The sequence below is a fragment of the Lepidochelys kempii genome, chromosome 3 (assembly GCF_965140285.1).
Source record: "Lepidochelys kempii isolate rLepKem1 chromosome 3, rLepKem1.hap1, whole genome shotgun sequence".
Taxonomy (NCBI): Eukaryota; Metazoa; Chordata; order Testudines; family Cheloniidae; genus Lepidochelys; species Lepidochelys kempii.
This window is the reverse complement of record NC_136382.1, coordinates 779,060-847,275: the sequence shown is the minus strand read 5'-3', so window position 1 is coordinate 847,275 and position 68,216 is coordinate 779,060. Positions and strand designations below refer to the sequence as shown.

General features: G+C 57.6%; 2 protein-coding genes and 1 long non-coding RNA gene across 7 annotated transcripts; 2 read left to right on the top strand and 1 right to left on the bottom strand.

Moving 5' to 3' along the window:
- Positions 1–1,110: 1,110 nt before the first annotated feature.
- Positions 1,111–5,246, top strand: LOC140908402 (uncharacterized). The gene is made up of 2 exons (XR_012157849.2): positions 1,111–1,280; positions 3,046–5,246. It is a non-coding gene; the product is annotated as an uncharacterized LOC140908402 (long non-coding RNA).
- A 9,952-nt stretch (positions 5,247–15,198) lies between these two features.
- SNX17 (sorting nexin 17) lies at positions 15,199–46,858 on the top strand. 2 transcript variants are annotated; one of them, XM_073335410.2, is made up of 15 exons: positions 15,199–15,425; positions 36,997–37,071; positions 37,801–37,918; positions 40,110–40,174; positions 40,902–41,012; positions 41,355–41,445; positions 41,732–41,819; positions 43,830–43,899; positions 44,005–44,097; positions 44,340–44,543; positions 45,221–45,343; positions 45,522–45,599; positions 45,800–45,874; positions 45,945–45,986; positions 46,073–46,858. In XM_073335410.2, the coding sequence occupies exons 1-15, from the start codon at positions 15,363–15,365 to the stop codon at positions 46,190–46,192; spliced, it is 1,416 nt and encodes a 471-aa protein (XP_073191511.1). In that variant the 5' UTR covers positions 15,199–15,362; the 3' UTR covers positions 46,193–46,858. The 2 variants fall into 2 exon arrangements, with proteins under 2 accessions (XP_073191511.1, XP_073191510.1); XM_073335409.2 differs by having other exon boundaries at positions 40,902–41,445; positions 43,830–44,097.
- Positions 46,859–47,312: 454 nt separating this feature from the next.
- ZNF513 (zinc finger protein 513) lies at positions 47,313–61,797 on the bottom strand. Of its 4 annotated transcripts, none has more exons than XM_078851982.1 (4): positions 61,634–61,797; positions 58,828–58,990; positions 49,321–49,902; positions 47,313–48,790 (listed from the first exon to the last, which is right to left on the bottom strand). In XM_078851982.1, exons 2-4 carry the CDS (start codon positions 58,850–58,852, stop codon positions 48,054–48,056), a joined length of 1,344 nt encoding a protein of 447 aa, XP_078708108.1. In that variant the 5' UTR covers positions 58,853–58,990; positions 61,634–61,797; the 3' UTR covers positions 47,313–48,053. The 4 variants fall into 4 exon arrangements, with proteins under 4 accessions (XP_078708108.1, XP_078708107.1, XP_073191514.1 ...); XM_078851981.1 differs by having other exon boundaries at positions 58,828–58,987; XM_073335413.2 differs by having other exon boundaries at positions 58,828–58,959.
- Positions 61,798–68,216: the final 6,419 nt, after the last annotated feature.

Here is a 68,216-nt window from a genome sequence, read left to right as displayed (position 1 = left end):
AAGCGTTATCAGCATCCCCCTACGACTCAGGGAGCCCTCTCACCCCGTGGCCTTGGCTTCTAGAATCTAAATCTGGGGCTGGGGCTTTTTAAGAAATTTCTTTGTCCTCAGTTTATATTTTAAAAAACATTCAGAAAGAAAGTGGGGGGGGGGGGAGAGGGGAGTAGGAAGGTGGGGGGGGCAGACTCCTTATCTCTGGTTAAAAAACAGCTAATTTTTTTTACATAAGCTATTTTTCCTTGTGTTTTTTGTATAAATCCCAGCTTTAAAACGCAATCTTGGGTATTCTTTTGTTAATTTTGTTTTTTTATTAAAACACAGATGTAAACTCCCCTCAATTGCCCGTTTTCATATTCTTAGCCGGCTGCTGTTTTGGTACGTTAAAAACATAATTTTTAAAAGGCCAGACCAGTATCTTCAGCCTTTTTAGTTCACTAAACTTCCACAGAACATCCCTGAGCCGCTCAGCCAATACCGCTTTTTCATGTGAAAATTTTAAACACACCCACCCAGATAACGCGTCCGATAGGCCTCGCTGCACACGGGATGTAACGAGGTCTTGTCATGTTACAGCTCAGTCACAGCTGTATTTTCACGTTAAATAGGGTGACCAGACAGCAAGTGTGAAAAATCGGGACGGGGGGTGGTGGGTAATAGGAGCCTATATAAGAAAAAGGCCCAAAAATCGGGACATCTAATGTTAAATGTAAAAACAAAAAACCTTTATATAACGAAACACGGCATGTTTAGCAAGTGTCGAAAGTATGGGGGAAAAGTCGAGGGGTGGTCTTCAGATAGGCTATCTCTGAGCTTCGTGTAGTCACAAAGCGATGGGTTTTGTCTTTTACCATCAGTAAATGGAATAAAATATTTGTTATAACTTCTCACAAAGTGTCTTTCAATGCAATCTCACCATTTGTTAAAACTTGAAGAGTGTTTAAAGAGTTGAGGAAGAAGGCTGTGTGAAAAAACAAGCAAACTGAAGGGGTGAGCCCTGGAGCAGTGCTAAGGCAGACTATAGTGCAGGGCTGGGCAAACTACAGCCCGCGGGCCGGATCCGGCCCCTCAGGGCTTTGGATCCAGCCCACGGGATTGCCGGCCAATGGGAGCTTCGGGTGTGGAACCCACAGGCGAGGGCAGCGTGGAGCCCTCTGCCGTCCTACCCTAGGAGCCGCAGGGCCGTGGTACCAGCAGCTTCCAGGAGCGGCGCGGGGCGAGGGCAGGCAGGGAGCCTAGCCTGGGCCCCAGTGCGTGCCGCTGCCACCCTGGAGCTGCTCCAGGTAAGCGGCGCCCGTCCAGAGCTTGCACCCCAAACCCCTCCTGCACCTCGCACCCCAACTTCCTGCCCTGAGCCCCCTGCTGCACCCTGCACTCCTCCTCCACCCCAACCCCTTGCCCTGAGCCACTTCCTGCACACCGCACCCCCTCCCAAACCCCACACTCCCTCCCGCACCCCAGCCCCCCACTCCAGCCCTACACGCATGGCCCTGCATGCAATTTCCCCATCCAGATGTGGCCCTCGGACCAAAAAGTTTGCCCACCCCTGCTATAGTGCATGGATCACTGGCTAGCCTAGTTAGTCGTATCTGTTTTTAAAATGTAGAGAAAGCCACAGCTCCAGCCTATGATGTATTATTTTAATACAATCTATGGACCCTAGACAAACACAGGAGCTTATACCAGTGTCTCAGCACAGGTTGTAAACATTTAAAAACAAAGAGATTCTGATAATGCAACAGAAAAATGCATACTTAATCTAAAAGTCCTACGAAAATGAAAGCTTAATAGAACTTTCCCATGGATTTGTTAAAAAGTGGGGAGGAAAATAAACTTCTCTCTGATCCACAGGATTACAGAATAAGGGGACTGACTATAAACTAGCTGTTACTAAGGGTCTGTGGTTTTCACTCCGGGGTGTTTCTACTCTTTTTTTTTTTTTATTGAAAATCACCTGTAAAAATGTGAAATGAAGGGATGAGTCTCCATATAGGCTTGTCTTTTAAAGTGTTTATTCCTTGACAAAACTTAATAGAACTTTCCCTTGTATTTGCTAAAAAGTGGCGGAAGAAGCAATCTTCTTATCTCTGATCCACTTCCTCACAGATGCTGTTTTTGCTAACAGGGGCCCTGCTGCAAAAGCAGGCTGCTTCAAATTGTCCTTACTAAAAAATGACCAATGTTCGGCTAAACCATAGGGGGGAAATGGTTTTATCACTATACATTACTTTTGTAAACAGGTTCTCTGTGGTTTTAACCCTGGGATCATTCTGCATGCTAAATTTTTATTGAAACATATGCAAAAGTGCTAAATGAAAGGATGTGTCTTCAAATAGGCTTGTCTTTTAAAGTGTTTATTCCTTTACAAGACTTAATATACCGTAACTTTCACCTCTATCTGTTAGAGAGTGGGAGAAGAAGCAATCTTCTTATCTCTGATCCACTGGCTCACAGATGCTGGTTTTGCTGCAGCTTCAAATTTCCCTCACTAAAAGCACAGGGAAAAGCTTTTTGAGACTTTTTGTTCGTAAGAGTTTGTGGGTTTAACCCCAGGGTTCTTCTGCACGCTCATTTGTTATTGAAACACTTGTAAGCAGGGTCTGGATGAGCTCTCTCCTGACATCTAGTGGTGAGCTGTGGAAAAAGACTTCAGAAGCTGATCTCATTTGCATGGACACACCCACCCTGCCTAGGTGCTCAGCATGATGGGATTGCTTGCCCAAAGGATCACTTGTGGCTGATGTCGGATGCCCAGTCTCCTTGTTATTGGGGCAGGAGTAGTAAAGGGTTGTTATCCTTGTTGTGTGAACGGAGGGCAACAGAACTGTACCTGGCATACCCCATGTGACATTATTGACATAAACTGTGACCATATAGAGCATTGTTGCAACCACTGTTATATATTTGCAGCAAATATTATACAAAGGTTGTTGTGTGAGGTGTCTGTGACAAGGTGATGGTTTGCTGGTTAGGATTATGCTGTCTGTATGTGTGTATCATTTTTGTATTTGAAGTTATGAATATGGGCTATGTACTTGTGTCTCAAAGGTATTTGATTCCAAGGAGCCTCAGTGAAGCATTTGGTCAGCTTCTTGAGAAAGGACTATTCTCAGTCAGCGCCCAAACAAGAAACACTTAACTAACAATGAACTTTGGGAGATGCCAATCACATCTGAGCTTTCCTGGGAACCTTCAAGCTAACATGTAAACAATAGCGTTGGCCTGCAAACTGAGTCATGCATGGACATGTGACTCACCCATGTGACTCCAGACTCCATCTTGCTGCTGTGATTTTCCACAGTAAGAACAAAGGGGTCCTTCCACAGGCAGAGAATATAAAAGACCCTAGAAACCCCTCCATCTTGTCTTCAATCCAGCTTCTGACCTCTGGAGGAAACTTGCTACAAACTGAAGGTCTGAACAAAGGACTGAATGACTCATCCCAGCTGGGGATGTTCTCTAGAGACTTGATTTGAACCTGCCGTTTATTCCATCACTGCTGCAAGCCTGAACCAAGAACTTTGCCATTGCTGTGTGTCATTGATTCCGTTTAACCAATTCTAGCTCTCATCTCTATCTTTTTTGTTTTATGAATAAACCTTTAGATTTTAGATTCTAAAGGATTGGCAACAGCATGATTTGTGGGTAAGATCTGACTTGTATATTGACCTGGGTCTGGGGCTTGGTCCTTTGGGACCGAGAGAACCTTTTTTCTTTTACTGGGGCATTGGTTTTCATAACCATCTGTCCCCACAACGAGGGGCACTGGTGGGGATACTGGGAAACTGGAGTGTCTGAGGGAATTGCTTGTGTGACTTCTGGTTAGCCAGTGGGGTGAGACCAAAGTCCTCTCTGTCTGGCTGGTTTGGTTTGCCTTGGGGTGCACAGAAACCCCAGCCTTGGGCTGTGACTGCCCTGCTCTAAGCAATTTGTCCTGAATTGATACACTCAGAAGTGTCCCACCAAAGGCAGCAACGTTACATCCCAGTGGAGGGACTCACCCTCAACTGAATGGCACTTGCTAGGCAGGAGACATAGGTTCCGAAGCCTGATGAGTTGAGAGAGGGTGGGGATAAGTATTTGTACCTGCTGGCGTGGGCCCCGTTTAAGGGTCCTAAACACAATTTGACCCTTCCTCTCCCTATGGTATAATAAAAGAGCTCATTTAGATTCAATTGAGAGTCTTCTTACTTGCTGCAGAACTGAAATCACCGATACCTAGGTCTATGTGTTAGACCTACTTTGGGACAGCCCCTCTCTTGCAGGAGACTGCCCAGTGTGCACCAGCAGTGAGGCTCCCCCACGAACAGCTGAGCGCTGTGGTGGTGGGTGGGGGGGGCCTGAAGACATCTTGGTGAGTGGACAGCTGGCAGAGAGGCGCAGTAAGAGGCCAGCAGGGTGGTTGCGGGAGAGGCATGCCCAGCGGCCAGCAGGGAAGCTGGTGGAGAGGGCCAGAGCAGAGCCCCGCAGAGATGCAGCAATCGGCTGTTGCGGCAATGAACGTGTAAGGTGCCTCCTTACCCCCCCTCCACCCAGGGTGGGAGGTGAACTCTGCAGATGAACCTCTGAACTCTGGGACTGCACTGGTCAAGGAAGTAACTGTGAGTGAGGTGCAGAGAAGGGACAAGCACGTTAAAGGGACTATTGGGTTGCTGGACTTAAGAACCTGCCCAACTTACTTGGGGGTGGGTCTTTTGCTCATGGTTTGTGTTTATGAGCCTAGTTGTGGTGTTTTCCCAAATTAATGCTGAGTTAATTCCCTCCTTTTATTAAAAGATTTTGATACACTCAGACTCTCTGCTTGCGAGAGGGGAAGTATTGCCTCTTAGAGGTGCCCAGGGGGTAGTGTGTAATTGTCCCAGGTCACTGGTGGGGGCTCGAGCCGGTTCTGTGTTGTATCAATGAAAAGGAACCTCAAGATACTGACCCTGGCCCTTGTTGCTGCCGGCTCCACCTGACAGAAGGGTTACACATGTAAAAGTGTTAAATGGAGGGATGTTTCTTCAGATAGGCTTGTCTTTCAAAGAGGTGGTCTTCTTTTCTAATCCACTAACTTAGAAAGGCTGCTTCAAATTGTCCTCACTAAAAAATAACCAGTGTTAGCAAGAGGATAGGGGAAATCTTTTTTATTACTATAAATTACTTTGATAAACTGGTTGTTTGTGGTTGTAGGCCTGGGGTGTTTCCGCATGCTCCATTTTTTATTGAAACATATGCAAAAGTGCTAAATAAAGGGCTGTTTCTTCAAATAGGCTTGTCTTTTCAAATGATTATTCCTTACAAAACTTAATATGACTTATTTGCTTTTGTTCAAAAGTCTGAAAAGAAACAAACTTCTTATCTCTATGTTCCGAACATCTAACAGCCTTCTTTATTTCTAATTCACTGGCTAACACAGCTGCTTTTGCTGCAGCTTCAAATTGTCCTCACCAAAAGCATAGAGGGAAAACTTTTTAAAATGGTTTGTTACTAAGGGCTTATGGTTTTAACCTTTATTAAAGCACCTATGGAAAAGTGCTACATGGTGGGAAAGATGCTTGGAGTCTGGTTTTTTAGATAAGAATCAGGCAGCTAAAGGGAAGGGGGGGAGATGGCTCTTTGTTTAAAAATCTTGGGACTATAGGATTGGTTCAGGAAAATGTATAGAACGGCATCTGATTAGTCTGACCCAAAGGCAGAGGTAACTAGCCAGAGGGGTTGAGAGCCTTCGAGCTTCCCATTTCCCCAGGAACAGTCGCAGGGGTAAGATCTCTCTCTCTTTGGCTCAACCACATGCTGCCTGGCTTTGCCCTGTGCAAAGGGGCTTTCTTTTCCCTTTTCCTGCCCTGTCCTCTCTCTTAACCTATCTTTATATTTTTCTCTTTTATTTAATTCTTTTTAAATGTTCTTTTCTTAACCTAACTTTATATTTAATATTTTAAATGCTTTTCTATTAACCTACCTTTATATTTTTTACCATGTGCGTACTAAACAGTCTCTGCTTTATAAAATTCCCTTTTTTGCCATGTGTTCTCTTTTAACCTATTACTTACATTTTTCTTTTAATATTTTTAAATGCTCTTTTCTTAACCTACCCTTATATTTAATATTTTAATTTTTTTATTAACCTACTTATATTTTTACCGTATGCTTGCTAAACAGTCTCTGCTTTATCAGATTCCCTTTTTTGTTTGCCCTGTGCTCTTTTTAACCTAACTTTATATTTAATAAATCTTTTAAATTTATTTTAAATTTTTTAATTTTTTAATAACATGCCAAAATAGTCCTTTAAAATCATCTCTCCTTAATAAACCTAACCAAAAATCTTTCTATTCTTTAATAACTTGCCTCTATTCTTTCAAACTAGCCCTTTAAAAAGAAAAATCTTTATTTTTCTTTAAGTTCTCTTTCTAGTCTTTAATAACATTCCAAACTAGTCCTTTAAAATCATTACAAAATCTAACCAAACAATCTTTCTTCTGGTTAATAACCCTTCTTTCCTTTTTTCCTCTAAACCTAACCAAAGCTTTCTTTTTTTAATCTTTAAGCTCTTTCACTCTGTTGTTTCAACCTTTTTCTCTAAACAATCAACCAAACGTATCAAAGCACAAGAATGCAACAATCCCCCTAGTCAAACATAAAAAATAATTAAAAAAATACATTTGAAAATGGCCAACAGCGCCAAACCTCGACACCAATGGAAACGGGAATGGAGGGCGGGACATAAGCGCTAAATGGGGCCAGGAAACCGGTGAAAAATGCATGGTGATGAATGCTATTGATCTATATACTACTACTGTTATTCCAAAATCCTTCCTCACTCCCCAGTTTCTGATGTGCTTTCACATGTTACGTAAGTGTTTCCCTTTCTGCCCCTTATTAAAATTGCCACTTGCGCCCAATACTGTTCATGAGCTATTGCTTTCCACCTCCTCTGTGCACACCCCTAGCTGCGCAAATGGGTAGCCATCTAAGTTCCCTCTAAGCTGTGTGGCCATGCAGCCGGCTATCAAGGGCCGTGCAGGTGGAGAGGGCTGCTGCGGCGGGAGAAAGGCGCCTCTCCCCTGGCCTTGGGCTACTGCAGTGAGCGAGAGCTAGGGGGAGTCCTCTCTCCCTGCCACAGCCCCGGGGCAGCCTGCACCCCAAGGCACCCCTATTGGGGTGCCACCGACAATATGGAGTCTGTTACGGGACTGACAGGAGCCCCATCAGTCAATGCCTCTTGCCTCTTTAGCTGGACAATCCTCCTGTGTGGGCTTCTCATTCCAGTTCCCTTTTGGTTCTCCTGCTATCCTGAGCAAGGGCTCAGCTCCAAGCCCCCCTAGTGGAGACAGGATAGAGAAGCCCTGCAAAGGGCAGCAAAGAAACAAACCAGCAGCTGCAGCTGCCCCGCCAAAGCGCCAGGGCAGGAGAAAGGAGAGCGCTGCCTGCAGCCCCTCTGCTCGATCTGTTCTTGCTGACAGAGGCCAGGGGAATCACAGGGGGAAGCCCCATCATAGGCAATACAGACACACGCTTAAAAAAATCAATCAGGACCCTAGTACCCCCCCCCCCAAGTGAGCGTGAACTATTCCTGCCCCCCATCAGTCCCCGCGCTCACCCAACACTCTGTGCTCACGGTGGAGGCCCCCTCAGACCTCCCGCCACCCCAGCCCACACCAACCCCGACTGCCACAAGCTGCCCTGTCCTGGCCCCGGCCCCTTCTCACCACCCGATCCCAGATGCCAAATTCAGGCCCTGCTTGACAGCCTGCTCCCGCTCCCACAATGCTCTGCTCGCACCCAGATCTGCATACCTGCTCATGTGGCCCCACCCCTCCTGCAGCCTTCCCACACCTGGCCCCACCTGTTGCCAGCCGTGGCTGTCAGCAGGGCGACACGAACTCAGGGCACCGGGAGGGTGCAGGGGGTGCATTGCAGGGGGTAAAGGGGAGAGGCCAGGAGGCTGGAGACACTGCATTGCAAGGGAACAGGGTGCTGGGGTGGTGCATTGCATTGCATTGCAGATAGTACAGGGGGTGCGGTGCAGGGAGCAGGTCAGAGGGTCACTGGAAGGCGGTGCAATGCAGGGTGTACTGGGGGACGGGGTCTGGGGTGCAGTGCAGGGGAGAGTCCTTAGAAAACCAGCTAGTCTGGATTAAAAAATTGTCAGTGAGGGAGAATTCACCACTACCATTAGTAAATTGCTTTAGGGGTTAATTCCTCTCACTGTTACAAACTTGTGTCTTATTTCCAGTCTGCATTTGTCTAGCTTCAACTTCCAGCCACTGGTCCATTAGACCTTGTCACGGGGTCCCCGGGCGATGCTCTGGAACTGCTCCCTACGAAGCCAGTCAGGACTCTGGGGAAGTCTCCTCTCCGGGAGCAGCCTGTCTGCAGGACACACAGCTTCCACCTTCCTGGGTCTGACCTCGGAGCTTTCAGCCTCCTCTGCCCCTTTTTTTGCCTCTGTTTTCACTAACAAGGTCAGCTCCCAGACTGCTGCGCTGGGCATCACAACATGGGGAAGAGATGGCCAGCCCTCTGTGGAGATAGAGGTGGTTAGGGACTATTTAGAAAAGCTGGACGTGCACAAGTCCATGGGGCCGGACGAGTTGCATCCGAGAGTGCTGAAGGAATTGGCGGCTGTGATTGCAGAGCCACTGGCCATTATCTTTGAAAACTCGTGGCGAACCGGGGAAGTCCCGGATGACTGGAAAAAGGCTAATGTAGTGCCAGTCTTTAAAAAAGGGAAGAAGGAGGATCCTGGGAACTACAGGCCAGTCAGCCTCACCTCAGTCCCTGGAAAAATCATGGAGCAGGTCCTCAAAGAATCAATCCTGAAGCACTTGCATGAGAGGAAAGTGATCAGGAACAGCCAGCATGGATTCACCAAGGGAAGGTCATGCCTGACTAATCTAATCGCCTTTTATGATGAGATTACTGGTTCTGTGGATGAAGGGAAAGCAGTGGATGTATTGTTTCTTGACTTTAGCAAAGCTTTTGACACGGTCTCCCATAGTATTCTTGTCAGCAAGTTAAGGAAGTATGGGCTGGATGAATGCACTATAAGGTGGGTAGAAAGCTGGCTAAATTGTCGGGCTCAATGGGTAGTGATCAATGGCTCCATGTCTAGTTGGCAGCCGGTATCAAGTGGAGTGCCCCAAGGGTCGGTCCTGGGGCCGGTTTTATTCAATATCTTCATAAATGATCTGGAGGATGGTGTGGATTGCACCCTCAGCAAATTTGCGGATGATACTAAACTGGGAGGAGTGGTAGATACGCTGGAGGGGAGGGATAGGATACAGAAGGACCTAGACCAATTGGAAGATTGGGCCAAAAGAAATCTGATGAGGTTCAATAAGGATAAGTGCAGGGTCCTGCACTTAGGACGGAAGAACCCAATGCACAGCTACAGACTAGGGACCGAATGGCTAGGCAGCAGTTCTGCGGAAAAGGACCTAGGGGTGACAGTGGACGAGAAGCTGGATATGAGTCAGCAGTGTGCCCTTGTTGCCAAGAAGGCCAATGGCATTTTGGGATGTATAAGTAGGGGCATAGCGAGCACATCGAGGGACGTGATCGTTCCCCTCTATTCAACATTGGTGAGGCCTCATCTGGAGTACTGTGTCCAGTTTTGGGCCCCACACTACAAGAAGGATGTGGATAAATTGGAGAGAGTCCAGCGAAGGGCAACAAAAATGATTAGGGGTCTGGAACACATGACTTATGAGGAGAGGCTGAGGGAGCTGGGATTGTTTAGCCTGCAGAAGAGAAGAATGAGGGGGGATTTGATAGCTGCTTTCAACTACCTGAAAGGGGGTTCCAAAGAGGATGGCTCTAGACTGTTCTCAATGGTAGCAGATGACAGAACAAGGAGTAATGGTCTCAAGTTGCAGTGGGGGAGGTTTAGGTTGGATATTAGGAAAAACTTTTTCACTAGGAGGGTGGTGAAACACTGGAATGCGTTACCTAGGGAGGTGGTAGAATCTCCTTCCTTAGAGGTTTTTAAGGTCAGGCTTGACAAAGCCCTGGCTGGGATGATTTAACTGGGAATTGGTCCTGCTTCGAGCAGGGGGTTGGACTAGATGACCTTCTGGGGTCCCTTCCAACCCTGATATTCTAGGATTCTAGGATTCTATGATTCTCCCTGCGCTTCCCACAGCGAGTCTGCTCAGGCGGGCTCCTGGGGAAGCCAGAGGGTCCTGCCGCCCAACTCCACAGTCAGACGTGACTCTCAGCCAGGCAGTAAAACAGAAGGTTTATTAGACGACAGGAACATGGTCTAACACAGAGCTTGTAGGTGCAGAGAACAGGACCCCACAGTCAGGTCCGTCTTAGGGGCCAGGGAGGCCAGAGCCCCATCTGGGCCTCCCTCCATTTCCCCAGCCAGCTCCAAAGTTCAACTGTCCCGCCCCTCCTCTGGCCTTTGTCTCTTTCCCGAGCCAGGAGGCCACCTGATCTCTCTGTTCTCCAACCCCGTCAGTTGGCACCTTGCAGGGGAGGGCCCCAGGCCATCAGTGGCCAGGAGACGGCCACTCTCTGTGCAGACACCATCACGCTGGCCCCCTAGGGCTCTGACACAATCTCACCCCCTTATCCCACCACCTGGATACTTAAGAAAGGCATAGGGGAAACTGAGGCACCCACACAATATTCAGAGAGAACTTTCCCACCCTTTGTCACAGACCTTTCTCTGGTCGGTCACTGGGGGCGGGCTGCTGAAGGGAGGGTCACTAGGGTGGTGCAGGGGGTCAGAGCTGCTGCCGCTCAGCATAAACAGACTAAGCAATTTCTTAAGGCCCCGAGCAGCTCAAGGGGGCCTCTTATTCACTTTTTACGTGTTGTGCGGGACCCCAAAATATCCTTGCTTAGGGCATGGGAGGGACGCGGAGGCGGGGGGTGCATGGCAGGGGTGCGGAGGGAGGGTCAGTGGGGGGCACGTGGGGTGGAAGGTGGATGGCAGGGGCGTGGGGGGCGAGTCAGGGGGTGGCGGGGGGGTGAATGGGAGGGGTGCAGGGGGAGAGTCAGTGGGGTACGGGGTGGAGGGGGGTGTATTGTGGGGGGCAGGGGGTGCATGGGAGGGGTGCGGGGATCGGGTCAGTGAGGGGCGGGGGGTCCATGGGAGGGGGGCGGGGGGCGGGTCAGTGGGGTACGGGGCGGAGGGAGTGTATTGCGGGGGGCGGGTCAGTGGGGGGCGGGGGGCGGGGGGTGAATGGGAGGGGCGCGGGGGTCGGGTCAGTGGGGGGTGGGGCGGAGGGGGTGTATTGCGGGGGTCGGGTCAGTGGGGGGCGGGGGGGTGCATGGGAGGGGCGCGGGGGTCGGGTCAGTGGGGGGTGGGGCAGAGGGGGTGTATTGCGGGGGTCGGGTCAGTGGGAGGCGGGGGGTGAGTGGGAGGGGCGCGGGGGGTGGGTCAGTGGGGGGTGGGGCGGCGGGGGTGTATTGCGGGAGGCGGGTCAGTGGGGGGCGGGGGGTGAATGGGAGGGGCTCAGGGGGCGGGTCAGTGGGGGGCGGGTCAGAGGGGGTGTATTGCGGGAGGCGGGTCAGTGGGGGGCGGGGGGTGAATGGGAGGGGCGCAGGGGGCGGGTCAGTGGGGTACGGGGCGGCGGGGGTGTATTGCGGGAGGCGGGTCAGTGGGGGCGGGGGGTGCATGGGAGGGGTGCGGGGTCGGGTCAGTGGGGGGTGAATTGGGGGGCGTGGGGGTCGGGTCAGTGGGGTACGGGGCGGCGGGGGTGTATTGCGGGAGGCGGGTCAGTGGGGGCGGGGGGTGCATGGGAGGGGTGCGGGGGGCGGGTCAGTGGGGGGCGGGAGGTGGATGGGGGGTGCGGGGGTCGGGTCAGTGGCGTACGGGGCGGCGGGGTGTATTGCGGGGGTCGGGTCAGTGGGGGGTGGGGCGGAGGGGGTGGATGGGGGGCGCGGGGGTCGGGTCAGTGGGGGGTGGGGCGGAGGGGGTGGATGGGGGGCGCGGGGGGCGGGTCAGTGGGGGGCGGGGGGTGAATTGGGGGTGCGGGGGTCAGGTCAGTGGCGTACGGGGCGGTGGGGGTGTATTGCGGGGGGCGGGTCAGTGGGGGGCGGGGGGTGAATTGGGGGGCGCAGGGGGCGGGTCAGTGGCGTACGGGGCGGCGGGGGTGTATTGCGGGGGTCGGGTCAGTGGGGGGTGGGGCGGAGGGGGTGGATGGGGGGCGCGGGGGGCGGGTCAGTGGGGGGCGGGGGTGAATTGGGGGGCGCGGGGGGCGGGTCAGTGGGGGGCGGGGGGTGCATGGGAGGGGTGCGGGGGTCGGGTCAGTGGGGGGCGGGGGGTGAATGGGAGGGGCGCAGGGGGCGGGTCAGTGGGGTACGGGGCGGCGGGGGTGTATTGCGGGGGGCGGGTCAGTGGGGGGCGGGGGGTGCATGGGAGGGGCGCGGGGGGTCGGGTCAGTGGGGGGCGGGGGGTGCATGGGAGGGGCGCGGGGGTCGGGTCAGTGGGGGGGCGGGGGTGAATGGGAGGGGCGCAGGGGGCGGGTCAGTGGGGTACGGGGCGGCGGGGGTGTATTGCGGGGGGCGGGTCAGTGGGGGGCGGGGGGTGCATGGGAGGGGCGTGGGAGGCGGGTCAGTGGGGGGCGGGAGGTGGATGGGGGGTGCGGGGGTCGGGTCAGTGGCGTACGGGGCGGCGGGGTGTATTGCGGGGGTCGGGTCAGTGGGGGGTGGGGCGGAGGGGGTGGATGGGGGGCGCGGGGGTCGGGTCAGTGGGGGGTGGGGCGGAGGGGGTGGATGGGGGGCGCGGGGGGCGGGTCAGTGGGGGGCGGGGGGTGAATTGGGGGGTGCGGGGGTCAGGTCAGTGGCGTACGGGCGGCGGGGGTGTATTGCGGGGGGCGGGTCAGTGGGGGGCGGGGGGTGAATTGGGGGGCGCAGGGGCGGGTCAGTGGCGTACGGGGCGGCGGGGGTGTATTGCGGGGGTCGGGTCAGTGGGGGGTGGGGCGGAGGGGGTGGATGGGGGGCGCGGGGGGCGGGTCAGTGGGGGGCGGGGGGTGAATTGGGGGGCGCGGGGGGCGGGTCAGTGGGGGGCGGGGGGTGCATGGGAGGGGTGCGGGGGTCGGGTCAGTGGGGGGCGGGGGGTGCATGGGAGGGGTGCGGGGGTCGGGTCAGTGGGGGGCGGGGGTGAATGGGAGGGGCGCAGGGGCGGGTCAGTGGGGTACGGGGCGGCGGGGGGTGTATTGCGGGGGCAGGTCAGTGGGGGGCGGGGGGTGCATGGGAGGGGCGCGGGGGTCGGGTCAGTGGGGGGCGGGGGGTGCATGGGAGGGGCGCGGGGGTCGGGTCAGTGGGGGTCGGGGGGTGAATTGGGAGGTGCGGGGGGCGGGTCAGTGGGGTACGGGGCGGCGGGGGTGTATTGCGGGGGTCGGGTCAGTGGGGGGTGGGGCGGAGGGGGTGGATGGGGGGCGCGGGGGTCGGGTCAGTGGGGGGCGGGGGGTGAATTGGGGGGTGCGGGGGTCGGGTCAGTGGGGTACGGGGCGGCGGGGGTGTATTGCGGGGGGCGGGTCAGTGGGGGGCGGGGGGTGCATGGGAGGGGTGCGGGGGTCGGGTCAGTGGGGGGCGGGGGGTGAATTGGGGGGCGCGGGGTCGGGTCAGTGGCGTACGGGGCGGCGGGGTGTATTGCGGGGGTCGGGTCAGTGGGGGTGGGGCGGAGGGGGTGGATGGGGGGCGCGGGGGTCGGGTCAGTGGGGGGTGGGGCGGCGGGGGTGTATTGCGGGAGGCGGGTCAGTGGGGGGTGGGGCGGAGGGGGTGGATGGGGGGCGCGGGGGTCGGGTCAGTGGGGGGCGGGGGGTGAATTGCGGGGCGCGGGGGTCGGGTCAGTGGCGTACGGGGCGGCGGGGGTGTATTGCGGGGGGCGGGTCAGTGGGGGGTGGGGCGGAGGGGGTGGATGGGGGGCGCGGGGGGTCGGGTCAGTGGGGGGTGGGGCGGCGGGGTGTATTGCGGGAGGCGGGTCAGTGGGGGTGGGGCGGAGGGGGTGGATGGGGGGCGCGGGGGTCGGGTCAGTGGGGGGCGGGGGGTGAATTGCGGGGCGCGGGGGTCGGGTCAGTGGCGTACGGGGCGGCGGGGGTGTATTGCGGGGGGCGGGTCAGTGGGGGGTGGGGCGGAGGGGGGCGGGTCAGTGGGGGGCGGGGGGTGAATTGGGGGGCGCGGGGGTCGGGTCAGTGGGGTACGGGGCGGCGGGGTGTATTGCGGGAGGCGGGTCAGTGGGGGGTGGGGCGGAGGGGGTGGATGGGGGGCGCGGGGGGCGGGTCAGTGGGGGGCGGGGGGTGAATTGGGGGGTGCGGGGGTCGGGTCAGTGGGGGGCGGGGGGTGAATTGCGGGGCGCGGGGGTCGGGTCAGTGGGGTACGGGCGGCGGGGGTGTATTGCGGGAGGCGGGTCAGTGGGGGGTGGGGCGGAGGGGGTGGATGGGGGGCGCGGGGGTCGGGTCAGTGGGGGGCGGGGGGTGAATTGCGGGGCGCGGGGGTCGGGTCAGTGGGGTACGGGGCGGCGGGGGTGTATTGCGGGGGGCGGGTCAGTGGGGGGTGGGGCGGAGGGGGTGGATGGGGGGCGCGGGGGTCGGGTCAGTGGGGGGTGGGGCGGAGGGGGGTCGGGTCAGTGGGGGGCGGGGGGTGAATTGCGGGGCGCGGGGGTCGGGTCAGTGGGGTACGGGGCGGCGGGGGTGTATTGCGGGAGGCGGGTCAGTGGGGGGTGGGGCGGAGGGGGTGGATGGGGGGCGCGGGGGTCGGGTCAGTGGGGGGTGGGGCGGAGGGGGTCGGGTCAGTGGGGGGGCGGGGGGTGAATTGCGGGGCGCGGGGGTCGGGTCAGTGGGGTACGGGGCGGCGGGGTGTATTGCGGGGGTCGGGTCAGTGGGGGGTGGGGCGGAGGGGGTGGATGGGGGGCGCGGGGGTCGGGTCAGTGGGGGGTGGGGCGGAGGGGGTCGGGTCAGTGGGGGGCGGGGGGTGAATTGCGGGGCGCGGGGGTCGGGTCAGTGGGGTACGGGGCGGCGGGGGTGTATTGCGGGGGTCGGGTCAGTGGGGGGTGGGGCGGAGGGGGTGGATGGGGGGCGCGGGGGTCGGGTCAGTGGGGGGCGGGGGGTGAATTGGGGGGTGCGGGGGGCGGGTCAGTGGGGGGGCGGGCGCGGGGGCGGGGCGCTGAGCGGGGGGCGGAGCCGGAGCCGCCCCGCGGTGGCGGGAGCCCGCCCAGGGAGGGGCCGTACCAATCCCCGACTGGAGGGAGGTGCAAGCCGTGGCCCCGCCCCCGCGAGCCGGGCCTTTCGGGCACGCGGCGGGCGGCTCCCCCCTGCACGGGCCGCTTGGTACATCCGCCGGACCGTACCATCCGGCGCCCCCGGAGCGAACCATCCGCCGCCCGCGTCCCCCGCTGGGTGCGCGGCCCGAGCTGGCGGCGGCGCGGGACGATGCACTTCTCCGTCCCCGAGACCGAGAGCCGCGGCGGGGAGGGCGGCGCCGCCGCCTACGTGGTGAGGGGGGCCCGTCCGGGTGTGGGGGCTGGGGGTCCGGGGGTGTGATGGGGGGGGCTGGGGGTCCGGGGGTGTGTGTGTGGGGTGTGATGGGGGGGCTGTGATGGGGGTCCGGGTGTGTGATGGGGGGGGCTGGGGGTCCGTGTATGTGTGTGGGGGGGGTGTGATCCGGCGGGGGGGGCTGTGCTGGGGGTCCGGGTGTGTGGGGGGGTTTGATCTGGGGGGCTGTGCTGGGGTCCGGGTGTGTGTGTGGGGGGCTGTGATCGGGGGGGGGGGCTGTGCTGGGGTCCCTGTCCGGGTGGGTGGGGTCTGTTCTGGGGCGTGGAGGCAGCTCCCGGGGGGGCTGAGTGCTGGGGGGCTGGTGTCAGTCTGCGTGGGGCCGGCCCTGTGGCCGGGGGGCTGGTGTCAGTCTGCGGGGGGCTGGTGTCAGTCTGCGGGGGCTGGTGTCAGTCTGCGGGGGGCCGGTGTCAGTCTGCGGGGGGCCGGCCGGGGGGCTGGTGTCAGTCTGCGGGGGGCCGGCCGGGGGGCTGGTGTCAGTCTGCGTGGGGCCGGCCGGGGGGCTGGTGTCAGTCTGCGGGGGGCTGGTGTCAGTCTGCGGGGGGGCCGGCCGGGGGGCTGGTGTCAGTTTGCGGGGGGCCGGCCGGGGGGCTGGTGTCAGTCTGCGGGGGGCTGGTGTCAGTCTGCGGGGGGCTGGTGTCAGTCTGCGGGGGGCTGGTGTCAGTCTGCGGGGGGCCGGCCGGGGGGCTGGGTGTCAGTCTGCGTGGGGCCGGCCGGGGGGCTGGGGGGCTGTTGCTCTGCCCCTCTGGCTGCCAGTTCAGTCCCAGCTTCTCAGGGTTGTGGTTGGGCCCTCGGTATCGACCCTGCCCTTCCCTTGCCCCCCGTCCGGCAAACGGCTGCCCCCCAGCCCGGGAGGAGCCGGGTTGTGGGCTCCCGAAAGCCCTGCAGCAGGCGGGGGGTGAGGACCCGTTGTGCCAGCTGCCTGCCCCAGTGTCCCTTGCGTGTTCTGAGTTACAAGTCGTCCATACAACCTTTGGATGTGGGGGGACAGACCCACCATGAAACTCCTCCAGAGAGTCTGCGCCAACGGACAGCCCTGCAAGCCCTCTGAATGCTTTTTAACGTCGCTCAGTGTAAATGTACGTGTAGGGGCGGCGAATGCAGCCGTACCTGCCGAACAAGGGACTCTCTCCTGGGAAGCAGGGACTCTGGAAAGGATTTGGGGGATGGGTTGGACGATAAGGTGAATGAGCTCCCGGTGCGATGATGTGACCAAAAGCGCCAATGGGATCCTTGGATGCATAAACAGGAATCTCAAGTAGGAGTCGAGAGGTTATTTTGTCTCTGTTTCTGGCACTGGTGCAACCGCCGCTGGAATCCTGTGTCCAGTTCTGATGCCCACGGTTCAAGAGGGATGTTGGTGATAAATTGGAGAGGGGTTCAGAGAAGAGCCACACTAATTCATAAAGGATTAGACGATATTCCTTAGTGACAGACTCCAGGAGCGCAGTCTATTACCTGACAAAGTGAAGGCGAAAGGGTGACTTGATCCCAGTCAAAGTACCTACATGGGGAACTAATAGTTAACAATGGGCTCTTCAGTCTGTCAGAGACAGGTACAACATGATCCGGCGGCTGGAAACTGGAGCTAGACAAATTCTGACTGGAAATGAGGTGGAAATTTTTACCGGTGTGGGGAATTACCCACTGGAACAATTCCCCAGTGGCCAGTTGGTTCTCCAGCACTGACAATGCTTCCGTCCAGCTTGGATGCTGTTTAAAAAGAGCTGCTCCAAGAATGATCTGGGGGAAGTTCTCTGGCTTGTGCTATAGAGGAGGTCAGACTACAGTCATGGACATGTAGGACTGGAAGGGACCACAACAGGTCATCTGGCCCCATCCCCTGCACTGAGGCAGGAATAAGTATTGTCCACACCAGTGACACTCAGACCTCAGTGGTTCAGGAGCCAAATTAGCCATCAACATTCCCCAAAAGAGCCACAGGAGTGTGAATTAATCATTTCATTTACTATAGTCCTATTTAAACAGTATGACGGGGGAAATAGTGTGTGTGTGTGTGTATATCTAATGTTATGGTCTCATATCAAAATGACTGACCAAATACTATCATTTTATCAGCTACAATTGGATAGTAAAGCATCGTGGTTGGTTAATGACTTAGATCGGTTAATAATTAAATCACACAGTGTTACCAGCTTTGCCCGTGGGGGTACGCTCATTTATTAGGTTTCAGAGTAGCAGCCGTGTTAGTCTGTATTCGGAAAAAGAAAAGGAGTACTTGTGGCACCTTAGAGACTAACCAATTTATTTGAGCATGAGCTTTCGTGAGCTGTAGTCTCTAAGGTGCCACAAGTACTCCTTTTCCATTTATTAGGGTTACTCTTCTGTGTGTGAATGGGTTTTTTTTCTGTAATTCTGTCAATGTGCTGCTTGTGTCACTTGTGTTCTCACACGGAGCTCTACTTCTCCCTGCTGCAAGTTCCCTCCCAGTGGAGCTATCCTGCAGGACCGAGGTTCCCCAGGGCTGGGTTCCTCCAGCCCCAGAATCAGACGAACACACCCACACACGTTAACAGAGTGCATCTGAGAGGACCGGGTCAATCAGCACTCCCAAGCTGACCCCTTAGGTGTCCCTGGGCTCAGCAGGCCGGGTCAAGCAGCACTTCCAAGCTGCCACCCTCAAATGCCCCAGATTCAGCAAGTCCCTGACCCCACTTCCACGTTACAATTGTTCTGGTCGTAACCCACTGGATGAGCAAACCCCACAGGATTTTGGGGCACTCCAGGGATCTTACTTTGGTATGAGGAACGTTGCTGCAGAGCGAGTGGGGGAAGCCAAAAAACACCCACCGGGGGCATGTGGGGGATAGAGAGAAGCAACCAGCTTAACCGTTAAAGTTATTTATTACCAGGTAATAACCACACAAGGGGAGCCAAACAAACAAAACAGGGATAATATTAAATCTCACTTAAATTTGATTATAAAAGTTAGGTTTAGAAAACTAGAACTGATCCCACCAGTCAGGGTCAGAAGACTAGACCGAGAGAGAGTGAGAGCTGGGTTCTCACCACTCCGTGAAGCTGGAATCGATCGAGGGTCCCAGGTGGTGGTGGTGGTGGTAGCTGAGGGTCCGGAGTGCTGGCAGAGCCCCCAGCATGATCCGTCAGGAGAAGATGAAGTCCCAATGGAACTGATGCAGATGTTGGATCCAGGCATCAGAACGCTTACTTGAGCATGGGTAGGGGTTTGTGTAGGGAAAGAACAATGGTTCAAGGGAGAACACTAGATTTGTTTATGCGTAAACTGATGGCTCAAGGGAGAATACCAAAGTTGTTTTGTTCAGGCTAGACGATAGGAACTGATCATTCCTGGCTAAGGATGATGATCCTTCCAGGGAGCTCACAATGCAGTTAGGCAGCTTCAGTATTTTGGTTACCAGTACAGGATTTATTACTAGAATTGGTCTGATAACTACTGAGCTGGGTGTGTGCAGGGGTGGATTCATTAACATCTGGAGCAGAGATCCCCCCCCATCATGCAGTGCTTCCCTGCTTTTCTGGTCCCAGCTGCCAACTAGCCATGGAGCTATTGATCACTACCTGTTGAGCCCAACTGTCTAGCCAGCTTTCTATACACCTTTATTACCCTCCTCTTTATAACAACCTTTTATGTATTTGAAAACTATTACCATGTCTCCTCTCAGTCTTCTCTTCTCCAGACTGAATAAACTCAGTTTTTTCAATCTGCCCTCACAGGTCATGTTTTCCAAACCTTAATTGTTTTTGTTGCTCTTCTCTGGACTTTCTCCAATTTGTCCGCATCCTTCCTGAAATTAGGGGGGAGGGATAGCTCAGTGGTTTGAGCATTGGCCTGCTAAATGCAGGGTTATGAGTTCAATCCTTGAGGGGGCCATTTAGGGATCTGGGGCAAAAATTGGGGGACTGGTCCTGCTTTGAGCAGGGGGTTGGACTAGATGACCTCCTGAGGTCCCTTCCAACCCTGAAATTCTATGAAATGTGGTACCCAGACCTGGACACCATACTCCAGCTGAGGCCTTAGCTGATCACAATGGTCCCTTCTGGTCTTGGAGTCTAAGAATCTCTGAATTCTATTCGACATTGGTGAGGCCTCATCTGGAGTACTGTGTCCAGTTTTGGGCCCCACACTTCAAGAAGGATGTGGATAAATTGGAGAGAGTCCAGCGAAGGGCAACAAAAATGATTAGGGGACTGGAACACATGAGTTATGAGGAGAGGCTGAGGGAGCTGGGATTGTTTAGCCTGCAGAAGAGAAGAATGAGGGGGGATTTGATAGCTGCTTTCAACTACCTGAAAGGGGGTTCCAAAGAGGATGGCTCTAGACTGTTCTCAATGGTAGTAGATGACAGAACGAGGAGTAATGGTCTCAAGTTGCAGTGGGGAAGGTTTAGATTGGATATTAGGAAAAACTTTTTCACTAGGAGGGTGGTGAAACACTGGAATGCGTTACCTAGGGAGGTGGTAGAATCTCCTTCCTTAGAGGTTTTTAAGGTCAGGCTTGACAAAGCCCTGGCTGGGATGATTTAACTGGGAATTGGTCCTGCTTTGAGCAGGGGGTTGGACTAGATGACCTTCTGGGGTCCCTTCCAACCCTGATATTCTATGATTCTATGAATTCCCCCCAGCTAGGGCTGCAGTGAGCAAGGGACAAGGTGAGGAGAGAGGTACTGTCCCACTCTGACCCTTCCCAAGCCAGGGTGCAGCAGGACTGTTGGAAGTGGACCCCTATCCCTCGCTGTCATGTGCTGGTAGTGGGCCTTGAGCGTGTGGCCAGTGGTGCTAAGGGCCAGTGCATGTTACTCTCCTGGGGGTAACTCTCCCTGTGGGAATGAACTGCACATACCCCAGGGCCCCTGCTTTGGCTCACCCTCCCTCCTTGATCCGCTCTGTCTGTGTCGCAGGGTGCGACAGTGGGGTTGTGGGTAAGGTTTGGCAGGCAAAATCCCCTGCCTCTTTATAGGGTGAGAGAGAAACCCAGGCCCAGCTCCCCAGCCTGCCCTAGCCCTGCTGCTTTAGTGATCTCATCACTTGTCACACACACTGTGTTCCCGTGGCTCTTCCTTGCTGTAGCCCCAGACTCCAGCCTGGCCTTTCTTGCCTCTTGGTCCCTCTGGCTGGGCCTTCAGGGCTTTGATGCCTTATTTTCCCTTGCTCAAAACAAGCCAATGGTGCTGTTGTCCTGGGCTCCTGGCGGGCTGGGAAACTCTTCCCGCCTTCTCTTCCGTGTCTCTTGGCTCCTCGTGGGCTGCGCTGCTGGCCGAAGCATGCACTGGAGTCCTCGTCCTGCATTGCTGCGGGGCGCTAAGGGCTTCTGGGGGAAGAAGACAATTGGCTGCTTCTCCTACCTCTGTAGATTGGCCTTTCCCCAGAGCTGCTGACACCCACTAGGACACAGAGGTTTGTGCACCTCGGCCTCTCCTGTTTACCCCTGTGGCATGTAACCGTCTGGTCTCCTGTTTGGTCATTGTGGTCAGTATGTGGGTGCTGGTGGCTTGTGATATACTGGAGGTCAGACCAGGTGATCTGTGGTCCCTTCAGGCCTTAAACTTCATGACCCTGTCCTAGAGGGTCTTTCTGGATGTGCCCTGTGAGCCTCAGTCTCTGCTGTTCGTGCATCCAGCAAGCTGGGAGCACTTGGAGCTTGCGGCCCATCTAAATGGGGGAAGCATTGGCTGGACAGCCCCGGAGCCTGAGGCCTCTGTAACTCCCGAGCTGTGGCAGGGCTGGGTGCAAAGTGTCGCTTCCCCATTGCTCTGGCCACTGTGCTAACTGTGCCATGGGCACCTGGCCTTGAGAGCTGGGCTGAGTCCATCCTTGTCTTCTTGGGGGCTCCCACAGAAATATGTGTGGGCTAGGAGCACCCGGTGCTGCTTCTGACTCCATCTCCCCTGGAAACTATTAAAACCACATACGCGAATCAGTCCCCATTTGCAGGGCTCCCATAGGCACTCCCCCGACCAACTCTGGGGAGCAGACTGAATAGATTCATAGGCCAAGATTGGAAAAACTCAAATGAGGAGCTGCAGGGTCCCGGAGCTGGGTTCTTTGGTCTGGGCTTAGGAGCCCAGCTTCCCTTATTCCCTTGAAAATCTTGGCCAGGGCCCTTCTGATATCTAGTCTGACCTGCATGGCCCAGTAGTGTGTGGTTGAACAGGAGCCGATGGTTTCTCCAGTCTCAGACCCCAAGTGACAGAGAACCCTCCATTCAGTGGTCATTTACCTGAACTGTAAATGCGTGCACCTTATTCCCACCTGAATTTTTCTAGCTTTAGCTTCCAATCATTGGAGCACGTTCTGGCTTTGTCTGCTAGATTAAAGAGCTGTCTGCTTTCAGAACCGTTCTCCGCACTGAGCTGCTTATGAACTGTCATCAAGTCACTCCTTAACCTTCTCTTTTCTAAGCTAAGGAGACCGAGCTCCTTCGATTTCTCACTGTAAGGCGGGTTTCCAGCCCTTGAGTCATTCTTGTTCTCTTCTCTGAACCCTCTTCAGTTTTTGAGCATCCTGTACGAAGCATGTGAAGCCCAGAGCTGAGTACAGTGCTGCAATAATGGTCTTACCAATGCAGTATCAGGTAATACCAGCTCCTGGAAATTCTCCCCTGCTTGTGTTTCACTGCATGGCAAAAAGGTCCAAGTGCTGTGTGAACAAAGTTCCTCAGACCCCCCAAACAGGCTGAGCTGTGAACAACAGTGTTTTCCCCCAGAGAGCCAGGCCCTTCAGCTGCATCCTTACTGCTCGCTGTTTTCACTGGCTTGCATAATCTGTAAGGGTCAGGGCTGGGATCTGCCATGTCCTGTTGAGAATAGTGCCAAGTTTCTCTCTGGCCCTTCAGGGCTCCCTCCGGAGAGGGACGAGGATGATCACTTAGCCATGGGAAAGCCGACCTGCCGTTATCCCGGGGAGACTGCGAGGAATCCTGCAATGGGAAGGATTGGCTTGGCTGTTCTCACATCATTCCCTTTGTTCGGGGACAGCGCTGGTATAACGATGGCCAGTTGTGTCACTTGCACACCCTTCCCCAGGCCAGGGAAGGCTGGCTTACAGTAACAGTGGCAAGGCTAGTGGGGTTGGTGGTGTGTCCGCGAGACCCCAATAAACGACAGGGATTTCTAACCCAGAGTTGGGGGGCTTCCTGCTTGTAGGAGGCGCTCTCAGAAAGACGACCATCTTGGATTGAGCCCCCATTTGTGTCTCCCTTACCTGCGCACTTTCCCAGTGGATGAGGAAGAAGGGGCCGTGCTCACCAGGAGTGGCCTTCCAGGCTGCTGGCGCCCATCACCAGGCTGCGTGCTCTCTCACTAAGGGTCAGTGAGTGGCGGTGAGGGTGACATTGGGCAGCTGACAGCATGCGTGTTGCGGGGAGAGCCTGGGGTGTTCGGCTGCTGCTTCTGGAGGGAGGGAGTCCTGAGGTGACACTCGGAAATGGGCTCTGGATGCTGCAGGATATTGGGTGGGTGTTTCAGATGCGCTGCACATGTGTGCGGTTACCTCTGCTGTGTGTGGATGGAGACATGCGTTCTCTTCACGCTGCCAGGGCAGTATCCAGGCCTGCTGCATGGTGTGCTCTGTGGCGCAGGCCAAGAGCGATCCTGTGTAGGAGCTTCTTCACATAGAAAGTTAGGGTTGGAAGGGACCTCAGGAGGTCATCTAGTCCAACCCCCTGCTTGAAGCAGGACCAATCCCCAATTTTTGCCCCAGATCCCTAAATGGCCCCCTCAAGGATTGAACTCACAACCCTGGGTTTAGCAGGCCAATGCTCAAACCACTGAGCTATCCCTCTTCTCTGGGGTCTCCAACCAGCAGTGAGTGCGGCTGTGGCTGTCCCCTGCCCAAGAGGGGCTTGGAGACTGCAGTGGCCAGGCTTTAAGCCCCGTCAGGAGCAAGCCCCGTGGCTGGGATTCTGGGGAGTGAGGGGCCTCGGCTCCTCAAGCCCCTCCGGAAGGGAGGAGGCAGCCATTGGCATGTTTTAAGCCCAGCAGCTCTGCACATGGCTTAGGCCTCCGAGTGTGCAGAGCCATGGGACGCAGCCCCACGGTGTTCCTGGCCTGGGGGCAGCAAGGAGCCGTGCTGGGGACTCTGCTGAGGCCTCAGCTGGGTTTAGTTCTTTTTTGGTTGGAATCCACGGGGTTGCTCCCTGTTCTGGGAGGGGCTGAGTCCCTCCTCCGCAAACCTCTTTCCCCCTCCCTGCAGCTGGATAGCTTCGTTGTCTCAGCCCTGCCTGTGTCCAGGGCGGGCAGTGCTCCAAAGGGCCCTTAGAAAGAGTTCAGGGAGGGCACCAGAACTGCCCCAGCTGTAGCTCCTAGCCTGGCCCGTAGGGGCAAAGCTGCTGGCCTGCTCTGGGGATAGGGTCCCGCGCTGAGTCCCTCCCCTGATCCTTTCCCCAGGCTCCCTGCACTCTTCTCTGGCTGCCATTCTGCAGGAGCTGACTTAAAGATGCAGCTGCTGTGTGGTGTTAGGAGCCGTGCGGGACAGTCCAGCCCTGCCTGGCCTCCACGGGGGGTGCTGGTGCCCAGGTGTGGGCAGGGCACCCTCTACCCCTACGTGCCTGGCCCCAGTGGCTTGCTGCCTGGAGGGAGGGATTTGTGCTGCCTGTCTGAGGGGGCTGAAGCACACAGCCTGGCTCAGGACCTGGCAGCCAGCCCCCAGCTTCCTGTTTTGTTGAGCTGGAGTGTGAACGCCCTCCCTGCTTGGCTGCTCATTGGAGGAGCAGGGCCTGGAGCAGGGGAGCAGACTGTCTGAGGCAGCTTCCTGAGCGTCTGATGCCCCTGGCTGAGTTTTCACGCTGTGCCCTGGTGCGTGCTCGCTCCCGCTGGTGGCTGAGGGGCTGGCTCTAGACACAGAGCCATCTCTGACAGCAGGCAAAGGCCCCCTGGGCTGTGCTTTGGGGGGAGTGTTGGGAGCTCCAGGAGTGAAATCCACTCGTACTCTGCTGCTTTGGCAGCTTTCTTGCCTTTCCCGCTGTTCGTGGGGCTGGAGAGGGGTGAAAGTGCACATCCCCCACGAAGCTCGGCCTCCAGCTGCGCAGGATTGAATGGGGTCCCCAGCTCAGTCAGGGTCGCTCAGTGGCTCCTCACAGCAGAGCTGTGCAGCCTGACCCGAAGGTGACTGAACGTGACGACGAGTGTTGGGTTTGGGGCAGGGGTGTCGCCTCCTCCTACCGGTGGGGTCAGCGTGGCCGGGGCTGCGTGCCCTGCCCCTGCCAGCCATTGCCACCTGGTTGTGTTGCACTGCCCAGGCTGTGCAGGGAGTGTGCCGGGGTGGAGCTCGGTGCATTGCAGGAGCTCCGGGGGGTGGGGGCGTGAGTGTGTGTGTCGTCGTGGCCAGTCCCTGCTAGCACAGGTAGCCCCCTCACGTCATCCTGCTCACAAACTTGCCAAGAGCCATTTTCAAACCAGTGGAGCAGGAGAGCTAACTGGGTCCCAGAGCCTCACTCCTCAGCGCTAGCCTGTGTCCTCGTGGCTGGTTTATCTCTGTTCTTGGGCCAGCATTGACCTTTAGCTTCAGCAGCTCTTCTCCCTCCCCGGTGTGTACTGCCCTGCTGGATGTGGAGAGAGCAATCCCATCCCTGCTCAGCCTGCCTTTGGCGAGGCTAAGGCAGGCCAGTCTCCTCTCGGCACAGAGGCCCTCCGTTCCCCCAATCATCCTAGGAGCTCTTCTTTGCACCTGGTCCTGTTTGAGCAGTGCAGAGCTCTCACCAGACTTCATGCTGCAAGGCACCAGCTGTACAAGCAGCAGTGTGCCCTGAAATGGGGGCTCCCTGAGGGCTGCTCGGGGAGAGGGGCAGGGAGCCCTGGGCACCTCCATAGCTGTTGGCAGTTTTGTGGGCTGTGCCGGGGGCTGGAGTCAGGGAGCTGGGGGGGTGGCCAGGATGCTGAATGCCAGCCCTGCTGTTTCCTGTGGCTTGCGCCGGTGGGCACTGGGCTGAGAGGGAGTAGTGCTTATGAGTGTGGTAGGCCAGCTGCAGCAGTGAGCCCACTGCGGCTGTGCACCGGAAAGCTCTGTCCACGTGCAGGAGGAAGGCACGTTCTTACCACGGGTTTGCTAGCCCAAGGTGAACTCCCAGTGAAGATGGGGCAGCCTGCGGTTTTCACATGTGTTCACAGGGGAGCGCTGGCCATGGTAAAACACTCTGGGCCTCCCCTACCTGGGGACAGAGGCTTCCTCTCCAACTGCATTGGGGCCATTGTTTGTTGCCCGGTGTTGTGGTTACCTGCCAGGACTAGATCTGGGGCTGGGTTCCATAGGAGAGCAGCGCCGTTCTCTCCAGAATCTCACCTGCTTGTGCCTTGGGCAGAGCATGAAAGTGGATCAGCCCGCACCCTGGAGGTCGGTGGGTGGGTGGGCAGGGGCTGTCAGTGGCACACAAATGCTCCGGGCCCCTTGTGCCACACCGCCCTGGCCTCCTGTGCTCCCCATCTTGTTAGACCAGAAATTAAAAGGAATAGTGGCAAGGTGCAGGGCTCCCGAGTCCCCACTAGACCCCGATTCCAGTTGGTTATTATGTCCTGCCCCCGTTTGTACCACACCAGGGGTTCTCCAAACAAACAAGGGTCCCATTACTCTGCCCCTCCCTTGAGAGAGTGGGGAATCTAAGTAAAGGCAGTGGTGATCTCTCTTTGGCAGTTTTTTGGGTTTGCCCTTATGGGGTTTAGCTTCTCAGCTGGTAGTGTTTTTAATTGGGGTCTACCTTCAGTCCCTCCTCTTGGGGGCATCTTACCTTTTAGCTAGTCCATTCACTTCAGGGGTGATGAGGCCTGCAACTGTGTCCCTCTTGGCTGATCTGTCTCTGTGGTCAGCAGTCTCTGATGTACAGCTGTCTTCTTCCTGTTCACGCTTTTCCCTTGTTAAGCTCCCCCCACCTCTTGGCCTGGTTAGCGCTGATTGAGCCCAGGGAGCCTGCTAGCCTCCTCTACCTGAGTGAGGGTGCGCCCCTGCACACGAGGGTTACATGCCTGCAAGCTGCTTAAAAGGCCATAGTACTGGCTCAGCATAATGGGTGCCCCAAAAGAGAAAAGACAGTGAGAGGAGCAGAAGAATGCCACCATGGCTGAACAGCCGAGTGGTAGAGGCCATTTGAGGCGAAAAGGCATCCTTTCAACTCTAGAAGTCAGATCCTAGTGAAGCAAACAGGAAGGAAAGCAAACTCTGGCAGGTTAAGTATAAAAGTGTAATAAGGCAGGCCAAGAAAGAATTGAGAAGCAACATGCCAAAGATGAAAAGGGATGCAAAAACTCCCAGTGAGGATTTTTTAAAGTACATCAGAAGCAGGAAGCCTGCCAAACAGGCAGTGTCAATAGAATGTTTTAGTACAAATTGATAAGTTAAATAGTAATCAGTCACCAGGAGCAGATGGCATCACCCAAGGATTCTGAAGGAACTCAGATGTGAAACTGCAGAGCTCCTAACTGTGGGATGCAATCCGTCACTTGAATCCACTGCTGGACCATGTGTCTGGAGCGTAGCTAATGTGACACTCATGTTCTGAAAAGGGCTCCAGAGGTGATCCTGGCACTTCCAGGCTGGTGAGCCTACCGGGCACGTTGGTTGAAACTGTAGTTAAAAAAAAAAGAATGATCAGATACCGAGGTGAACGTGATTTGTTGGGGAAGAGTCAGCAGGGCTTTTGTAAAGGGAAATCCTGCCTCACCCGTCTGTCAGAATTCTCTGAGTGGGTGAACAAGCATGTAGAGAAGGGTTTTCCAGTGGCTAGAGTGTACTTGGATTTTCAGAAAGGCTTTGATGTGATCTCTCACCAAAGACTCTTTAGCCTCTTACTCCACCTTTTCATATTCTCTGTATGTGTATATATAGATATCTTCTTATTATATGTTCCATTCTATGCATCTGATGAAGTGGGTTGTAGCCCACAAAAGCTTATGCTCTAATAAATTTGTTAGTCTCTAAGGTGCCACAAATCCTCCTGTTCTTTTTGTGGATACAGACTAACACGGCTGCTACTCTGAAACCTTAAGTAAACTGAGCAGTCATGGGATATCAGGGGACGTCCTCTTATGGATCAGTAACTGGTTAAAAGATAGGGAACAAAGAGTATGAATAAATGGTCAGTTTTCACAATGGAGAGCAGTGAGCAATGCAGTCCCCTATGTATCTGTACTGGGATCAGTGCTGTTCAACATATTCATTAATGATCTGGATAAAAGAGTGAACAGTGAAGTGGATGAGTCTGCAGACGATAAGAGATCTTGGAGTCAACGTGGATAGTTCTCTGAAAACTTCAGCCCAACGCGCAGCAGCGGTATAAAAGGCCAACAATGTTAGGAAGCCATAGAAAATATCCTAATGCCACTATATACACATGTGGTACTCCCACACCTTGAATACTGTGTCCAGTTCTGGTTGCCCCATCTACAGTATAGTAGAACTGGAAAAGGTTTGGAGAAGGGCAACAGAGATGATCCATACATGGAGAGAGCTGTTCAGCTTAGAAAAGAGAAGACAAAGGGGGGATAATAGAGGGCTAGAAAATCATTTCTCTGTTCACTGTCTCCACACCAGGCATGTTATTTATCCTTTCCCACAATACAAGGCCAGGGGTCACCTGATGAAATTAATAGAGAGCAAGTCTATGACATACAAACAAGAGGAAGTATTACTTCATATAACACACAATTAACCTGTGGAACTCATTGCTATGGGTTCTTATGATGGCCAAAAGTATAAGTGGGTTCCAAAGAGAACTAGATAAGTTCATGGAGGCTAGGCTATTGGCTACTGGCCAAGATAGTCAGGGACACAACCCTGTGCTCGGGGTGACCCTAAATCTCTGCATGCCAGAATCTGGGAGGAGAAGACATGTGGCTCTCTCAAAAATCGCACTGTTCTGTATGCTCCCTCTGAAGCTCTGGTACAGGCCACTGGTGGAGGCAGAACGCTGATCTCGATGGACCAAGATCTGACCCTGTTTGGCAGCTCTTATGTTCTTAAGCCGAGAGTGGAGGGGCATCCCACGGTTTCCACCCTGATAGGCCTGCAGATGCCTGACTACTGCACTGGGCTGGCCAGAGCGTGATATGTGATTGCCATGCTGTCTGGAGTGACTCCTAGCTGTGAGTGCTGACCTCAGGGCAGCCTGTCAGAAACAGGGCAGGTACCCCAAGTGGATGGTGTGTTCTGTAATTAGATTTCAGCAACAGACAGTCCCCTCCAGCCTATCTTAGGGCTTATCTACACTACGCAGCTTTTAGCGACAAGGCTGTGTCGACACAGCCTTGTTGCTAAAAGTCAGCGTGTGTAAATGCTGTGTCGGTATTTTGTTGGCACTTTTGCCAAATAAATACTTCCAGCCCCGCAAGCGGCGTTAGCTTGTTGGCAGGAGAGCGCTCCTGCCGACAAAGCCATGTTCACACTGCCACTTGCGTCGGCAAAACTTTTGTCTTTTGTGGGGGGGGGCTTTTTTAAGTACCTGTGAAAGACAAAAGTTTTGTCGACAACTTCGCAGTGTAGACAAGACCTAAGAGTCTCCAGCCTATCTTCCACCGACACAAACAGAACTTTGTGATAATGGGCACTGAAACCAAAAATCAAACCACATCAGGTCTGGATCTTACACCAAAGGCAATGCTGGCAGCCAATTCTATAGTAATCTTACTAAAGGTTTATTAGCTAAGAGGAAACAAATGAGAGTTATTGAGAGGTTAAAGCAGGTACAATAACTGCACAGGTGAGTCAGTCTGTAACACCGAATGGTGGCAGTGATGTAATAAATGTCCAGTTTCCCAAAAGTATTTCAGGAGCTGGGTATCTCCGCTTTGCATCTGGTGTACTTCCCTGTAAGAATCCAAATAGTCCAGAGATGAGGGCTCTTCCTTTGCATTCGTTCTTGTATCATCTTCTGGCAGAAGACAAGCTGACCATTTCTCCACCATGGGGAGCTTTTCCTTTGATTAGGATGAGCAAGGAGCAATGCACTCGGAGTCTCTGACCTCCGCTTGTTACACACCGTAGCCATTTGCTTTGGAATTAGCACCTTTCCTGAGAGTCCTTCCTTAGCATTCCCCAAGGCGTCTTTGATGGCTGGTGAGTTGTTCAGTTCCGAGGGCATTTACAGTGTAAATGGTTGTGTCCCGAAGTCCCAGGTTGCTATTACATTAGGACAGACACAGATAAGTAAAAACAATGCGTGTAATATCCCCTTAGTTTTATGAAGTTTAAACACCCAATACACTTACCCAGTTATCACTTGGATCTATCCTAATACACCAGTAAATTGACCTGAATACGCTGCTGCATGAGCTGGTATGCCAGCATCATGCTTATCACAAAGGGGAGGTCACAAAAATTGAGCCAGGTTTCAGAGGGGGAGCTGTGTTCGTCTGTATCAGCAAAAACAACGAGGAGTCCTTGTGGCACCTTGGAGACTAACAAACTTATTTGGGCATCAGCTTTCGAAGGCTAAAACCCACTTCATCAGATGCATGGAATGGAAAATACAGTAGTAGGTTTAAATACACAGCACATGAAAAGATGGGAGTTGCCCTGCCAAGTGGGGGGTCAGGCTAACGAGCCAATTCAATTAACAGCAGGACACCAAGGGAGGAAAAATCACTTTTGTAGTGATAATGAGTGGCCCATTTCAAACAGTTGACAAGAAGGTGTGAGTAACAGTAGGGGGAAATTAGTATGGGGGAAATTAGTTTGTGTAGTGACCCATCCACTCAATCTTTATTCAGGCCTAATTTGATGCTGTCTAGTTTGCAAATTAATTCCAGTTCTGCAGTCTCTCGTTGGAGTCTGTTTTTGAAGTTTTTTTGTTGAAGTATTGCCACGTTTAGGTCTGTAATCAAGTGACCAAAGAGATTGAAGTGTTCTCCGGGTGGTTTTTGAATGTTATAATTCCTGATGTCCAATTTGTGTCCATTTATTCTTTTACATAGAGACTGTCCAGTTTGGCCAATGTACATGGCAGAGGGGCATTGCTGGCACATGATGGCATCTATCACATTGGTGGATGTGCAGGTGAATGAGCCCCTGATAGCATGGCTGATGTGGTTAGGTCCTGTGATGGTGTCCCCTGAATAGATCTGTGGGCACAGTTGGCAACGGGCTTTGTTGCAGAGTTTGGTTCCTGAGTTGGTGTTTTTGTTGTGTGGTGTGTGGTTGCTGGTGAGTATTTGCTTCAGGTTGGAGGGCTGTCTGTAAGCGAGGACTGGCCTGTCTCCCAAGGTCTGTGAGAGTGAGGGATCCTCCATCTTGAAGCAAATTGAATTCCAGAGCCTAAGGACTCTGCCGTCAGCCTCAGTGAACTGGCGTGATGTAGCCTGCCAGCTGCTCACTGACCCTTCCACACAGCCACAGCTCCCAGTGGCCTGCTGAGATCCACCAGGTCAGCTCCATGGCATGGCCTGGGTGGCAGCAGAAAGCCCACAGCCTCTGGTCCTCGGGAGCCCATCGCCTCGGGAGCCCATGGGGCACTTTGACTCCGCAGGGAGTGCCAAGGACCGTGTGAGGCATCAGCCCTTGTCTCTGAGCCCTCTGTGGGGTTGCCCTCACTCTCACACCCCTCCCCTCAGGGGCAGAGGCTGTCCTTGGCCTGTTTGCTACCAGGCTGCAGCATGGCTTTGCTCCCTCATGCCAGTGAGCACAGCTGCTGCTTACCCTTGCTCGGGGGGCAGAAGGGGGCCCTCTCTCGTCCCCAGGCACTATGTGTCTGTGCTGGTGCATCTCCCGGCGGAGGAGCTGCCCAGGGGTCCCTGTGCCGCTGCAGAGAGGCTATGTGTGGGGAGGGCAAGGAGGCTGCCTGGTGTGAGGGTGCCTTTCCCCCTGGGGCTGGCAGTGAGCCCTTGGTGCAGAACTCTACGCAGCCATGCTGTGAGCCCTGCTGGGGAATTGCCTCCCGTCTTGCAAAGCTTCTGCCTCACTGGCAGGGCTCCCCATGGATTTGGTGATTGGAGCTGGGGCAAGGGCTAGAGGGAAGGAGGCCTTAAGGTCACACTGCCCAGCACTACTGTAGCTGATTCCCAGCCTACACTGTTTACCGTCCCTCCTCCCTGTTCTTGTCCCCTGGGCCCTTGTTAGTGCTGGAACTGCATTGGCTGGGCCGTGGAGCCAGCCTCTGGAGCATGGCCTCCCTGCGGATCCCCCAGCTCCTCATTGGTATTCCAGGCAGGGCCGTATCCGCGTCGGCTGCATGGTGCGGCTCCTCACTGCCTCTGAGGCATTGGCCTCTGTGCTGGGACCCCGGGGAGGGCGAGTCGCCCCGCAGCAGACTTGGCAGGTCCCCGTGTCTGGGGGGTGTAGCAGAGACCAAGCAGGCCTGACCATGGAGTGAGCGGTCCCTCTCCCCACTCTCCTCAGTCCCCCACAGTCCCTGCTATCCCAGCCAAGGTGCTCTCCCTCCAGCTCTGCCGGGGACAGGGAGGGCAGCCTCACTGTACACTTCTGGCCTGTGGTAGGCCACGTGCACTGCCCCGGCTAGCTTGGGAAAGGGGTTTGGAGCTCCAGGGCCCGCTGTTGGGCTGTGGTGCCCCAGAGTTCAGGCGAGGACCCCTCGAGCTGCTCCAGACCTGGAGGGGTGGTGCTGCTGTTGTCTCCCCATCATTTGGGGTTCCAGGCCAGGGGAGGGAGCGGAGCCTGGCATGTGCTTGCAGGCTGGGGCCGCAGCCTGGGGCAGTGCAGGCCAGGGTGGGAACCTCCTGCCGATTGAACATGCCCCGAGTGGCTCGGCAGCAGTTCTGCGGAAAAGGACCTAGGGGTGACAGTGGACGAGAAGCTGGATATGAGTCAGCAGTGTGCCCTTGTTGCCGAGAAAGCTAACAGCATTTTGGGATGTATAAGTAGGGGCATAGCGAGCAGATCGAGGGACGTGATCGTCCCCCTCTATTTGACATTGGTGAGGCCTCATCTGGAGTACTGTGTCCAGTTTTGGGCCCCACACTACAAGAAGGATGTGGAAAAATTGGAAAATGTCCAGCGGAGGGCAAAAAAAATGATTAGGGGACTGGAACACATGACTTATCAGGAGAGGCTGAGGGAACTGGGGATGTTTAGTCTGCAGAAGAGAAGAATGAGGGGGGATTTGATAGCAGCCTTCAGCTACCTGAAAGGGGGTTCCAAAGAGGATGGATCTTGACTGTTCTCAGTGGTAGCAGATGACAGAACAGGGAGCAATGGTCTCAAGTTGCAGTGGGGGAGGTTTAGGTTGGATATTAGGAAAAACTTTTTCACTAGGAGGGTGGTGAAGCACTGGAATGGGTTCCCTGGGGAGGTGGTGGAATCTCCTTCCTTAAATATTTTTAAGGCCCAGCTTGACAAAGCCCTGGCTGGGATGATTTAATTGGGGTTGGTCCTGCTTTGAGCAGGGGGTTGGACTAGATGACCTCCTGAGGTCCCTTCCAACCCTGATATTCTATGATCATGTGATCCAGCCCCTGTTGTCCAGTCCCAGGTTCTGGCAGTCAGAGGTTAGGGGACACCCGAAGCATGGGGTTGTATCCTGAACATCTTGCCTAATAGCCTTTGGTGGACCTGTCCTCCATGAACTTATCTCTTTTTTTTTTTTTTAACTCTCTTATACTTTTGGCCTTCACAACATCCCCTAGCAATGAGTTCCACAGGTTAACTGTGCTCTGTTCATTCCCTCTGGGGCAGCTGGCATTGGCCACTGTCAGAAGACAGGATACTGGGCTGGGACCTTTGGTCTGAGCCAGTCTGGCTGTTCTTATGTTGTGTGAAGAAATACTTCATGTTTCTTTTAAATGTGCTGCCTACTAATTTAATAGGGTGACCCCCGGTTTGTGTGTTAAGTGAAGAGGTAAATGACATGTCCTTATTCACTTGCTTCACACCAGTCATGATTTTATAGACCTCCATCCTATCCCCCCTTCGTCGTTTCTTTTCCATGCTGAACAGTCCCAGTCTTATTAATCTGTCCTCAGCTGGGAAGTTGTTCCATCCCTCTAAATATTTTTGTTGCCTTTCTCTGTACTTTTTCCAATTCCAGTATATCTTTTTTGAGCAGGGCGACCAGATCTTCAAGCAGTATTCAAGGTGGGGGCGTACCATGGATTTATATAGTGGTATTGTGTTGTTTACCGTCTTCTTATATATCCGTTTCCTAACATCCTGTTGGCTTTTTTGACTGCCGCTGCACATTGAGTGAATGTTTTCAGAGAACTATCCACAGTGACTCCAGATCTCTTTCTTGTGTGGTAACAGCTAATTCAGACCCCATCATTTTATATGGATAGTTGGGATTGTTTTCCAATGTGCATTACTTTGCATTTACCAACACTGAATTTCATCTGCCATTTTATTGCCCAGTCATCCAGTTTCGTGAGGTCCCTTTGTAACTCTTCGCAGTCAGCTCTGGACTTAACTATCTGGAGTAATTTTGTGTCTTCTGCAAATTTTTCCACCTCATTGTTCACCCCTTTTTCAGGATCATTTATGAATATGTTGAACAGCACATGTCACAGTACAGAGCCCTGGGAGACCCTGCTGTTTACCTCTCTGCTTTATGAAAACTGACCATATATTCCTAGCCTCTGTTTCCTGTTTGTTAACCAATTACTGATCCATGAGAGGACCTTCCCTCTTATCCCATGACAGCTTACTTTGCTCAAGAGCCTTTGGTGAGGGATCTTGTCAAAGGCTTTCTGAAAGTCCAAGTACACTATATCCACTGGATCCCCCTTGTCCACATGCTTGTTGACCCTCTCAAAGAATTCTAATAAATTGGTGAGGCAGGATTTCCCTTTACAAAAGCCGTATTGAATCTTCTCCAGCATATTACGTTCATCTGTGTCTGATAATTCTGTTTTTTACTATAGTTTCAGCCAGTTTGCCTGGTATTGAAGTTAGGCTTACTGGCCTGTAATTGCCAGGATCGCCTCTGGAGCCTTTTTTAAAAACAGCATCACATTAACTATCCTCCAGTCATCTGGTACATAGGTCGATTTAAGCGATACCATGGTTTTTTTCTGCAGTTTCATGTTTGAGTTCCTTCAGAACTTTTGGGTGAACCCTGTCTGGTCCTAGTGACTTAATACTTTTTAATTTGTTCCAAACCCTTCTCTATTGAGCCTTCAATCTGGGACAGTTCCTCTGATTTGTCACCTGAAAAGAATGGCTAAAGTATGGGAATCATCACCACGTTTTCCGCAGTGAAGACCAATGCAAAGAATTCATTTAGGTTCTCCACAATGGACTTGTCTCCCTTGCGTGCCACTTTAGGCACTTCGCACATCCCATCGCCCCACTGACTTCCTCATTTTTGTGTGGTTCCCCTTTTTGAAATGAAATGCTACTGTGGTGGGCTTCTTGGGAATTTTTCCCTCACAAGGATATTGAATTTAATTAAATTTTGGTCTCTGTAACTTCTTCATCCTCGTGATATGACTGGAGTACCTCATCCTGCTTCTTTCCAAATGCAGAACTTGAACATTCCTGGCTTTCCTGCAGCATTATTCAAATTTTCCCCATCTAATAATGGGCCTGTACCATTGGTAGGATTTTTATTCCTGACAGAATTAAAACCAAAAAACCCTCCTTCCTATTGTCCTTACCTAAGTTCCCTTGAAGCTGTTTGGCCGCGCAGGAGCCTATTAAGCGCCGCACAGGTGCTCAGGGCTGCGGTGGGGGGAGATGCCTCTCCCACCCAGACCAGGTGCTGCTGTGGGGAGAGAGAGCTTGGGGGTAGTCCTCTCTCTCTCTCTCTCTCTCTCTCCCTGTTGTAGCCCCAGGGCAGCCTGCACCCCAAACCCTTCATCCCCAGCCTGACTCTAGAGACTGCACCCCCAGCCAGAGCCCTCACCCCCCCCATGCCTCTGCCCCAGCCCTGAGCCCCCTTCCACACTCCGAACCCCTCAGCCCCACACATCACCTCTATATTGGTGCACATAACAAAATTCATTCCGCATGTGTGGGGAAAAACTAGAGGGAACACTGGTGCTTGCTCTGCCAGCCATGGATTTTTCCATGATGTCTTTAGCTTCCCTTATCAGTTTTGTACATGTCATAATTTCTAATCTATGTTGATTGCTATTTTGTTCTCCTTTTTCCCAGTTATATATTTATTTAAATAGCACTGTCCTTGTGCGTGGTCCTGCTGCTTTGTGGTTTGGCTGCCTAGCTGTCCACCGGCAGCGAAGGCTCAGTGCCGTCCAAGCCAGCAGTGTTCTGGGGATTGTAGGGGACAGCTCTGCACAGCGTGGGCCCTAGCGGGCCCTAGCGTTCTAAATCTGGAATGGGAGAGCAAACAAGCAAAGGTCGTAATCACCTCTTGAGTCAGCAGCTGCTGCTAAGGGATGAGTCCTTTTCTGTTCTCTCACAAGCCTGTCTTCAGGCAGCCCTGCCCCCCTCTCCCAGGGGCAGTCAGGGAGTTGGCAAGCTCCTGACACACCCTGGAAAGGCCTGTGTGGCAGTGGCCTGACCATTCTCCCTCCTCAGGCATCTGACTTCTCTGGCTAGTGAACAGAGAGAGAGAGAGAGTCCCTGGCCAGCGAGAGGGAGGGAGCCGGGAGCCCCATGCTGGGGACCGGATGGTGTCAGGCAAAGCTGCGGCTTCCTGGGGGTGGAGTTTCCAGTGCCAGGGGCCAAGGGAAGGTGGGTGCATGTGATGCTGTCTCCAAGTACCTCTGTGGGGGAGAGTCTCGGAGCAGGCAGATCCTCGCTCTCCCGGGCCATGGCAGGACCAAAGGTGCCAGTGTTCCGGGGGGGGCCTTCGCCGTGGAGACAGGGCGGATCTCCCGCCCTCGGAGGCTTCATGGCCAGCTGGGCTGTGTCTGCCGACAGCTCCGCTGCGGCTCCACACGCGGCGTGGGTGGGTGCATGGCTCGCCGGGGGTGGGGGGTCTCTGCCCAGCGCGGTGCAGGGGTCACGTGGGGTGATGGGTTGGTCCCTTCTGGCCTTAGGTGTTCTGAAGTCCCCCAGGTGACTCCCAACCTGTCAGGATTGCCCTGAGGAGTCCAGCTCTAGTCCCCCTCTGCTGGGTCTGCCCCCACCCCCAGGGTCCACACTCACCCCTCCCTGGGCTTTGCCTCCACGCCTGCTCCCCTCCCCCAGAGACACCTGGCCCGGGCTGCAGCCCTCACTGTGCTGCCCCCCAGCCGAGCCCCATCTCCTGGAGGGTGCTGCTGCTTGCTGAGGGTCTCCCGCAGCCCCGAACTCTGTAACGACGACTAGGGCTGAGCAGGAGCTGGTGGCCAGCTGCTGTACCACAGCAAAACCCACGTGGGCTCTGTGGGGCTGGCAGAGGGCCTGGGCCTGTGGGGGGCGTCCCAACTTCAAACAAGACTCCCTGCGGCCCTGCCTGGGAGGCCCGAGCTGTGCCTGTGGGCTGGGAGTGGGTGCAGGGCAGGGCCCTCCCGCAGCGCCCGGGCCAGGTCACGGGCCAGGTCTGCCTCTCCCCCAAACACCTCCCCTGCTCAGCGGGTGCTGGGGTCTCTCCTCCCCTCCCCGGCCTTGGTGGGTTCCCCTGCCCCGTTCAGGGCTCCCCAGCTCTGCTCCCGGCGGCGCCCCAGACGGGTGATTCTGGGGTTACTTCCCCCTGCAGGCCTACAACGTCCACGTGAACGGCGTGCTGCACTGCCGAGTGCGCTACCGGCAGCTGCTGGGCCTGCATGAACAGGTGAGTCGCGCCCGCCTGCCGCAGCCCGGAGGGCAGCTCTGTCCCCTGCTCCCCGCCAGCCAAGAGCAGCCCAGAGCTCCCCGGCAGCCGCTCCCCTCCTCAGCACCAGTCGTTCCTGCCGGGCAGGTGCCCGGTGCCCTGCTGAGATCTCCAGCTCCGCTTCCCTTGCGGGTGGGGAAGAGTCTGGCCCATGTGGCGGCCAGGCTCTAAGGGGCGTGGGGGGAAGCTGAGCTGAGCTGCTGAGAATCCGCCATTCCTGGCTCCGCGCAGGGCAGGAGCTGTCTGGGGTGGCTCCTGGGCAGCCCTGGCACAGTCCCCTGCCAGCCCCTGGGCCCCACCAAGCGCTCTCTGCTGCGGGTGGAAAGGGCTGTCGCAGTCCGCAGGGCCGCTCCGGGCTGTCCGAGATGTGAGCACTCCTGCTGTGTGAGGCACTCGCTGCCTGGGCTTCGCAGCGCGGGGCCCTCCGTCCCTCCATCACCAGGGCGGGCACAGGGTTCCCTCGGGGTGCCTTGGTGAGACGTCCCTCAGGGCCCCGGGTGGTGAGCGGGATGGGCTCTCCCTCATGTTTGGGGCCATGGAGTTAGATGCTACCCCAGCTCCGGTTCAGAGGATGCTCCCCGTGCCCCAGGACAGGGTGGGGAAGACTCAGGCCAGGGGGCGATGGTGGGGCCTATGGGTCTGTCCAGGTGTGCCCCTGGGGCGTCTCAGTGTTCTGTGCTCTCCTTCCAGCTAAGGAAAGAGTATGGGGCCAATGTGGTGCCCGCCTTTCCTCCAAAGAAGATCTTCACCCTCACCCCGGCGGAGGTGGAGCAGAGACGAGAGCAGCTGGAGAAGTACATGCAGGCCGGTAAGTGGGCAGGCAGGCAGCGCTAGCTTGAGCCCTGCTTGGCTTGGGGCATCTCTCCAAGCGTGGAACCAGGCCTGGGCCATTAGCTGACCACTCACAGCGGCTGACTCTGGGCAGCCCGGCCTGGGCTCTCCACGGCTTCATGCCCCAGTAGCAGCCCCTCCTAGACCTCAGGCTGGCAGAGGTGGGCATGTCTGTGTGTGTCATCCACACACAGCCATGTGGGTCCATATGCCCCAACCTGGGAACAGTCTCTGGGAGGAATCCTTCAGTGACCCAGACCCCCCGAGGTCTCACTCTTCCCCCAGGGTGAGCCACGCGGCCTTGCTGCCTCCTGAGACTGGGCCCCTGGGGCTGCAGATCCCTGCCCCACCCTGGGAGTTCTGGGCAGCGAGTCTGGGACAGACCCTGGGGTAGACGTGCTCTATCTGGGGGAGCAGCACCCCTGCCAGCGTCTGCAGGGACACCCAGCCAGCGCGGGCAGACAGGCGGGTGTATCCGTGGCCTGGCACACGGCACAGGCAGCCCTGGGGTCTCCAGAGAAGTGAAGGTTCCAGCAGAGTCCGTTCTGGGCAGCTGGCGCCCAGTCCAGCTGCAGCAACCCCCAGGGTTCAAGCTCTGTCCCCACATCTGTCTGATCTCCTTTGTCAGACTCTGCGGTGCCCCTGAGTGCTCCCCAAAGTCCATACTTAGCTTTCCCCCCCCCCGGGCTTTTGTTCCCAAGCTGGGGGATGCGGCTCAGCCCCCTGCAGAGGGGTGGGACCATCCATGGTGGTTGGTCGCCAGGTGTCCATGTCCTGGCCATGGATCTGCCCTTCTCTTCTCAAGAGCTGCATGGAGATGGGACCTAAGGGTCCAGGCCGCCAGGCGCCGTCCACACCTGTGTCTTCGCCTGCCCCTAGAGCCCCCAGACCTTCCCACCTGTTGGGAAACAGTGCTGCACACCGGGGAAACTGAGGCACACACAGGCTTCATAAAATCATTACTAAAAATTCCCAATTTCACAGTCCGTGTGCGCGTGTCTGTTTGTGCTCTCAGCACTGGGGGTTCCATTGGAGATGGGGGGGTGCTCTCTGGGTGTGTGGGGTACCATGGGGGTCGGGCGGTCCTTAGGGATTGGAGGCGCTCTCTGGGAGTGGGGTACCAAGGTGGGTCAGGGAGTTCTGTGAGAGCTCAGGGGGTTGTCTCTGGGTGTGTGGGGTACCATGGAGGGTTGGGGGTTTTGGTGATGGTTCAGGGGTGTGCTCTCTGGGTGTGTGGTGTAACATGGGGGGATGAGGGGTGAGAATTCGGGGGCCAGGGTGGTGTTCCAGGGAGGAGTGTGTGGCTCCCTCTGGGCTGGGTTTCTCTGGGCTGGGTGCTGGGGGGGGGCATCTCTGGGGCGGGGGGAGGTGCGGCTCTCTCTGGGCAGGGGGGGCGTCCTGGGGGGGCTCTCTGGGCTGGGTTTCACAGGGCAGCGGGGGGGCGTCTCTGGGGCGGGGGTTTCACAGGGCAGCGGGGTGGCTCTCTCTGGGCAGGGGGGGCGTCCTGGGAGGGCTCTCTCTGGGCCGGGTTTCACAGGGCGGCGGGGGGGGCGTCTCTGGGGCGGGGGGAGGTGCGGCCCTCTCTGGGCAGGGGGGGCGTCCTGGGGGGGCTCTCTGTTCTGGGTTTCACAGGGCGGCGGGGGGGGCGTCTCTGGGGCGGGGGGAGGTGCGGCCCTCTCTGGGCAGGGGGGGCGTCCTGGGGGGGCTCTCTGTTCTGGGTTTCACAGGGCAGCGGGGGGGTGTCTCTGGGGCGGGGGTTTCACAGGGCAGCGGGGTGGCTCTCTCTGGGCAGGGGGGGCGTCCTGGGAGGGCTCTCTCTGGGCTGGGTTTCACAGGGCGCCGGGGGGCGTCTCTGGGGCGGGGGGAGGTGCGGCCCTCTCTGGGCAGGGGGGGCGTCCTGGAGGGGCTCTCTGGGCTGGGTTTCACAGGGCAGCGGGGGGGCGTCTCTGGGGCGGGGGTTTCACAGGGCAGCGGGGTGGCTCTCTCTGGGCAGGGGGGGCGTCCTGGGAGGGCTCTCTCTGGGCTGGGTTTCACAGGGCGCCGGGGGGTGTCTCTGGGGCGGGGGGAGGTGCGGCCCTCTCTGGGCAGGGGGGGGCGTCCTGGGGGGGGCTCTCTCTGGGCTGGGTTCTGGACGTGCCGCCTGACTCCTGGGTTTGTTCCACCCTTAGTGCGGCAGGACCCAGTGCTGGGAGGCAGCGAGACCTTCAACAGCTTCCTGCGCAAGGCGCAGCAGGTGAGCAGGGGCAGAGGAAGGGGTGCAGGGGGCGGCTGGCTGTGGGAGTGGGGGGTGTTGGCTCCATGGGGTAGGGGCTACGCCCAGCTCCCACCGTCGGTAACGGGGACCTCGCAGTGAGACAGATCCCCTGGACTCTCACTCTTCTTCTGGGGTCAGCCGTGCAGTCTCCCTGCCTCCTAGCCCCTGGGCTCCAGCCCACCTGCCTCAACCCACGGAGGCTCCCGGCACAGAGACCGCGCCGGCCAGGCATTTGGGGTGTCCGCCCCGGCGCGTGGCACAGACAGTCCGTAGGGGAGCACAGAGAAGTGGGGGTTCGAGCCGCGCTCAAGTCCATCCCGGTGAGTCCAGCCCCAGCTGTGTGGTCACGAGCCCATGGTTGGGCTGTGTCTCTGTCTGCCTTCCTCAGTCAGAGCCCTCCGGGTCGCCTGCCCTGCCTCCTGCTGAGCCGGGAGTCGCTGGTGCTGGGTCTCTGGGCCCCCCGATCAGCCAGCTCCGGGCTGACTGTTCATTCCACCCAGCAGGGAGGTGACGCCCACCTCGGGTCTCTAACCACACCCCTCCCCCACCCCCATCCTGGGGAGCAATGCAAAGTACTGGGGAAACTGAGGCACACCTAAACATCCTAAAAAGAGGACAGAAAACTCCCCCTGGTCACGGGCGGGGGTGTGGGCAGGGGCTGCGGGGGCAGGGCGCAGAGCCCCCTCACCTTGTCCCCATGCCCCAGGAGACGCAGCAGATCCCCACTGAGGAGGTGCAGCTGGAGGTGCTGCTCTCCAACGGCCAGAAGGTCACGGTCACCATCCTGACCTCAGACCAGACGGAGGACGTCCTGGAGGTAGGTGCGGCGGGGCAGAGGCGCTGGTGGGGGGCACAGGTGCGGGAAGGGCCTAGGGAGCGAGAGCAGGGCCTGTGCTGGGGCAGGGGGCGAGCTCTAGGTCGCTTCCCGGCGTGTCCTCACCCCCGGGCTGGGCTGTCTCTGGGGTCGCTCACCAACATCCCCACACCTCCCCCTCAGGCTGTCTCTGGGGTCTTTGCCATCTGGGGTGCCCAGGGCCCCTGTGCGTGCCCTGGTGCCCAGCCCTGTAGCAGCCTGGCTGGAAGCAGGGTGTGGTGGGGGCTGTGGCCCCGGGCAGGGCTCGGGGCTGCGGGAAGTGGTAACTCTCTGCTTGCTCACCAGGCCGTCGCCTCCAAGCTGGATCTGCCTGAGGACCTAGTTGGCTACTTCAGCCTCTTCCTGGCAAGAGAAGCCAAGGACGGAGCCTTTTCCTGTGAGTGCCTCCCTCCTGGGGGCTGCAGCCCGGGAGCCCCGTGGTGGGCCTTGGGGTGGGGGAGGGGAGGGCAGGGCGCCGGGCGTGGGGCAGGCCCCTGGGAAAGGAGGGCAGGGCGCCGGGCGTGGGGCAGGCCCCTGGGAAAGGAGGGCAGGGCGCCGGGCGTGGGGCAGGCCCCTGGGAAAGGAGGGCAGGGCGCCGGGCGTGGGGCAGGCCCCTGGGAAAGGAGGGCAGGGCGCCGGGCAGGCTGAGCTGCGGGGCTCTGAATGCTGCTGTCCCTTGTCAGTCATGAGGAAGCTGCAGGAGTTTGAGCTGCCGTACGTGTCTGTCACCAGCCTCCGCAACCCCGAGTACAAGATCATCCTGCGCAAGAGGTGAGTGGCTCAGCCGGCCAGGCGGCCTGCGGCCCCCCCCAGCCCAGGGCAGGACCTCGCTGGGCCGAGGGAGTGAGGAGCAAGGGCCCCTCTGTTCCGGGGATCCGTGACTCTTCCTGCCCTGTTCTCCGGGGTGCTGCCTGGCCACGCTTTCCCCAGCGCGGGTCACGCCACGCGGAGACTTCACCCAGTGCCGATCGGCAGGGATCTGGCAACGCCCCCACCGCCGCGCTCTTCCGAGAGCCGTTTCTCTCGCTGGGCCCTTGTCTCTGAGCCTCCCGCGCTCCCGGCTGGCTGGAGCTGCGCTGGGTGCACCTGCTCGGCGTGCTTTGGCTCCCAGGTGTGCTAATGGCCTCCCACAATAAGGTTTGGTCACTTCACTCCCGTTGTCTCTGCCAGTGTCTCCACCTGTGCTGGTTCCAGCCAGTTCTCGTGAGAGGAGCCGCTCTCACCCAGGCAGCATCCCTGCTGCTTGGCCATGCCTTGTTCCTTTTTGCAGTCAGTGTGCATATAGCAGGGTACCCCGGGTAAACTGAGGCACGCCTGTCCTAAAAGTATTAGCAAAAACTCCGCTGTGCACCATGCCTCATTCCCTTTTACACTCAGCCCTGGTCTGCATGAGAGAATTGCTTTTGGTCGTGTCGTGAATACCCCGAGTGACAGACTGACGCCATGTAGACAGCGCTGTGTTAGTGTGGAGCTGAGTTGTCTTCACCAGACATGCTGTAAATCTGCAGTGTAGACCTGCCCTCAGTGTGCTTAGTGAGCAGGGTAAACTGAGCCACATGTATAGAGCATAAAATCTTCACCAAAAAGTCCCTTGTCTCACCTTGGGCCCAATCAGGCCCCCCGGGCCCTACTCTGCTGCGCAGCATGGAGAACGAGAGCCTGGCCTAGCTATCTGAAAAGCCCTGGGCCCCACAGATTAGGGCAGGGCCCAAGGGGCTGGAGTGTGTGGCAATGCCCTGCCTGTGCCTCCCCCCTTGAGCGGCACCCTCTCCCAGGTGTGTGGCTAGACCCCCCACTGCGCACACACAACACCTCCCGGCTCTTGTTCTCATTGATGCTTGTGATGAAGTGGGAATTTTAAAATATTTTGTATGAAGCCTGTGTGTGCCTCAGTTTCCCCTGTGTGAGGCACAGTTCCCCAGCAGGTGGGAAGGTCTGGGGGCTCTGGGGCAGGTGAAGACACAGGTGTGGATGGTGCCTGGTGGCCTGGGCCCTTAGGTCCCATCTCCATGCAGCTCTTGAGAAGAGAAGGGCAGATCCATGGCCAGGATGTGGACACCTGGCGACCAGCGACCCAGAGAGACGGGGATTCCCTGCCCCTCTGCAGGGGAGCTGAGCCCCATCCCCCAGCTTGGGAGCAAAGGCCTGGGGGTGGAGGGGGCTAAGTGTGGGCTGTGGGGAGCAGTCGGGGGCACCCCGGGAGTCTGACAAAGGAGATCGGACAGACGGGGGGACAGAGCTTGAACCCCAGGGGTCACTGCAGCTGGGCTGGGTGCCAGCTGCCCAGAACGGACTCTGCTGGAACGGGCCCAGTCTCAGGAGGCGGTGAGGCCGCATGGCTCACCCTGGGGGAAGTGAGAGACCCCGGGGGGTCCTCCCGGAGCCGTTCCAGAGCCCCGACCCTGTGAGTCTGTGACAATGCTGGTGGCCTGGCGAGAGCATTCAGAGCAGCAGCCGTGTTAGTCTGTATCCGCAAAAAGAACAGGAGGACTTGGGGCACCTTAGAGACTAACCCATTTATTTGAGCGTCGGATGCATCCCATGCAGTGAGCTGCAGCTCACGAAAGCTCACGCTCAAATAAATGTCTTCGTCTCTAAGGTGCCACAAGGACTCCTCTTCTTTTTGGGGAGAGCAGTGACTGGGCTGGGGTCACTCCACAGGGCTAGGAGTGGCGCCCTGCTCCCCCGATGCCAGCCCAGTCTGTGGTCTGCTGGGTTCGCCGTGCCCCAGCCCTGCTGCGTGCTGGGGACCCGCTGACTCCGTGTGCTCCGTCTCTCTAGTTACTGGGACTCTTCCTATGACGACGACGTCATGGAGCAGCGGGTGGGGCTGAACTTGCTGTATGCGCAGGTGAGTGTCCGCGTGGGCCCAGCCCAGCCTGTCCTGGGCCCCTTGTCTGTGCTGCGGGGCCCGGGCCCGCACAGGCTGCCCCTCATGGCCTCTGCTCCTTTGCAGACGGTGTCAGACATAGAACGTGGCTGGATCCTCGTCACCAAGGAGCAGCACCGGCAACTCAAGTCCCTGCAGGAGAAGGTCTCCAAGAAGGAGGTGGGTGAGCGGAGCGTGCGGGGGGAAGGGAGCTGGGTTCACGCTGGCCCCAGGGGTCTCAAGTAGGGTCTGAGGGGAGAGGCGGAGCAGGGTCTGTGGCCCCTGGGCCCACTCCTTCGCTTCCTGCTCCGGGAGGAGTCTGTCTGGAGGTTCCCGCACCCACTTGCCGGGAACAGCTGGGCAGAGGTGCCCCAGGCTGGTGGCAGCGAGGGTCCTGAACCCGTGCCCGGCTCTGCCTGCAGTTCATCCGCCTGGCGCAGACCCTGAAGTACTACGGCTATCTCAAGTTCGAGCCCTGCGTCACCGACTTCCCCGAGAAGGGCTGCCAGGTCATCGTCAGCGCCGGCAACAGCGAGCTGAACTTCCAGGTGCGGCTGCCCAGCGAGCAGATCAAAGAGGGCAGCTTCAAGGTGACGCGCATGCGGTGCTGGCGGGTCACGTCCTCGGTGAGTGCCCCTCGCCCGCCGCGGCTCGGGTCGCGCCCTCCCACAGAGCTGGGGGGTATCCGTTGGCCCGTCTGGCTCGCCCACAGTACCAGCCAGGCCCCTTGCCCGCCTGCCCCCCACAGCTCGGGCCACACCCTCCTGTGTGGGATGCTGTGAGGGAGGGATGGGGGTGACTGAGGAGGGGATCTGTGGGGGCGGGGGTCTTTGGGGGAGGGATGGGGGGGAATCTGTGAGGGAGGGGGTCTTTAGGAGAGGGGTTGGGGGGTCTGTGTGGGAGGGATGGGGGGGTGACATCTTTGGGGGAAGGGTGGGGGGTGCCTGTGACGAGGGGTCTTTTGGGGAGGGGTGGGGTCTTTGGGGGAGTGGTGGGGGGTACCTGTGACTGTGGGGGGGTCTGTGGGAGAGGGGTGGGGGTGTGTGACTGTGGGGGAGGGGACTGTGTCAGGAGGGGACTGGTCTTTGGGGGAGAGGGTGGGGGGAGGGGGGTCTGTGGGGGTTTCCTGCTATGGCAGAAAGGCTACCTGAGGAGCTGGGCAGCCTCCCTCAGCCCCCCACTCCAGTGGCCCTGGGACTTGGGCTGGGAGGCAAGGGCCCGGCTGGGTCCAGGGGGCTCTGTTTGGTGCCCCACTGGCAGGGGTGGGCAGGGACAGCCCCGGCCTCACCCTCCTCTTCCTCAGGTTCCCACAAGCAGCGGGCCGCCGGGGAGCAGCCCGGGGAAAGCGGAGGTGAAGCTGGAGCTGGCCTTCGAGTACCTGATGAGCAAGGACCGGCTGCAGTGGGTGACCATCACCAGCCCCCAGGTAGGGCCAGCTGCCAGCCTGCCCCGGGCTTCACGCAGGGCCCCAGCCGTGGGGGCTCTGCCAGCTGGTCCGTGCTGCTCCCAGAGCTCTGTGGCTGGGGGGCTGCAGGCAGGGCTGTGCTCTGGGGGAGATGGGGGGCCTGCTCGGGGCTGGCTGTGACGGGCGCTGTCTCCCCCAGGCCATCATGCTGAGCATCTGCCTGCAGTCCATGGTGGATGAGCTGATGGTGAAGAAGTCTGGCGGCAGCATCCGCAAGGTGAGGGGGCAGCTAGGCAGGGGGTGAACTTGTCCCTCTTGCATTGCTGCTGCCCCAGCCCCCCTGGGGTCCCCCTGTCCCCCCAGGTTCCCCGGCTGGAGCACAGATGGCGAGGGGCTGTCCCCCCGCCTCTGGGGCCTGTGTGGCCATCCGGCTGTCCCCCAGCCCTTGCTGAGCTGCTCTCCTCTGCTTTCCCCCAGATGTTCCGCAGGCGAGCCAACGGGGCCCTGCGGCGCTCGGACAGCCAGCAAGCTGTGAAGTCCCCGCCCCTGCTGGTAAGTGCAGCCCCCCGCCCCCACCCTCCCCGCCCTGCATGCCCGCTCTGACCCCTGTCCCTCTCTGCAGGACTCGCCCGATGCCAGCAGGGAGCCCATGCTCAAACTCTCGGTGAGTAACTCGCCACCTCGTGTGGGGGGTGGCGCGGGCGGGTGGGCGCCTGGTCTAACCCGCCCTCCCTCCCTCCCTCCCTGCAGAGCAAGCTCACCTCCGTCAGCCTGCGGGGCGTCAGCCACTCCGGCTCCACCAGCGACCTGGGCACCGACGACTTCCACGGCAACTACGCCTTCGAGGGGATCGGCGACGAGGACCTGTAGCCCGCTCCGGCCACGCACGGCCACTGTGGCTCTGGGGAACGACCCGTGTGCCTCTGCCGGGTCCCCATCTGCCTGCCCTGCCCCGCTTCAGCCCCCTCCACCTGCCATTGCCTTGGGGGGAGCCACCTCCCAGCCGCTGCCGCCACCTTCCTGAGGGCAGCCCCTGCCCAGACTCAGCCCACGGAGCCCATTTCACAGGGGGACTAACGCTCACCTGCACGTGGCGAGAGCAAGGGTTGCACACAGCCCCCATCAGGATGTGGGCCGGTCCAGTGCCACGAGGCAGCTGCCCCATCCCTGCAGGAGGGCTCAGCGGCCTGGGGCCAGGACTGGCCCGTAGCCTGCACTTCGAGCCAGTCTGAGGGCTGGCTGCCATGAGGGGGCAGGGGGAGGTGGAGGCAGGGGCCTGGGGCTGTTCCCATGGCAACAGACACCTCCCAGCCTTCATAAATGCCAAATTAGCAGCTAGGTCTTTGCACGAAGACGAATGGGCGAAATTTAGCTGCGGCTGGTGCTGTGCCTGCAGCTTCTAACCCGCTCACGGACGCCAGCACAATCGCCAGGCTCGTAACCTGCCGCGCTCGGCTGTTCGCAGGGGACTGGAGCATTAATGGACATTAACCAGTATTTACACACTGCAGCGATTAAAGCGGATCATGATTGGTACCCGGTGTATGGCTGTGGAGTGCGGGGGTGGCTCCGTTGATGCTGGCCTTGCCCTGGCTGTGGGGCTGGGAGGTGTGTGTGTGGGGGGGGGGAAGCAGCCCAGAGAGGCTGTAAGTCCAGCTGGGCCCCTGGCACCTCCCTCTTTGGCTGTCCCAGGGGAGGCTGAGCACCCCCCTGGAGGTCCAGGCCCTGGAGGGCTCTTAACCCAAGTCAGGCCTGAGAGCCAGCAGGAGCAGGGTCCACAGGCCAGCGCTCCCCTGCCCTGCCCTGGGTGCTGTGAGGGCCAGGCACCCAGCAGGCCCAGAGAAGCTTGAGGCCATGTGCCATCAGCCCTTACAGGGCGTGGCACGCCGGCAGGATGGGTGCTGCCGCGTCTCCTTTGCTGGTGCAGGGGGCTCAGTATCGCTCACAACCCCCTGGCCGTGGCCAAGCCCCCCCAAAGAGTGAGGCCAGCTACCCAAACTGACTTTAATGCTGTTATACACAATATAAATTACACAGCCTTGAGACGCACCCTGGGTCGGTGGGCCCGGCCAGCCTCCCCATGCCCTCTCTCCCTGCTATACCCAAGGATGCTGGAGGGAAGGGGCCACGCTTGGTGGTCACAGACAGGCTGCCTTGCGGGCTGGTGGCAGCAGCTACGCTGTGCCCCGAGTGCTCGGCCTCCTGGCCCCTGAGCCCCCATTGCCAAGGCGGGGCTGGCCCAGGCTGAAGGGCTCCGAGGAACAGCTGTGTGTGAGTGGGGGGGGGTCTATTCCCTCCCTCAGATAGCAGCTACACACCACTCCCTGCCTTCATGGGGTGCTGCTGGGCCTGCGTCCCACGTGACAGCCCTTCCTGACGCCGGGGAGCTCAGACGGGCGAGGCTGCTGGGCAGCTGTCGTCCTGGCACTGCAGGAAGCAGAGGTGCAGCTGGCCCCAGCCCAGGTTACCGGGCGGCAATGGGTCTGAATTCCTGCTTCCCACCCGAGGCCAGGCCCAGCCGGCATGGGGCGGGGGGAATCTGCAGCACTGCTGGGCCCTGCCCCCCTGGCCGGCCAACCCCCACCCAGCACTCCAGCCCCCTACGGCCAGGCCCTTGCTCCTTGCCATGCCCCCTAGGAAGGGACAGGCCCAGCAAGGCCGTGTCCCCAGGCCGTTGGGCTGGCAGGGGCCACCCCGCCCCACGGAGCAGCCCGTCGGCCCTGGGCCAGGCCTAGGGCAGGGGGGCAGCGGGCGGCGGCAGGGCCGGCCGGGGCTTGGCGGCCGGGGGGCCGGCCCAGCCGGCGGCCGCGGGGCCGTGGACCTTCTGGTGGCGCTTGTAGTTGTCCCAGTGGCCGGTGGTGTAGGGGCAGAGCCGGCAGCGGAAGGGCTTCTCGCCCGTGTGGCGCAGCATGTGCCGCTTGAGGTTCATGCTCTGGTTGCAGCGGTAGCTGCAGAGGCCGCAGCGGAAGGGCTTGTCGCCCGAGTGGGTGCGGCCGTGCCGCTTGAGGTTGGCCAGGTTGCCGCAGGCATAGGCACAGAGCTGGCATTTGTAGGGCCGCTCGCCCGTATGCACCCGCTGGTGCCGCTTGAGGTTGTCCAGGTGGGCGGAGGCATAGGGGCAGAGGGGGCAGGGGAAGGGCTTCTCGCCGCTGTGCGTCTTCATGTGGCGGGCCAGGTGGTTGGGGTAGCGGGTGGCGAAGGGGCACAGGCTGCAGGAGAAGCCCTTGGGGCCGCTCGCGGGCGGGCTGCCGCTCAGCACGGCCAGGCTGCAGCGGCTGCAGACCTGCTCGACCAGGCTCTCGTCCGGCGCCAAGCCGTCAGCCAGCACCAGCCCGCACGTGCGGCAGGTGAAGGGGAAGAGCAGCTCCGGCAGGGCGTCCGCCTCGTCGGCCCGCAGGCGGGCGCAGCCCGGCGGGAGAGGGCTGCCCGCACTGCTCGGGCGCAGGCTCGGCTCCGGCAGCAGCGGCTCTGCAGGACAGGCAGAGGGCAGCTGTGAGACTGGGGGGCGGGGACCTCCCCCCCCACCGTGTCCAGCCCCCTGCTCCCTTCCCCATGCCCTGCGCCTCCCCGCCCAGTCCCCCACAGAACAAATCAAGGGGGGAAGGGCAGCCCCCAGTTCCAATGCTCCTCCCTCAACGCTCCCTGTTCCCCTGGCTGCTGGCCACGGAAATCACGAACGGCGCTCTGGGGACGAAGGCATTGCACAGTCTCCTCCCCAGGGCGCGCGCCAGGTGGGGTAGGAGTGGGCCCAGGAGGGGAAATGCCCCAGCTGCTTGACAGAGCCCTTGGGGCTCAGCGTGTGGGGAGTGGGCTGGGCTCCCAGGCCAGGTCAGCGGAGCTGGGCCTGAGACTTGGCCAGAGACAACTCCGCTCCCCCCAGATCCCACAGAGCCTCACTGGAAGCTCGTGGCCACACCAGGTCCCGGAGGGGCTGGAGTCGGGCTTCTCTGCGGGGCCCTGCAGCCCCACCCTGGAGCTGCCTGCTCCGGCCCCCCTACCTTGGGCCTTGTCCTGGCAGCCGGGCGCCTCCTCGGCCGGGCGATGGCGCAGCATGTGCCGCGTGAGGCTGCGGCTCTGGCTGCAGCGGTACTCGCAGGCGCTGCACTGGAAGGGCTGATCCTGGCTGTGGGTACGCTCGTGGCGCCGCAGGTTGCCCAGGCTGCTGCAGGCGAAGCCGCAGGCCTGGCAGCGGTAGGGCCTCTCGCCCGTGTGCGTGCGCTTGTGCCGGGTCAGGTTCACCAGCTGGGCCGAGGCATAGTCACAGTGCGGGCACTGGAAAGGCTTCTCGCCGTTGTGGGTCTTCAGGTGGCGCTTGAGGTGGCTGGAGTAGTGGGAGGCGAAGGGGCAGAGCTGGCAGGAGTAGACCACACGCTGGCCCTCCTCCCCCGCACACCGAGGGCAGCTCTGCCCCAAGCGCACGGCCAGCTGCAGGCCACACCGGGGGCAAGGCGAGGCTGGGGGGCCAGGCTCCCGCCCCTCCTCGGGGTCACTCTCCACGCTCAGCTGCTGGTAGCTGGAGGAGTAGTCGTCGTCGCTCAGCGAGTAGGCCGGGATGGTGATCTTCCCCACCAGGGAGTCCACTGCAAATGCCGCAGGGAGAGGGGAGCAGTCAGCCCAGAGGCCCCACAGGCCTGAACAGACACCCCCAGCAGCCACCCACAAGCCCCTCCCCTCTGGGCTGGACATAAGAACGGCCAGGCCGGGTCAGCCCCGTGGGCCAGCTAGCCCAGAGTCCTGTCTTCCGCCAGCGGCCGGTGCCCCAGAGGGAATGAATAGAACAGCCATTTTCACGTGAGCCAGACCCTGTCATCAGTCCCAGCATTTGGCAGCCAGAGGCTAGGGGACACCCAGAGTGTGGGGTTGTGTCCTGACCACATTGGCTAATAGCCATTGATGGACCTGTTCTCCAGGAACTTATCTCGTTCTTTTTGACCCGTTATAGTCTTGGCTGTCACAATATCCCCAGGTTGGCTGCGTTGTGTGGAGAAACACTTCCTCCTGTTTGTTTTAAACCTGCTGACTATTCATTTTATTGGTGGCCCCTGGTTCTTGTGTTATGAGAAGGCAAAAATAACACGTCCGTATTTACTTTCTCCACACCTGTCGTGCTTTTATAGACCTCTCTCAGATCCCCCCTTAGTCTCCTCTTTTCCAAGCTGAAAAGTCCCAGTCTTGTTAATCTCTCCTCATGCAGCAGCTGTTCCAGACCCCTCATCATTTTTGTTGCTCTTTTCTGTACCTTTTCCCATTCCAGTATCTCTCTTTTGGGATGCAGCGACCACATCTGCACACAACACTCAAGCAGTGGGCATACCAGGGATTTATATAGAGGCAACGTGATATTTTCTTACTATCCAGCCCTCTCCTAATGGTTCCTGTGTTCTCTTTGCCGTTTTGACTGCTGCTGCACATTGAGGGGATGTTTTCAGAGAACTATCCACAGTGACTCCAAGATCTCTTTCTTGAGTGGTAACAGCTAATTTAGACCCCATCACTGTATATGAAGAGTGGGGATTATGTTTTCCAATGTGCATTACTTTGCATTGAGCGACATTGAATTTCACCTGCCATTTTGCTGCCTAGTCACCCAGTTTTGTGAGACCCCTTCGTAGCTCTTCGCAGTCTGCCTGGGACTTTGCCACCTCAGTGTTTACACCTTTCCCCCCCACATCCTTTATGAATGTGTTGACTGGCTCTGGCCCCACTGCAGGAGCCCCCCCACAATCAGGAATAGCCCTTCATGAGCCCCTCCTCTTGGGGCGGGGCAGGGCCCACCCCCCAGGCCATGGAGGCATTTGCACATGACAGCCCAGCAGACACCAGTTCCCAACAGCTGGGCCTGCCTCTGTGCAACTGCACTGGTTCCCTCTACACCTGCTGGCCAGGCCCTCTAAGAGGCCATTATACCAGCATGAGAGCTGGCAAGGGGGCTGGCTGTACCTGCACTGATCGCCCACCCAGCAGGGTCACCCCATGGCAAGGGCATGGCCAAAGCCAGGCAGCTAAGCTGAGAGAACCGTCCCTGCTGGACAGATGGCAGTCAGGGGCAATGCCAATGGGCTATATGCTGTTAAACTGGCAGCCTGGGCCAAGGGCGCTCCAGGCTTGCATCCAGTGGCCACCAGAGCAGGAGCCAGATGAAGACAGCTGCCCTCCAGGCCCTGAGAGAGGCTGGAGCAGCCCATGACACACACTGGGCCAGCAAGCTTTGCAGCAGTGGGCTCACGGAAATGGCATCTTCCCAGACAGCCCTGCTGCTCTAACAAAGCCGAACCCTTATCTTCTATGATTCATGTCCCTGCAGCTTCCCCAAGTCTCCCCCCACCCCTGAAAACAGATTCAGTAGGGGAGGTGCTTCAGTTTCACCTTTTGCCCACCAGGGGGTGCTGTGGCACCAGAAGAAAAGGCAGCTGGCTCCAGGCTGGAGCAACGAGTCGCAGAGAGGGAGGGGGCAGCTGCTGCCTTCTTATAGTGCTCTGCCTGCAGAGCCAGGTGAGGAGACAGGATGTGAGGGGGACGACCAGAGTGGGGCACGTGAGCCAGTGAAGTGACAGCATTGAGCCAGGGACAGAATGGGAGTGGGGGTGCAGGGACACCTGGGGATGGGGGGGGAAGAGATGGCTGAGCAGGGGTGCAGGGACACCTGGGGACTGGGGCAGATGTGCCTGACTGAATGGGAGAGGTCAGGGGTCAGCCAGGGTCTGCATGGGGAAGCTCCCTAACAACATCCCCCAACCCTGCCAAAAAAAACAACAACAACAACAAAAAAAACCCTGTTCCATACTTCTCCCACCCACACCTAACAACCCTCCAGGTTCACTCCCAGGCTCCTGCCCAGCAATTACTTCTCTCTCCCGTTACCCCTGGCTTCCCCCAGCCTTTGCATTGCTTCTGAGGGGTGCGGGAAATACGGTTCTGTGTTGTAATTTAAATGAATTATTATTCAAAGGTCTATATTAATATGCCTAGTAAGGAATCTATTTGTCAAAAAACATTTCCTGAATCTTTTGTGTTGTCAGTATTGTTACAGACATACTTGCTGACAAGTATTTTGAAATCAGTTTCAATTATTTTGGTCATTTGTTATATTGTGTTATTTTGACAAATAAAATGTGCAGAATTTTAAAATACTGCACGCAGAATTTTTAATTTTTTGTCACAGAATTCCACCAGAAGTAGTGTCCCTAACCCTTTAACTGGGACTGGATGACAGGGGATAGATCACTCGATAACTGCTCTGTTCCATTCATTACCTCTGGAGCATCTGTCACTGGCCACTATTGCTCTGACCCAGTATGGCCGTTATGTTCACTTTCTATAATATCAGTCTGGAGTTCCTCTCCTCAACTCCATCCGAGGCCCTCTGACCTTGCTTCCATCCCTTACTCTCCACTGAAACTGCTCTTGCTGAAATCTCTGATGACCTTTCCCTAGCCAAACCTCAGAACCAGCACTCCATCCTCGCCCTCCTTGAGCTGTTAGCTGCCTTTCATACCGCTAACCATGCTCTTCTGCTTGAAGCAGTGTCTCGCCTTGGTTTCCATGACCGTCCTCTCCTGGTTCTCCTACTGCTCCATGTGCTCATTCAGCACAACCTTTGGGGGATCGTCTCTTTCTGGGGGGGGGGTTCCACAGGGCTCTGTGCTTGGTCCCCTTCTCTTCTCCCTGCACACCTTATCTCTGGGTCATCTTATCTGCAAACACACATTCAACTACCATCTCCATTGTGACGGCTCAAAGATCTACTGCTACTCCACACCTGTCTCCTGCCAAACTACGCCTCGGCCTCTCTTGCTGACATCTCCTCGTGGATGCGTAGCCATCAGATAAAGTGCAACATGGCTAAAACAGAGCTTCCTCATCTTCCCCACGTCATCTGCCCTGCCACCTCCTTTCTGGATCGCTGAAGACACCTCCACCATCCAGCTGTCAATCAGGCCCATCACCTGAGCATCGTCTTCGACTCGGACCTCATTCTAGGCCCTCACTTGCAGGCTGTGTCTAAATCTTGCAGATTCTTTCTGCACAACAGCTCTCAGATCCAGCCTAATCTGTTCATCTGCCCAACTAAAACCTTCCGCCAGGCTCACATCTTAGTTACTACAACATCCTGCCCTCTGGCCTTGCAAAGGCAACCGTGTCCCACTCAGATCCATTCGGAATTCTGCTGCAAAGATCTCTGTCCTAGTCTGGCGCCCTCTGACTATGGTGCTCTCTGAATCCCTCCACTGGCTCCCCCTTCTCTACCGCACCAAACCATCTGTGCAGAGCCGAGAAAGCAAAGACAAGCAATCTCTCTCTCACTCGCAGCCAAAGGTCAACTCCTGCAGCTGATCAACCACTAGCACCCACCCGTTACATTTTAAACAAGCACCCCAGTGTTTTCTCCCTGGCTGCCTCTCACTTGGGGAGGTCCCTGAAAAGTTCCACTAAACTCATTACCCTCCTTCGGCACCCGCTTTGCTCTGAGGCCTGTGAAAACTCAGCCCACTGGCCATCATGCTGACCAATACAGTTGCACTGTTCCCTTGTACCCCCACCGTCGTCTGTGTCCACTTCTTGTCTTAGGCCAGAGTGGGCAAACTATGGCCCGCAGGCCACATCCAGCCCACAGGACCATCCTGCCCCGCCCCTGAGCTCCCGGCCGGGGAGGCTAGACCCTGGCCCCTCCCCTGGAGCCGCGCCACTGTGCGGGCAGTGCGGCTTGCGCCTGCCCACCTCCCAGGCTTTCCAATAAGTCTGTCCTGCCACTCTGAGCGGCATGGTAAGGGGGATGGGGGGAGGTGGGGGTTGGATATTGTGCAGGAGGTCCTGGGGGGCAGTTGGGGACAGGGGGCGGTTGGATGCAGTGACAGTTCGGGGCGGGGGGGGGGAACAGGACGCAGTCAGGAGACAGGGAGCGGGGGGGATGGATGGGGGGGACAGGGAGGTTGGATGGGGACAAGGAGTGGGGGGGTAGATGGATGGGTCAGGGGTCCCAGGGGGCCTGTCAGGGGGCAGGGGTGTGGATAGGGGTTGGGGCAGTCAGGGGACGGGAAATGGGGGGGTTGGATGGGGGTGGGGTCCCGGGGGGGGGGCGGTCAAGGGACAAGGAGTGAGGAGCAAGGGCGGTTGGATGGGTCGGAGGTTCTGAGGGGGGCAGTCAGGGGGTTGGAAGTGGGAGGGGGCGGATGGGGGCAGGGACCAGGCTGTTTGGGGAGGCACAGCCTTCCCTACCTGGCCCTCCAGACTGTTTCACAACCCCGATGTGGCCCTCGGGCCAAAAAGTTTGCCCACCCCCGTCTTAGGCAGCCAGCGCTTTGGGACAGGGTGTTCTGGCTGTACAGCCCCTAGTACAATAGGAGCCTGGTCCCTAGCTACGCTCCTTGGCACGATGAGAACACAAATGAATAATACAAAGAGGGGCTATCTTCAAGGACAATGCCCACCCTGGCACAGGAGTCAAAGTAGGTCGCTAAAGGATGGGGGCAGGGCAAACATACTGAGCAATTGGAATTGCTTGAGAAGCTGGGCTCACTAACCCAGCCAAACGTACAATCCTGCATCCAGGGACACAGAGTTACAGCTCGGGGGACTATCCTGAGACCAGAGAGTCACAACAGGACTTGGGTATCTACTCTGACCTCTAACTGACCAAGTGCTCCCAGCGGGACGCTCTACTGGAACAACTGGCTGCGGTGGATTCTCCAGCCCTTGACGCTTTTAGGCCAAGGCTTGGCGTAGGTCTACAAGTGCCACTCCAGCTCTTCTGGAAGTTGAACCCAAGGCAGGAATCACTGGGCGGGTTCTCTGGCCTGCATGATGCAGGAGGTCAGAGTAGATGATCACAATGGTCCCTTCCACCAAGAGAGCTCTGCATCCTCTGCGACTACCCCAGAGAGAGCCCCTGTGCTGCAGGGACCTACATGCGAACCGCTGTGGGTCCAGGCGCAGGGCGGAGAGCAGGCCCACTCGCACAGCAGCGGAGCTCGAGGGATCTGCCCAGGGGAGGCTGAGGGACAGCTCTGGTTAGAGCAGGCCCCAGTGTGACCAGCTCTGGGGAACCTGCCAAGGCTCCTGCACTGTTTAGTAGGGAGGGCCCAGCCCTTGTCCCAGTGCCACGCTGCCAAGCTCTCTTCTCACCCACTGCACTGGGAGCCCACGTAGCGCTTGGCAATGACACCTGCTGAGCCTCAGCCAGACTCCAAACCAAGAGCAGAGGGCTAGCGAGCACCAGGAGGAGACAGAGTTGCATGGCAGTGCGGGGCCAGCAGTCAGACGGGCATCCAGGGCAAGCCCTATCAGCACACCCAGCTGAGCACACGACCCAGCCTCTGCACCACTAACCCCCAGAAACCTTTGCAGCATCATTGCACGTTGCCCCCAGAGACCTTGGAGTGCTCTGCACAGGTCAGAGCCGCTATCTGGTCTGCAGATAGGGGCACGGAGGCACAGAGTGTGGAACTTGCCACAGGTCATTGACAGAGGCAGAAAGACATCCTGGCTGCCAGCCCAGGGCCCCGCCACAGGGACACTGCCTCTTATGGTCACCTGCCTAAATGACGTCTCTGCATCGATCTTCACTGTTGGGGTAATGGAGACTCCTCAAGCAACATTACTCTGCTGATTGGAGCTCAGAGATTGAAGGCCATTGCAACCATCGAGTGTGATCATCTGTAGAACAAGTCCTAGACCCTCCTCCAGGGACTCCTGCATCAAGCCCAGAACTGCTGGCTGAGCCAGAGCAGATCTTCAAAAAAGAAGTGTGCCCAATCTTCTAACTTGTCCCAGGGCTGGAGAAACATCTGCACCTTATTTCCAAGCTGAATTTCTCCAGTTTCAGCTCCCAGCCACTGGCTCTCCTCCTGCCTTTGCCAGACTGAAGAGCCATCTGCTAGGAGAATCTCTTCCCAAGAGAGGTGCTTTTAGATCATGCTCTAGTCACCTCTTCACTTTCCCTTGGTTGAGCTAAATAAACTGAGCTTCTTCAGTCTCTGGCTGCAAAGCAGGCTTTCTAGATCTCAGATCATTCTTGTGGCTCTTCACTGAATTCCTTCCAATTCATCAATATCCTGTCTGCAGCGTGGGCGCAGCATCCAGTGACGGTTTCACTAATGCCACACACAGAGGTAATACCACCTGCCGGCTCACACATCCAAGGATCACGTTAGCCTCTTCACTGCAGGGTGGCCCTGGGAGCCGATGATCAGCTGGCCCACAAGTCATTTCCTGAGTCCCTGCTTTCTGGGAAGCTCCTCTGGCTCGTGAGCAGGATGATGCTCTGTGCTGGTAGATAGACAGCCTTGCATTTGGCGGTGTTAGAGACAGATGATGTTGAAAGGACACCTGTTGCTGCAGGATCCCACTGACGCCTGGCATGGCCCTGTGAGGATGCCAGGACCAGGGAGTTCTGCTTGGTGCATAGACATGACTTCATTTAAAACATACATTACAAATGCGTAGCTGGGAGGTACAGCTCTGAGAAGCCAGGAATCCATCTATCTTCTAAGGGTTTTATACAGCCACGCATAGCACCCGCTGAGCATCTTCCACGCCAGCTCAACAGCTCCAGCTGCACTCTCAGGGATTCTCTTTTCAGGGCCAGGACTCTGCTTGGGGCAGGTCTGGGGGAGTTGGGCGCGGGTGGGAAGAGAGGAGGGTGTTCCACCTGTGTTCCTTCTGACAGAGGAAGGCTTGGCACATTTCCTAGATGACTGGAGGTCACATTCCCCTGATCTCTTCTAGAATTTTGTTCCTTGGCCAGGTCCCCTCCACCGCAAATGCTCTGCCACGCTGTTCCTGCACTCTGATCTGCACTGGCCCAGAAGAGCACAGCTCTTGGGGTGGTTCATAGATAAATTTGGTCTGTGATGTGCCTAGGGCTTGATCCATTGGAAGTACAGAGCTGGAACTGCCTGGACACCTGACTGCCCCCGAGCGCATGCATGACAGTAGTCTGCAGCTACAGAAGCATGTGCTGTTTTACCAAGGGATTGTGTCTCATTCAGTGCACAGAATGAATGGACAGGGAATGAGGCAGCTGTTCAATATTTCTGTTTATCCTCTTAATTCAGCACATGAGCCACGGCCTCATTTACTGCACACCATCCAGACATGGAATGACTGACTGCTCCCGGGCTTGTGTGTGTTACTTATCCCTGGAGTTCTGGAGCCCAGCAAGCATTCCTTCACCCCCCATTTTACAAACAGGGATCCGGGGCACAGGCAGGCTCCTGGCTGATCGGTGCTGGGTTTGCTGCACTGACATAGCTGTGTGGCCAACCCTGGTCAGCACAGGAGTGCAGCACATACACCGAAGGTCACTGCCCGCAGCCCCAGGGCAGGAAGGGAATCCAGATCTTTGGGGTCTGTCCATCCAGGCTGCCTCCACCAGCACACTCCTGGCTCCGCCACCCGGCACAGGACTTGCAGCAGCCTCAGGCCCATTTCCCCACAGCCCTGCCTGGCGAACTCGCCACGGCCTTGCAGCGACAGGTAGCACGTGACGCCGTCCCTAGTTATGGGCCATCGCAACCCACGTGCATGAAGGGCACCCAGGCGACTGTAGTGCTCTCATATCTTGACTTCGTCCACGTGCTCTCGCGGTCTCTCTCTCTCTCTCGACTTGCCTGTGCTTTTTACAGTGACGAACAAAGCCCCTCCCAGAGGCCAGGCAGCTCAGCCCCCCACCCAGCCCGTTTCATAAGGAAGAAAGCAGGCCTGCTCCTGGGCCCTGCCTCGCTCGGAAGGCACCATCACACACCCTGCCTTTCCTCTGCACAGAGCTCAGCGGTCGTGCACGTGTCCCACAGGAACCCGGGCTACCTCCGAGGGAGTGGAGCCCCCACCACATGGCAGTACAAGAGCCCAGAGCAAGGGGTCAGAGCCACCCCATCCCCCTCTCACCCGACCTAGGCAAGCGCCAGCCCTGCCTCCACGTGGGTCCCAGGGTTGCAGCTAATCAGGCACCTGGGCAGCGTGAGGGCAGATAAAAGTCGATGCAGCCAAGGGTGGGTGAGGCACATGCCCTGCCCAGCCTCTCCCCACCCAGAGTCTCAGGGGACACACGTAGGGGTGCTGGGTCCTGCGGGTAGTGCTCCCTTATGGCCCCAGGGGGCTCTGGGGACAGAACTTCACAGCTCCCGCTCCCCCAGAAGCCCTAGCAGCAGCCGTTGGGCACGACAGAGGTTCCCCATCCTGCTTGGGATGGAGGTGACTGCAGCGAGGGGCCTGTGCCAGGTCCCCAGGACCAACTTCCTCCCCAAAACTGCAAGCACAGGGCCAACTCCCTCCCCTCTTTCCTCCCTCAATTAGCAACAACAGTTGCTGCCTGGACTACCAGCCTCCCAGTGCCCAGCAGAGAGCACAGGCCAGCTGGCTCGCCAGCCACTCCCTCCTCCTGAGTGCAGGTCCTGCACTCGGGTCTAGCGGAGAGCTACCCTCACCCAGCTCCAATGAAGCAAGCTCCCGTTTCACTGCAGGCCTACAGGGTCCCTCTGGAAAACACACGCAGCCCACAGACAAACCTTCCGAGTCTTTCTCAAAGCCCATGATCCTGTCGCTGCTGTCCTCAAACTCCAGGTCCTGGCCCAGCAGCAGGTCACTCTGCAGCACCAGGCCCCCTCCTGGCGTCTCCTCAAGAGTGTCTTCAGTGTCCACTGCAACACACGGAGCGCCAGCCAGTTACTGCTGGGGCACAAGGAAATGCGCTATCACAGGCTGAGGACTTGAGCGCCCAGCTCTCTTCTTTGCCGCCGCGCAACCATGGGAGGCACGGGAAATGGACGTTACTCTAGTGTCTGGGAGCCCGGGCTGGGCCCAGGCAGCTGCGCCCAGCCACATGGGGAGCCGTGGCTTCGGCAGTGGCTCCAGGGAGAGTCCTCCACATGCTACCAGCTGCATGTGAAGTGCCCTCCAAGCCTCCCATCATACAGCACGGAGAAAAAGGTGAAACCCACAGTCCCAATGCCCCTCCTCAGGCTGCCTTCAGCGTCACGGATCAGAGCTCCCACAGCACGCAGGGGAACTAGGCAAGACAAGGGAAGACTGGGGCAGCAGAGTGAAACAAATGCAGGCACCTCCCTTTCCCCATGCAGCAGGGACTTCACACCCGCTTCCTGCGTGAAGAGAAAATTATACCCAAGGGGACTGGAGAAGCACTGATAGCCAGTAGAGGAGCCAGCCGCCCAGCCAGGCCTGCAGGGTGGAGCTCACCAATGCCCTCAGGCCACTCTGCAGGGCAGAAGCACTGCAAGTAAAAGGTCCAGGCACACCCCCGCACTCCAGCAGCCAGCGACAGCAAAGGGCCTAGCCAGCACTGTGACCACCTACACACAACTAGCGTTGCTGGTCCCAACAGGGTGGGGAACTTGGCAAGCTCTGTCCCCACATCCCAAAGCCTAATGCCTCTGCAGACAAGCCACAACGCTGCCGGGAGACTCAGGTGACCAGATTAGGTTTCACTGCACCAGGGAGTTGCCAGTGTAGTCCAGGGGACGCTGAGCACAGCTGGGTGGTGGGAGAGAGATTGTGCTGGCTTGTGTGAGCTTGTGTGAGCCCCGGGATGTGCAGCTTTCGCCCCACTACAGTCCTGACCTAGCCCAACGTCTACGGCCTCTGAGCCACGCCAGCTATCCAGCCTTCACCGGCTCGCTCCCTTGGTGCTGGTGGGGAACTGAAACCCAAAGCAACTGGCCCAGGGCCACACAGGGAGCCCATGGCAGAACACAGACTGGCTCCCAGGACAGCACCCCGCCCATGCAAGTTATTCCACCAAAGCCCATTGGTGCTCAGGTCAGATGTTGGGTTCTGCCATTCCACACACCCTTCAGGTGTTCAGGAGACCCTTCAGGCCTTCAGGAGAGGAGCCTGGAGCCATCTGCCTTGTATATTTCACTGGGAGGGGAGGAAGAACAGCTTCCCTGCTGGCTACTCCCCACCTGCTAAGAAATCAGAGATTCTGCTGCCCGAAAGGAACCGCTCACACAGCTCCTCTACCAGGGCTGGGGAGCTGCCCACGTATTCCCCCCTCCCGCCCCCGATACCCCCCTAGAGCTCTATCCCAGGCTATGGCTGCACCATGAGCTAAGACTGAGATTCCCTTGCTCAGGCTTTCAGAGTATAAACAGCCGTGTGGCCGCAGCGGCATGGCCTGGCTGTGCCAAGTCCATGCCCGAACGTTTCAGCTGTACCTCTGCGGCCGCTGCCCATGCTCCTGCAGCTGGGCTGTGACCTACACTCATGCTAACTTGCTGAGAGCTGGAGCGAGTACAGGACCAGGGGAATCGTCGCCGCACGCTCCTCAGAAGGGAGTGGGGACGTCCCTAAGGGGAGCTTCCTAACAGACCCAATAGGGTCTCCTCCTCCGAGAGGAGAGCTGACCGAGGTCCAGCGTAAGGGAAATGGACAGGACTGAAAGCTGAATGCGCGAGGGTCTGGGGACTGCCTGCGCCTAGATGGGGGGCCGCCTCCCAGTGCCCTACTGCTATGGGCACACGGCACCCCTGGGCACAACGGGATCCTTGGGGTCCGCCGCAGCACCTGGCGCCTCGTGTCCCGGCCTCCCCCCTCGGACCGGCAGCGCTGCGCTTGGCTAACGGAGGTTGCAGCCGGGGGCACCGACGCGCCCTCCGGGGCTGCTCTGATGCCGCCTCACCCCAGCGCTCCCCCGGGGAGAAGCCTCCGCTCGGTTCCCGGGACCCAGGCGGGGTCAGACCGATGGTCCAGCCAGCCCGGTGCCCGGCCCAGGGGTGCCCGGCCCAGGGGTGCCCGGCCCAGGGGTGCCCGGCCCAGGGGTGCCCGAGGGAACGGACAGAGCCGGGCAACGACCGAGCCAGCCACAGCTCCCGTCCCTGACCAGAGGGGACAAAAGCCATGGAGGGACCCCAACAGCTGCGTGCTACTCCCCGCCCCAGGGCCTCCCCCCGCCCCCACGGCCCCCCCCGGGGCCTCCCCTTCCCGCGCCCCCCCCGGGGCCTCCCCACGTCCCCTCCCCCCCAGGGCCTCCCCCCGCCCCCACGGCCCCCCCCGGGGCCTCCCCCCCTTCCCGCGCCCCCCCCGGGGCCTCCCCTTCCCGCGCCCCCCCCGGGGCCTCCCCACGTCCCCTCCCCCCCAGGGCCTCCCCCCGCCCCCACGTCCCCCCCCGGGGCCTCCCCTTCCCGCGCCCCCCCCGGGGCCTCCCCACGTCCCCTCCCCCCCAGGGCCTCCCCCCGCCCCCCCGGCCCCCCCCGAGGCCTCCCGTCCCGTCCCCTCCCGGGGCCTCCCCCCGCGCCCCCTACCCGGGGCCTCCCCCCCACGCCGGGCCCCCCCGAGGAGACCCGACCCCCCCCCCACCTTTCACGGGCTGCGGGTGTCGCTGCTTCCGGCGGGGCATCGTGTCCGGCTCCAGCCCGACCCCGGCCCCGGATCCGGCTCCGCCGCGCCGCCCCCGCCGCTCATGGGCCCCGCGGCTCGGAGCGGCCGGTGGCTCCGGCCCCACTTCCGCTTCCGGCCGCGGGGGGCGCTGGGAGCCGCGGGGCCCTTCGGGGAAAGGCGGCCGCCGTGACGTCATCGGCGCGCCCACTGCCCGGGGCGGAAGCGGGGCGGGGCCGGGGGGATCGGGGGGCGGGGCTACCGGGGGAAGGGCGAGAAGGGGATGGGGCGGGTTGGCGGGGGTGGGGGTGAAATGGAGGGGGGCGGGGGGGAGGGGTGTTGGGGGTGAAATGGAGGGGGCGGGGGGGTTACCAGGGGCAGGGGGGGAGGGGGATCGGGGGGGTTACCGGGGGCGGTGTTGGGGGTGAAATGGAGGGGGGCGGGGGGATCGGGGGGTTACCGGGGGCAGGGGAGCGGGGCGGTGTTGGCGGGGGTGAAATGGAGGGGGGCGGGGGGGTTACCAGGGGCAGGGGGTTCGGGGGGGTTACCGGGGGCGGTGTTGGCGGGGGTGAAATGGAGGGGGGCGAGGGGGAGCGGTGTTGGGGGTGAAATGGAGGGGGCGGGGGGGTTACCAGGGGCAGGGGGGGAGGGGGATCGGGGGGGTTACCGGGGGCGGTGTTGGGGGTGAAATGGAGGGGGGCGGGGGGATCGGGGGGGTTACCAGGGGCAGGGGAGCGGGGCGGTGTTGGGGGTGAAATGGAGGGGGGCGAGGGGGAGGGGTGTTGGGGGTGAAATGGAGGGGGGCGGGGGGATCGGGGGGGTTACCAGGGGCAGGGGAGCGGGGCGGTGTTGGCGGGGGTGGGGGTGAAATGGAGGGGGGCGAGGGGGAGGGGTGTTGGGGGTGAAATGGAGGGGGGCGGGGGGATCGGGGGGTTACCAGGGGCAGGCGGGGGCGCTGCAGGTTGGTCCCTGGGGCGATTAAGGCCGGGCCTGGGGGTGACACGAGCACATCAAGCCCCGCATTGCTTGGCCGCAGCTTCGTCCCCCCGGCGCGGGCTGCCGCTTCCAGGAGACCCCGAGTGTGTTGGGGCGTTTCTGGGGCGCCGGCTGCCGCCCAGGGGAGCCCAGCCCTGGCAGAGCCGCAGGGCAGGCCACGGGAGGTGCAGAACCCAGAGGGGGAGACTCTGTGCCTGTGCCGGAAGCAGGACGCCTGTGCCCCAATCTGGGGCGCTGCGGGGGCCCCCCAGGCTACAGGGAGCACTTAAGAAAGACAAGGACGTTGAGGCAAAGAAACCCGGGAGTTCCCCCCAGCCTGTACCGACACTGCCGGGGCGGGGGGGGAAAGAGCTGCGCCTTGCTGCTAATCCAGACCAGGCACGATCCCAGGCTGCGGGCCTGGCGCAAACTGGTCATCGAAGCAGCCGTCTGTCCATGGGCCCAGCTGCTCCCTCCCAGGGAGTTTGGGTAGGAAATGGCTGAGCAAACTATCCGATGCAGGGAGGCCCACAAAAGCTTATGCTCAAATAAATTGGTTAGTCTCTAAGGTGCAACAAGTCCTCCTGATCTTTTTGCGGCCACAGGCTAACACGGCTGCTATTCTGAAACCTAACAGATGCATCCTCTCACTAAAGGCAGCCACTGTTCCAGAGGACAGAGAGTGGCAAATGTATTTCCTAATTCAAAAAAATTCTCTAGAGTTGATTCTGAGACTTACATGGCAGGCAGCCTTACATCACTACCAGGTGATTTGGTTGAAATGATCATTAACAGAACAAAATGCTTGGATGATCATGACCCAAGAGCCCCTAACCAGCTCACTTTCAGCAAGGCTGTTCAAATTCTTTGAATGGGTCAGTAAAATACTTGCTAATGGGGAATTAGTTGACCTAATTTATTAAGCGAGACAAGGAGGTAATAACTTTTACATGACTAACTTCTGTTGATGAGAGAGACAAGCTTTCTCCCTCCAGGAGCTCCGTGTATCTCAAAAGCTTATTTTTCTCACCCACAGAAGTTGATCCAATAAACGATATTCCCTCACCCACCTGGAGTCTCACTCATATCCTAGGACTAAAAGGGCTGCAATGACACTCCATATAAAAGATTTTTGTAACAGACTCATATCCCTGCAGGTAACTGGGCCCTTGGGGTCAGTCATGGCATTGTAGATGCTTTTCTTAATCCCCACTCCCCGGGTGTTTCCAACAAGTTTAAGATAAGCTTTGTATCTAAGGTTTCAGAGGGGTAGTCGTGGTAGTAGAAATTAGTATGGGGGAAAATTAGTTTTTGTAATGACCCATCCACTCTCAGTCTTTATTCAGGCCTAATTTGATGCTGTCCAGTTTGCATATTCCAGTTCTGCAGTTTCACATTGGAGTCTGTTTTTGAAGCTTTTTTGTTGAAGAATTGCCACATTTAGGTCTGTTATTGAGTGACCAAAGAGATTGAAGTGTTCTCCGACTGGTTTTTGAATGTTATAATTCCTAATGTCAGATTTGTGTCGATTTATTCTTTTGCTTAGAGACTGTCCGGTTTGGCCAATGTACGTGGCACAGGGGCATTGCTGGCACATGATGGCATCTATCACATTGGTAGATGTGCAGGTGAACGAGCCCCTGATAGTGTGGCTGATGTCCCTTGAATAGATATGCGGACAGAGTTGGCACAGGGACTTGTTAGTGTCTTTATTGTGTGGTGGGTGTAGTTGCTGGTGAGTATTTGCTTCAGGTTGAGGGGGGCTGTCTGTAAGCGAGCACTGGCCTGTCTCCCAAGGTCTGTGAGAGTGAGGGATCGTCCTTCAGGATAGGTTGTAGATCCTTGAGGATGCGTTGGAGAGGTTTTAGTTGGGAGCTGAAGGTGATGGCTAGTGGTGTTCTGTTATTTTCTTTGTTGAGCCTGTCCTGTAGGTGACTTCTGGGTACTCTTCTGGCTCTATCAATCTGTTTCTTCACTTCAGCAGGTGGGTACTGTAGTCGTAAGAATGCTTGATAGAGATCTTGTAGGTGTTTGTCTCTGTCTGAGGGGTTGGAGCAAATGCGGTTGTATCGTAGAGCTTGGCTGTAGACAATGGATCGTGTGGTGTGATCTGGGTGAAAGCTGGAGGCATGTAGGCACGCATAGCGGTCAGTAGGTTTCCGATATAGGGTGGTGTTTATGTGACCATTGCTTATTAGGACCGTAATGTTGAGGAAGTGAATCTCTTGTGTGGACTGGTCCAGGCTGTATTTTTCACTCCATGCATCTGGTGAAGTAGGTTTTAGCCCACGAAAGCTTATGCCCAAATAAAATGGTTAATCAGAGGTGCCACATGGACTCCTCATTGTTTCTGTATCTAAGAATACCCCTTAATTCAACAAGGAATCCATCAAACAAAAAAAAGAAACCACTTCACCAGGGGCTCTGGTCCCACTAAGCGCTCCTGTTGACAGTCTCTGAATCCTTGTTTAAAGCAAGAAGCTTCCTAGAGTGGGATACAGCAGTCTTGCTATTATCCGTAGATGAAGAACCCCCCTTCTCTTCCCTGGAGCTGGGTCAGCAGCAACAGCCTTTGCAGTGATCTCCTTCCTTCTCCACAGGTTCTGCCTCTGGATCGACCCTCCCTGAATTCTGAAAAAAACTCTGGTAGGCCCAGGTGCTCATTTACCAGTTAAGCCCTAGAGCGCTAGCTGGGCAATCAGTTCCCCTCAGGCTGGCTCACCAGCATTAGTCATAGGGAGACTGGACCCAGCTTCCTTCCTTCCTAAAATTGGAGACACACAAGCAGGAAGATAATGATTGGGGCTGGGGCACTTTACTTCTGAGGAGAGGCTGAGGGAACTGGGATTATTTAGTCTGCAGAAGAGAAGAGTGGGGGGATTTGATAGCTGCCTTCAACTACCTGAACAGGGGGTTCCAAAGAGGATGGAGCTCGGCTGTTCTCAGTGGTGGCAGATGACAGAACAAGCAGCAATGGTCTCAAGTTGCAGTGCGGGGGGAGATCTAGGTTGGATATTAGGAAACACTGATATTAGGAGGGTGGTGAAGCACTGGAATGGGTTCCCTAGGGAGGTGGTGGAATCTCGTTCCTTAGAGGTTTTTAAGGCCCGCCTTGACAAAGCCCTGGCTGGGATGATTTAGTTGAGGATCGGTCCTGCTTTGAGCAGGGTGTTGGACTAGATGACCTCCTGAGGTCTCTTCCAACCCTAATCTGCTATGATTCTATGATCTGCAGATGACACAAAAGGATTAGGCTAGTCAGGACAGAGAGGGCTCTGAGGAAATTCAAAATGAAGCTCATAAATACAAAGTAATGCACCTTGGAGGGAGCCATTTAAACTACTTTTACAGGCTTCTAAATTAACTGCATTAACTCAGAGGGGCCTGGGCATCCCTGGGGGTAGCTCAGTGAGACCAGGCTTAATGTGCAGCTGCAGTCAAAAAAGCAAACAAGATCAGAGTGCAGAAGGAAAGGGCCAGAGAATAATGAAGAGAAATTCCTAATGCCTTGTATCAATCAACGGTGTGGCCCCATCGGACATGGTTTGCAGTATCAATCCCCTCGTCTCAGACATGGTATTGCAGAGCGAGAGGGGGCTCTGAGGCAGGTGATGCCTGGGAAAACTTCTATGGAAAGAGATTGAGAAGATTGGGATTGTTACCTTGGAAAGGTGATGAATGGGAGGCAGCAGAAGTATTTAAAACTGAATGGTCTAGAGAAGGGAGACGGGGAGCGTCTCATAAGAAGGGGAAATTTGGTGACATTAAAAAGTGGGAAATAAACTGATTTAAAAACACTTTTCCATGTTTATTATTATTTGTATTCCCATAGTGTCTAAGAGCCAGTCACAGACCAGAATCCACTGTACCACACACTATGGAAAGGGCACAGAATGATAGGCTTTGCCCCCAAAGACTTTACAGTGTTGACCTATGGAACAGACTGCCACAGGAAGTCATTGAGGCCAAGAACTTGATAACATTCAAAAAAGGACTAGAAGTTCCTGTGGTTACCAAGAATGTTCAGAGTTCTCATAATTAATGAGAACAGAATTCTGGCAGAGATATTAAACCTCCTGCTTCAGGGCTCAAGCCAATCTTTGACTATTAGAGACCAGGGTGAGACCCCTAATGTAGAGGGCAAGTTACCCCCCATCTGCAACTTCTTCCACTTCCTCTTCCCTTTATCGTCCCATCAGCTGGGGTTGGGTCATTGCGCAAGCCTCTGCCAGCTTCATCTCTCCGAGATGGCACTAAGGTCTTCCTGCCTTCTTTGATGCAATCCATCCATTGCTTCCTCAGATTCCTTGGCATCTCTTCCTTACCACTTTCTCCTGTCATGCTGTTTTCACCAGGTCCCCTCCATTCATCCTGTGCATGTGACTCCAACATGGTCACACCTGGATTTTATCAGCCACCTCATGGACTTTGACTTCCATCCTAATACTCTCATTTTGAAATCTGTCTCTATTATTCTTTTTAATAGCATAAAGCCAGCTCATCTCATGCCTGCAGGTGTAGGATCTGCTGTCTCTTTTCTGCACCCTACAGCACTGAAGGAGCACCATTGTTCTGCACGCTTGGGCTTTCGGGCTCAATTGTGTACACCTGTCATACACAACCCCTGACGGGTTGTTCCAGCACATCCCAGTCTGGCCTACAGCTCCTGCTCAGTCACACCATCTTCCATGACCCAGCCACCAAGCTGGCCGAACTGGTCCGTCTGGTTTAATCATACTCAGTTAATCTCTAGGTCCAGTTTCCCTCTACTGACCCACATGACCTCAGTCTTGGTTGTGCTCGTTTTCATCCCAGGCCTGCTTAGCTGGTCATACCACTGGCTTGCTATTTCCTTCAGATCTTCTTTGGAAAACACCTTTATAGCCATATCGCCTGCACACAGGATCTTCTCACCTTTGCCCCAGTGTCCTGCTGACCTAGTCCATCAGTATCACAAGCAGCAGTGGACACACAGCTGACCCGGGATGCAGTCTCACTTTAGCTTTGAAGGGGCCAACGGCTGGTACAGGCCTCACGGCTACTCAGAACCAGGCTTCATTTGACCCATAGATGGGGGTTGAAGTCAGAGTTTTCCTTCTTCTAGATAGGCTGGGGCTCTTCAGCCAGGGAGCACATCTGCCCTGAGCGCTCTGGTTATTTTTAAAGGGCTCTGGATACAGGCCTGTCACACACCCACTTTTGGAGAGATCCCCTCTGCCCCATGTATGCCAGTGCAGGCTGTCAGAGACACTGGCCTTCTATAGGTGCTGGGATCTCATCCCACCCCACCCAACAGCCCTTGGACTAGGGGGTTCTGATGCCTTCCTCAGCAAGTCCTGTGTTCCAGTGCTTGGACCCACAGAATCCAAGGCCAGTGAGCAGAGTTGGGCCCCTACAGAGATTCCCAGTAAGCTGAGCAGGGAGCCGCCTAATCTAGCCCGGAGGGACATGCCAAGGCAGGGGATTGGACCTAGGCCCCCCTCTGCCATTGCTTGGGGCCTCTAGGCACCGGCATCCACCTAGGATGCTTGGTCGTGCCCCTCTCCTGGAGTTCAGTGTCTGAGCCAGGCCAGCCCCGGTCATGGCAAAC

Excerpts from the sequence above, each read along its gene's own strand:
- SNX17 (XM_073335409.2), top strand. The coding sequence starts at position 15,363 with ATGCACTTCTCCGTCCCCGAGACCGAGAGCCGCGGCGGGGAGGGCGGC. Across the intron at positions 44,098-44,339 it reads AGAAGGTCTCCAAGAAGGAG|TTCATCCGCCTGGCGCAGAC; the intron begins GTGGGTGAGCGG and ends CTCTGCCTGCAG. Across the intron at positions 45,344-45,521 it reads TGACCATCACCAGCCCCCAG|GCCATCATGCTGAGCATCTG; the intron begins GTAGGGCCAGCT and ends TGTCTCCCCCAG.
- ZNF513 (XM_073335413.2), bottom strand. The coding sequence starts at position 61,673 with ATGCCCCGCCGGAAGCAGCGACACCCGCAGCCCGTGAAAG. Across the intron at positions 49,903-58,827 it reads CTTTGAGAAAGACTCGGAAG|TGGACTCCCTGGTGGGGAAG; the intron begins GTTTGTCTGTGG and ends CGGCATTTGCAG. Across the intron at positions 48,791-49,320 it reads CTGCCAGGACAAGGCCCAAG|AGCCGCTGCTGCCGGAGCCG; the intron begins GTAGGGGGGCCG and ends CCTGTCCTGCAG.